The 72,089-nt window shown below is 36.6% G+C and overlaps 1 protein-coding gene, 1 long non-coding RNA gene and 1 other non-coding gene across 13 annotated transcripts in view; 1 reads left to right on the top strand and 2 right to left on the bottom strand.

Annotated features, from left to right (window-relative positions):
• Positions 1–36,536: 36,536 nt before the first annotated feature.
• Positions 36,537–64,321, bottom strand: LOC110941172. 11 transcript variants are annotated; one of them, XR_004892856.1, is made up of 7 exons: positions 64,023–64,317; positions 63,443–63,825; positions 62,349–62,368; positions 62,070–62,169; positions 61,617–61,945; positions 60,523–60,657; positions 59,942–60,251 (listed from the first exon to the last, which is right to left on the bottom strand). It is a non-coding gene; the product is annotated as an uncharacterized LOC110941172 (long non-coding RNA). The 11 variants fall into 11 exon arrangements; XR_002593894.2 differs by having other exon boundaries at positions 63,576–63,825; positions 64,023–64,316; XR_004892855.1 differs by having other exon boundaries at positions 61,617–61,717; positions 61,802–61,945; positions 62,070–63,825; positions 64,023–64,321.
• LOC118492894 lies at positions 59,512–59,590 on the bottom strand. Its single transcript, XR_004859552.1, has one exon. It is a non-coding gene; the product is annotated as a small nucleolar RNA SNORD34 (small nucleolar RNA).
• Positions 64,322–66,980: 2,659 nt separating the features above from the next.
• The window catches only part of LOC110941171 (squamosa promoter-binding-like protein 1), a 6,072-nt gene continuing 963 nt past the window's right edge, over positions 66,981–72,089 (top strand). Inside the window, exons 1-10 of the mRNA XM_022182790.2 lie at positions 66,981–68,273; positions 68,358–68,539; positions 68,650–68,807; positions 69,396–69,725; positions 70,015–70,089; positions 70,189–70,296; positions 70,901–71,018; positions 71,098–71,242; positions 71,496–71,646; positions 71,737–72,089. The exon at positions 71,737–72,089 is cut by the window's right edge and continues 235 nt beyond it. Coding sequence (XP_022038482.1) covers positions 67,705–68,273; positions 68,358–68,539; positions 68,650–68,807; positions 69,396–69,725; positions 70,015–70,089; positions 70,189–70,296; positions 70,901–71,018; positions 71,098–71,242; positions 71,496–71,646; positions 71,737–72,089 — 2,189 coding nt within the window. The 5' untranslated portion in view covers positions 66,981–67,704. The remainder of the gene's footprint in view (positions 68,274–68,357; positions 68,540–68,649; positions 68,808–69,395; positions 69,726–70,014; positions 70,090–70,188; positions 70,297–70,900; positions 71,019–71,097; positions 71,243–71,495; positions 71,647–71,736) is intronic.

The raw sequence follows: 72,089 nt of genomic DNA, 5'->3' as shown, positions 1-72,089 counted from the left end.
TATCCTTGACTTGAGTCCCGAAACGGAGAGAGTCTTGTAGGGTACTATCATAAATCATTAGAGGTCCGGACAAGGAGTCTAATTTACCGGTAATCATAACAGCCTTTAGGGTGCCAAAATGTATTCTTGAGAAGGGTTAATAAGCTTATTTGGTAACTCGAGAGGTTTAGCATCTTACGATCCCGGTCCATAATAATCAACTTTCAAATAAAATCTATAACAAAAGCAACCAGGATTCGAATCTAGGTAGTATTTCCACCGTCTGAGTAAAAACCCAAAGTAATTCGTTTTAGTTAACTTAGTTAATTAGTTTAATTTGATTGCTTTCTTAGGATTTTTAGAAACCCCCTCCCCCCCCCCACATCAAACAAACAAAATAGTTCAGTCCGTGTCAGTCTAGTCTAAATAGAGTCGTTAGCGTAATTCGATAGAGTCTCGTGGGTTCGATATCCGGACTTACATTAGCTATACTAGAGTCGATCGGTACACTTGCCGGTTAGTAGTTTAGTGTGTCTTAGTGAGTCTAGAGTGTTACGTAGAGTCTAGAATTAGGTTAATTTAGTTAATTTTATTAAACTACTTTTTAGCACATCAAGGGCCTTATCTTTAAGACAAGTTGGTCCATCAGAAATTCTGATAACCAGCTTACCAGAATTCTGTTGAGATTTATCATCAGAAATTTTGATGATCAGAGTTACTAGATTCTGATGATAAATACCAAATTTATCATCAGACTTATCGAAATGGTCCTTTCTGATCGCCTTCTCTTTGTTTTGATCATTTCCTGATATTTGTTGAAGACGTTTCTTTCTTTCTTCTTGTCCTGTTATCTTGTAGGCACCTTTTTATTAATCTTCTTTGACTGTATCTTCAGCATATGATCAAGTTGATCATCTTTTTCTTCAATACTTATCTAAAAGTTTCCTAACATCCAGCAAGGCTTCACACTCGAAAAGGTATAAACCACATTGAACCCCGTTAACGCTTAATCTGGCAAATTCGGACAATATTCTAAGTAACGGGTCAAGTCATAGAACTTACTAAATGACTCGTGAACATTCTAACGGATATATAATTTTTCTTTTTGTTTTGGACTATTGATGTGTGCAAAATGTAACATATAAATTACATCAAATGAGGCATAAAACTAACCCTTTTTTAGTACTAATGTTGGAAAAAGTGTGTTTTTGTCTTCCTTTTGAATTTACAGGACCAAATGAGCTTAAACGAGCAAAAGGAACAAATATGCAGCCAAAACCAACACAAATACAAAGAAAAGGAATAAACGTGACATGCCCGACCCCTCGACAGCATCCCCAAAGAAAAAATAAAGAAACAGAAGACTGACCACGGGGTCGTGCCCACTGGACACGGGGGCGTGGTCAGGTGCCTGCAGAAAAGACAAAGCTGTGGAAGCTTCTACGCCTACCACGGGGGCGTGCCCAGCTCAGCACGGGGCGTGGTCAATGCTAAGATATGCAGAATTTTGCAAAATCTTGATAGTATAGATACGCTTCTGCCCACTGGGCGGTGCCCGCTGAACACGGGTCGTGTGGAGCCCTCTGCTGACACATGCATTTAATGAAGGAAGAGAAAAGGTTGGCCATGGGGGTGTGCCCGCTGGACACGGGGCCGTGGCCAGGGTTCTGTGCAGGCTATAAATAGGGGTGCTTGGCTCACTTCAAAGGCATCCCTTGGCAGACCACTACTCTCCCACTTTGCCACCACTCCACCACCACTACACAACCAACACCCACCACCATCATCCATCATCCATCTTTAGAGTGTATAGTAGTCTCGGATCCAAGATTGATAGTAAGAGTTCTTGCCTATCAAAGGCCATGTTTGGCTAAGCCACTTACATCACTTGGTGAAGATAAGTATTTTATGTATTACTTTTGATTTTTAATCTTTCGGCACTTTTTATTTGGTTTTGTATTAATGACTTTAATAACTAGTTTCTTATGTTGAAGGTGAATTTTCTTTATCATTTTTCCATGGTGTCTTGACATTACTTTACTGTCTATATAAAGTAAAAGATTTACACCATTCATGTCTTTACGGTCTATATAGAGATATGTTGGCTACCTGGTCGGGGGTTAAGGGAATGGTTTAGTAAGGTTCTTGCCTTGTTTAGTGTATAGATCCTGCAAGGACCTGGGTCAAGCTTACTAGAACCTCCTTCAATACCCACTGGTACTGGATGGCGGGGGTGCGAATAGCTTGATCCCCTCATATGTAAACTACTATTAATACATTAAACCAGCTACTTGGGATTGTATACCTGCTGACTCAAACCAGTTAGCCGAGGGTAACGTCACCTTCAAAAGAGGGGCCTACCACTTTTCGCATTAATAACTTAATTAATTATCTTTCAATATTCCGACCCTTTGGGATTGTATCCTTGCTGACTCAAACCACTGGGTTGAGGGTAACGTCACCTTCAAAAGAGGGGCCTACTACTATAACTAAGATAATCTCTTAAAAAGTCCGAAAGTGCGAAAATCATCAAAGGGTACTTAAAAGGTGAGTCGGATCCAAGAGATTCATCTTGTCTATCTGTTTTTATTTTATTTTATTTCTGCATTTTTAATTTTTAATTTTCATGTTTAAAACCTTTTCTCAAAAATTTAGATTGATTAGACATTGAGGATAAACCGGTACTAAAAGCTCTTGTGTCCTTTGACGACCTCGGTATCTTACCAACGCTATACTACGCTCACGATGGGTGCACTTGCCCAAGTGTGTGTCTAGTGTTAGTAGAATATCGTGTTTTATAAATTTAAAACTTGTCTAATGTGTAAAATGGGCTTAAAATATCAATAAAAATATATTACACCTAACACACACCAACTATAGAACTCTCCAGATAATGGTGCCTAAGAATAACAACTTGAATTACGGCTTTGCTTTAAAGAACTTAAAAAATAGTTTATTTAAGCAAAAGTAAATACTCTTAGCCTATTTTATTTGAAAACTTGGGATATGGCTTAGCCACTTGGAGTGGGTATTATATAAATGGTAAAATGCTTTCATAAATATAAGAACCCGGCTAATCCGTTTTGCTTGAATAACATTAAACACTTGAGGGTTAATGGTACAATGTCCGGACGTCCTGACTCGTCAATTAGGAATGGTCATATAAAATATGCGTAGGGTAGTAGGCATACACCTGGAAGACGTTATATTAAAGATGGTGTGTACCATGATCACATAGCGGCATAGATTTATGGTACCCAGTTGTATTGACAAGTATGTAAAACCGGTGACAAGAAATCTATCCCAAGAAATACAAAATGATTTCTTGCGGGTTATCATAATATATATATATATATATATATATCAAATGATTTATGAAAATAATTTTTAAAACAAGTCGGTTAATTGTATTTACCAGTGAAAACTGACGTATTTTCAAAAGATTAAAACGCAGGTAACGAACCTTGATTATAGGCTGGAAATGGTTCGGTCAAAGAAAAGCTTTGGAATTTGCGACTCCACTGCTTAAAGGCCTATGATGTCCTAAGCTCGCTTTATTTCCGATCCTACTTTGTGGGACTTGTATCGAAGGCTTTGTTAGAAAACTTATTTAATAAATTTCAATCTTTTATGATTATTACTTCATCATTCTATCTTTAGCTGCATATTGTAAAATTGTTATCAATTGTCACATATAACCCATCGACCGGGCCCATCGGAAATCAGGGTGTGACAGTACACTAGTTTGCCATATCTAATGTACAAATTGCTTAAATTCTATAATATGTCATATGAATTGTATCACCATTTTTACCATTTCATATACTATTAACCTATGTTTCTCATCAATTTCTCGAAGTTGACACTTGATTTTACACATGTTTCATGTAATCATGTTTGAAGCTATTTTTTCAAGATTTTGCTACGCTTAGGATGCACTTGGACCTAGTTTTAATTTAATACGGATTATGCTTCGTTTGTTTTTGTGAACAAGTTGTTTCTTTTTGTTTGGTTGGATACTTGATTTGAGTTTTTTATATTTCAAATGTAACTAGTTATCATGTGCTATTGAACAATCTATATTCGTAACACCTCGATGTTTCCAATGTCGGTTGGGATGTTATTGTCACACCCCAACCGATGGCGGAAACATCAGGGTGCGAGCACTAAGCGTTCAGATTCCTCATGAGATTTCCATAACGCTATATATTTTGATAGACTTTAAATAGATTTCATAATAATTTTCTACAAACAACCATCAACCACCAATAACAAGTATCAAACATAACAAACATTGTCCAAATTGTTCAAAAGACTAAATTAACTAGGCGACGTTTCTAGGCATCTCCTAGCTTGTTTTCCATGTGTTCCGAAGCAACCTATCAGCCTGCAACATGTATTAAAATATCAATACAAAAGTATTGGCAAGTATACAAGTTTGATAATAGAATTATAGATTAAAACAACTCATATCCACAATGTAGGTAATAAAAATAGTTTCAGCCGTGCTAGTGTCGCAGTCCACGCAGTGATAGCCCAAGTATCCCGATGCTTTAGTGTTTACCCAAGACTCAAGATAAACTAGAATCCTCCTAACAATACCCCCTGAGAATAATGGGAGAGGTGCACCCCCTATAGCGCTACTATTGTTAAGGAGGAACTACACACCCTGGATTAAACGTCACATAGCACAAAATAGAATACTAGAATGCACAAGTTTTCACATACCCGTAGGATAGAGTTTAGCTTGCAAAATCACAAGTTCCGTAGTTTATATAGAATACATGTTACACCCCAAAGTTTGAAAGTAAAAGGGGATCGAGTATACTCACAGTGATTGCTTAACAGTATAGACTGTTATTGGATCAAATGGAGCTCTTTAAGGATTAGCCTGATTAGATTACAACAGATAAGAGTTGGGCAGAAAAACGAGGTTACATAAAGTGTCAGAGCAGTCACTGGATCGGATGGATGTCTGATCAGATGGCTATCCGATCGGATTGCCAGTCGATCGGGTGACTTGGTGCAAGAGAACGGGTGGCTGTCCGATCGGGCGGCAGTCCGATCGGGTGGCCACTCTATCCAAGTGTTCATGTTTCAAATTGATTAAGTGCTTAGGTTACCTTGATCGGATGGTTGTCCAATCGGATGGCTATCCGATCGGGTTGCCACTGGATCGAGATGCCCAAGTTCTAAGTTTGAAAAAGTTCTAAGTGTTGAAAGGTCATGAGGCTAGTGTCGCCCGATCAGGTGACTGTTCGATCGGATGGCTATCCGATCGGGTTGCCGCTCGATCGAGTGATCCTCGTCTCGTCCCTTACTTGTAAAATTTCTAAGTTTCAAGATTAACAATGACGGCGCGGTATGTATTGTGACAATGGTAAACTAATCGGCACACAGCCGTTCTGATCGGGCGGGAACCACCCCATTCCAATCAGTTAACTGTCCGCGATAGTGTTTATGTCAGAATCCATATTCCGACCGTCATTCGCCAATAGAAATCTACCTCTAAACCGACTCCAGACTAATAATCAAGTCTAGTCCATTCAGAACCGGATCTCACCTGTTTAAAGTAAGATATTGTAGAAAAGATGAAGATACTTAGGTTTTATATGAGAAAGGTCTAGATTTAACTCAGATTTAGTGTAAAAACGTATGAAATTCCTTAGATCCAAGCTAAACCTTGCCAGAAACGACGTCATATAGTAGTTTGGACAAACCATCATGATGACATCATCCTCAAGATCTCTGATCTGAGAGGTTTCACGGTGAAAAGTGTGATTTCAAAGGTGAATCACGTAGAGAATGAAGTGCAGATCAAGAAAGTACAAGGATCTAGTGTGGAACGTACCAAAATAGCCGAGAAATAGAAGGAATAAGGTGTTCGTGCGTCTGAGTCGAGCAGGGTTGTCACATCAGTGAAGGACTGATGTGACAGCTCCTATTTATAGTGTGAAGGAGGGTGAGAAGGGCTGTGCGCATGGATCGGATGGTAACTCGATCGAGTGGCCACTCGGTCAGGTGGTCATCCGATCGAGTGGTCATCCGATCGGATTGCCACTCGGCCAATTTATCCTTCCCGTGTTCTCGTTTTTTATTCGTTTTGCGAATTAGATTAAGCGTTGCGTATTATGTGGTAATAGCATAACTAGAATACATCATAGACACCAAAAGTTTTCCAAGATAAATAGATTCCGCCAGTGACAAGGCTCTAGTCTCTCGTTTCACCAAGAATCAAGTTTCACGAGTCTCAAGAGTCAAGCACCAAATAGAATTAGACATTCCAGACATAGGTTTAGACATTCCAAGTAGAGAAATTTAGGCATTTCACATCGTAGATTTAGACATTTCATTTACATAGTTTTTAGACATTCCAAGGTTTAGGCATTTCATCATAGATTTAGACATTCCAAATACATAGAATTAGGCATTCCAAATAGAATTAGGCATTCCAAATATATATCATAGTTTAGGGACCCAAAACGACAATAGTTAAACTTCGGGGACTATTCTTGACAAAAGTCTAAAGTTTAGGGATGTTGGGCGTTACAGTCTCCCCACCTTTAGGAGATTTCGTCCTCGAAATCTTGGAAGAAGACTGCTCGAAGAGCTGCGGATACTTGGCCTTCATATCACTTTTCAGTTCCCAAGTGAATTCGGCGCTACGCTTTTCTTCCCATTGGACCTTGACTATGGGAATTTTGCTGCGCCTCAGTCGCTTGACAGCTTGATCCATGATTTCGACTGGTTTCTCCATAAATTGAACAGCCTCGTTTATTTGCAAGTCTTCAAGGGGAACCTGCAGTCCCTCTCCGGCTAGGCACTTACGTAGATTAGATACGTGGAACACCGGGTGCACATTGTTTAGTTCTTGTGGCAAGTCGACTCTGCACGCTACCTTGCCAATCCTTTCAAGTATCACGAAAGGTCCTACATAGCGAGGAGTGAGCTTTCCCTTCTTACCAAAACGAACCACTCCTTTCCAGGGAGATACCTTGAGTAGAACTTGGTCACCAACAGCAAATTCCAGAGGCTTGCGCCTTTTATCAGCATAGTTCTTTTGTCTGCTCCTAGCCTTGATCAAGTTATCATGGATTTGCAGAATCTTATCCATTGTCTCTTGAATAATCTCAGGGCCAATGAACTGCTTTTCCCTAACCTCATGCTAGTTGAGAGGAGATCGGCATTTCCGTCCATACAAAGCTTCGAAAGGAGCCATCTGAATACTGGAATGATAGTTGTTGTTGTACGAGAATTCTATCAATGGTAAATGTACATCCTAGTTACCACCAAAGTCGATGACACAAGAACGGAGCATGTCCTCTAGGGTTTGAATAGTACGCTCGGTCTGTCCATCCGTCTGAGGATGAAAGGCCGTGCTAAGAATCAAGTGCGAACCCATTGCAGACTGAAATGTTTGCCAAAGATGTGAAGTAAAACGACCATCACGGTCAGAGATTATGTCAAGAGGGATGCCATGACGGCATATAATCTCATCGGTATAGATCCTAGCAAGTTTCTCCACTTTATAATCTTCACGAATAGGAAGAAAGTGGGCTGATTTAGTTAAACGGTCAATGATCACCCAAATACTGTCATGACCGGCATGTGTACGGGGTAACTTAGTAATAAAGTCCATAGTAAGACTATCCCACTTCCAAACGGGGATTTTAGGTTGTTCTAAAAGTCCAGAGGGACGCTGATGCTCAGCTTCACCTTTAAAAAGGTAAGGCATTTAGAGACATACACAGCAATGTCCCTCTTCATACCAGGCCACCAGTAAGTTGTACATATATCATGGTACATTTTATCAGCACCTGGATGAATAGAGTAACGAGATTTGTGAGCCTCATTCATAATGAGCTCACGAAGATTATCGCGATCTGGCACCCAGATGCGATTTAGATAGTATTGAAGACCATCAGATTTAGTTTCGAGTTGATTAACGTTAGCGCCAAGAACTTCAACAGATAGACTTCCTTCATTAGTTGACGAACACTGAGCTTCACGAATACAAGCATGAAGATCACTAAAGATACGAAAAGCCTTAAAATGAGTTTTACGACTAAGAGTGTCGACCACTACATTCGCCTTTCCAGGATGATAGCGAATTTCGCAGTCGTAGTCGTTAAGTAATTCCACCCAACGTCTCTGTCGCATGTTCAGCTCTTTCTGGTCAAAGATATGTTGAAGACTCTTGTGGTCAGTGAATACCACGCATTTCGTACCATACAGGTAGTGTCACCAAATCTTTAACGCAAAAATAACCGCACCAAGCTCCAGATCGTGAGTAGTATAGTTTTTCTCATGTACCTTGAGCTGACGAGAGTCATAGGCAATAACCTTGACCCACTGCATGAGCACACAGCCCAATCTACGGTTCAAGGCATCACAATATACCACAAAATCGTCATTGCCATCAGGCAGAGTCAAAACAGGAGCGTTACACAAAAGGTTTCTCCTTTTGGGTTAGAGTGGTAAGAGGAACAGCGATCTTTGAAAAGTCCGCGATGAATCGACGGTAGTAACCAGCCAATCCTAGAAAAGAACGAATTTCAGACACGGATTTAGGCGTACACCAATTCTTCACTGCCTCGATCTTAGAAGGGTCAACATGAATACCCTGACTACTAACAACATGACCAAGAAATTGGACCTCATCAATCCAAAACTCACACTTAGAAAATTTAGCATAAAGTTCACCACGTAGAAGTTCCAGCATAAGACGTAGATGACGGGCATGATCAGCTTTAGATTTAGAATAAATGAGAATATCATCAATAAAGACTATCACAAAACGATCCAAATAGGGTTTACACACACGGTTCATAAGGTCCATGAACACAGCGGGTGCGTTGGTCAGTCCAAAAGGCACGACCACGAACTCGTAGTGTCCATAACGGGTACGAAAAGTGGTTTTCGGAATATCATCTTCGAGGACACGTAGCTGATGATAACCAGAACGGAGATCGATCTTAGAAAAACAGGACGCGCCTTGTAGTTGGTCAAACAAATCATCTATGCGAGGTAGAGGGTAACGATTCTTCACGGTAAGCTTATTAAGTTCACGGTATTCGATACACATACGGAAGGAACCATCCTTCTTCTTGAAAAATAAAACAGGAGCACCCCACGGAGAGGTACTTGGACGAATAAAATCTTTATTGAGTAATTCCTGAAGCTGACTAGATAAATCTTGCATCTCGGAAGGTGCAAGACGGTAAGTAGCCTTAGTGACAGGAGTTGCGCCAGGTATGAGATCAATATGAAAGTCAACGGATCTAGGAGGAGGAAGACCAGGAAGATCTTCAGGAAAGACATCAGTGAAATCACACACCACTGGAATGTCGCTTATGCTCTTCCCCTTGGCCTTTTGTTCCACCACGTGGGCCAAGAAGGCAAAGTTCTGTTTACGTAAGCATCTGCTCGCCAGTGTGCATGACATCAGCCTTAGTCCTTTTGAAGGTCGGTCTCCATAGACGTTCAAAGTATCACCAGACGAACGAGCTTTTCATGACAAACAATCTCGGCATGGTTCTTACGCAACCAATCCATACCGATAATGACATCAAAGCTACCCAAACGCATGGGTATGAGAACAATAGAGAATACGTGATCGTTAAGAGTCAGGGAACAATCACGAATGATAGAATTAACAAGGATCGACTTAACATTGGCGACCTCAACAGATAACGACTCAGGTAACTTAGAGCTTGTACAGCTTATCAAAGACTCAAATTCCACGGACACAAAGCTTCTATCGGCACCAGTATCAAATAGAATCGAAGCATAAAGGTTATTAACAAGAAACATACCATTCACCACATCATTGTTGTTGCGAGCCTGATTAGTATTGAGATTGAATGCTTGTCCACGAGCGGCTGCTTGTTGATCTTGGTTCAGCTGGGGCAACGATTACGAAGATGAGTAGTATCTCTACACTGGAAGCATGCACGAACCGCGTTGACCGGCTTAGGATCCTGTATAGGAGCTGGAAAAGCTGCTTGAACTACCTGAGCTGGGGCTTGCTGAGCTGGCTATGCAGGGTTAGCTTGACGACAGTAGGGAGTCGTGTGACCATAGCGGTTACAGTTGGTGCACAGGCGACATGCAGAAGTAGTAGGGTGATGAAAGTTGCAAGTTGCAGACTTGGGGTAAGACCCAGTGTATTGCTTCTTAGCTTCTGGAGCAGCAGGGTTAGCAGCAGCAGTAGTAAGAGCAGGTTTAACTACAGGGTTCGCAGCAGGAGTAACAGCATTACATCCCGAACCCTGAGATTTCCTTTTCTTATTCTTGCTGCCGCTTGGCTGCTGGGTGACTTGATTTGCAGACTTTGAAGTAGCAGGAGTAGCAAACTGCTTATCACGCACACGGTTGTTGTTGAGACTAGCTGCAAGACGGTAGACTTCCTCAATAGTGTCGAGCTGGGCTGCTTCAATAGAATCGCGCATAGCAGGAGGTAGCCCATTGATGTACTTGGTTATCATCCGCTTGGGAGTAGAAACCAAGTGAGGAACGATCAGACTAAGCTGCTTAAAGCGAGTAGTGTAAGCCAAATTATCATCACCAATCTGCTTCAAGTGCCAAAACTCTTCTTCAAGCTTTAACTGCTCATGGGGAGGGCAGAACTCGAGCATCATTAGCTCTCGCACCTCAGCCCATGGAAGAGCATAGGCTTCTTCATTAGAACGGATGTTTCTCTCATTCGACCACCACCCCAACGCTTTGTCTTGAAACATTCCAGTCGCACTCCTAGTCTTTAGATGATCTGGGCACTCGCTGTCAATGAAGGTAACTTCGATGCTGTCAAACCACTTGAGCATAGCAGTCACCCCATCATTGCCCGTGAAAGGCTTATGGTTGCAAGAGATGAAATGTTTGTAGCTGAACTTTGTAGGCTTCTGCTTCTCAGCCTTGGAGTCCACAGAGGATGGAGGAGTGTTCGATCCTTGGAGCTCAGAGATGATCTTTGGCACGACTCGAGCGATCTGGTCGGCCATGAAAGACATCATCTTCTTCTGAGACTTCTCTCTGGATTTTCTGAGAGTGTCAGATAGCTTTCGAGAAGACATCCTAAAGATCCAACAAGAGGATCGTATATGTCTAAATTCACGGGATCTCACAATATAGATTTACACATGCTAGACTAAAGGCTCAACAAGATTCGCAAGATTCACATAGACACCGTAAACCCATGACTTCCGCATGGCGCGTTGTACGGAGCATGGCAACAAGTCAGAAATGCTTATTTATAGGAAGTACCAGCGGCGTATCCACCACGTTTCGGGCATATCACTTCTACCCCGTACTCGGCGTCATGTTACGTGTCGCAGTTACCAAACAACACGCTCAACATTATCACAATACACATGTAGACTAATCCGATAGATTTCAATAGATTGCCATAGACCTCAATAGACTTTCCATAGACTTTAATAGATTTCACATAGATTAGTGTTAACGGTCCACAAACCATAAAATCCCGCATGGCACGTGCTACGAAAGTTCGGCGACATGACAGAAGCACTTATATATAGGAAGTACCAGCGGCGTATCCACCATGCTTCGATCACGCCACGTCCCCCTCGTCATTGGTGTCATACTTTGCCAACCACAACATTAGACTAGTCAGTTAAATAGCATAGATTGACCCAAATAGAGTTATAACATAGATTTTACCCAAATAGACTTCACAACTACAACCCGAGCCTACAAAACTACGAACTTCACTTAGCGCGTGGTACGAAGGTTCTGCAACATGCCAGAAACACTTATATATAGGAAGTACCAGCGGCGTATCCACCATGTTTCGAACATGCTACTTTCCTCCTCGTCTTCGGCGCTAGGCTACATTTCGTATTTTGTTTCTCAATTCACACATACGTAGCTTACACGTAGATTTCACATAGAACACACAAATAGACCTTTCATAGCTTTAGAAATTATCAACATCATTACCGATCCGCAGACACTAAGTTTCGCATGGCATTTAGTACGAAAGTTGGTAACATGCAAGAAACACTTATATATAGGAAGTACCAGCGGTGTAACCACCATGCTTCGGACACATCACTTTTCCCTCGTATTCCATGCCATGTTACATCTAGTGCCTTACAATCACAACACCACATAGATTGATCAGATAGATAAATTCCTTAAATTTAGTTTGATCCTGATTAGAATTAACATTTTTAGATTGCGGGCAATTCGTGTGATTTCGTGTAATAGTATATCAAAATGACCGAAGAATCAAGTTTAAAACCACATACATAAAATCGAGATAACATAAAAGATAGGCTTATAAAACATAGGATTGTTCCGGGTAGAGGAACGGTGACTAACCAAAGTGATTCGAATTCCCCCTTCGAATTGAGGTAGCGTATCATGTCTTACTTAGACAAATACGTCATCGATGTTAGGCCTACGATATTCGTCCTTTTAGCTATCCCACGTTCCTAATTGATTGGAAGCTCGAGACTTTGGCGAGACATAAAAATCAAAGAGTGCGACTAGTTATCAAGGTCTGAGTTTCACCTCTAACTTGACAACATCATACCCTAATAGCGTTGGTACTTATCCGCAGAAAAGACCTACTTAGAATAATTTGGAGATTTTCCATCAAGGTGTGGATGTCACTCCTGACTTGAGGGCAAATCTCGTGCAAAAATACTAACATTGGTGAACAGTGTTTTCAAGGGATCAAGTGTATATTATGCTAGCCTTAGGAAAGGCATGTAAGTTTAACAGGAACATGTGCTGCTAGGAAGCAGATACGGTAGAATGCATAAGTCTTAAACAACAAATAAGAGTCAAGATTCCTAGAACTATAGACTAGGGCAAGTATTCCTACTTATCCTAATTCCCTATAGTTATGGCTCTGATACCAATCTGTCACACCCCAACCGATGGCGGAAACATCGGGGTGCGAGCACTAAGCGTTCAGATTGCTCATGAGATTTCCATAATGCTAGATATTTCGATAGACATTAAATAGATTTCAGAATAATTGTCTACAAACAACCATCAACCACCAATAACAAGTATCAAACATAACAAACATTGTTCAAATTGTTCAAAAGACTAAATTAACTAGGCGACGTTTCTAGGCATCTCCTAGCTTGTTTTCCATGTGTTCCGAAGCAACCTATCAGCCTGCAACATGTATTAAAATATCAATACAAAAGTATTGGCGAGTATACAAGTTTGATAATAGAATTATAGATTAAAACAACTCATATCCACAATGTAGGTAACAAAAATAGTTTCAGTCTTGCTAGTGTCGCAGTCCACGCAGTGATAGCCCAAGTATCCCGATGGTTTAGTGTTTACCCAAGACTCAAGATAAACTAGAATCCTCCTAACAATACTCCCTGAGAATAATGGGAGAGGTGCACCCCCTATAGCGCTACTATTGTTAAGGAGGAACTACACACCCTGGATTAAACGTCACATAGCACAAAATAGAATACTAGAATGCACAAGTTTTCACATACCCGTAGGATAGAGTTTAGCTTGCAAAATCACAAGTTCCGTAGTTTATATAGAATACATGTTACACCCTAAAGTTTGAAAGTAAAAGGGGATCGAGTATACTCACAGGGATTGCTTAACAGTATAGACTGTTATTGGATCAAATGGAGCTCTTTAAGGATTAGCCTGATTAGATTACAACAGATAAGAGTTGGGCAGAAAAACGAGGTTACACAAAGTGTCAGAGCAGTCACTGGATCGGATGGATGTCCGATCGGATTGCCAGTCGATTGGGTGACTTGGTACAAGAGAACGGGTGGCTGTCCGATCGGGCGGCTATCCGATCGGGTGGCCACTCTATCCAAGTGTTCATGTTTCAAATTGATTAAGTGCTTAGGTTACGTTGATCGGATGGCTGTCCGATCGGATGGCTGTCCGATCGGGTTGCCACTTAATCGAGATGCCCAAGTTCTAAGTTTGAAAAAGTTCTAAGTGTTGAAAGGTTATGAGGCTAGTGTCGCCCGATCGGATGACTGTTCGATCGGATGGCTATCCGATCGGGTTGCCGCTCGATCGAGTGATCCTCGTCTCGTCCCTTACTTGTAAAATTTCTAAGTTTCAAGATTAACGATGACGGCGCGGTACGTATTGTGACAATGGTAAACTTATCGGCACACAACCGTTCTGATCGAGCGGGAACCACCCCATTCCGATCAGTTAACTGTCCGCGATAGTGTTTATGTCAGAATCCATATTCCGACCGTCATTCTCCGATAGAAATCTACCTCTAAACCGACTCCAGACTAATGAAGTGTAGATCAAAAAAGTACAAGGATCTAGTGTAGAACGTACCAAAAAAGCCTAGAAATTGAAGGAATAAGGTGTTCGTGCGTCTGAGTCGAGCAGGACTGTCACATCAGTGAAGGACTGATGTGACAGCTCCTATTTATAGTGTGAAGGAGGGTGAGAAGGGCTGTGCGCATGGATCGGTGGGAACTCGATCGAGTGGCCACTCGGTCGGGTGGTCATCCGATCGGGTGGTCATCCTATCGGATTGCCACTCGGCCAATCCATCCTTCCCGTGTTCTCGTTTCGATTCGTTTTGCGAATTAGATTAAGCGTTGCGTATTATGTGGTAATTGCATAACTAGAATACATCATAGACACCAAAAGTTTTCCAAGATAAATAGATTCCGCCAGTGACAAGGCTCTAGTCTCTCGTTTCACCAAGAATCAAGTTTCACGAGTCTCAAGAGTCAAGCACCAAATAGAATTAGACATTCCAGACATAGATTTAGACATTCCAAGTAGATAAATTTAGGCATTTCACATCGTAGATTTAGACATTTCATTTACATAGTTTTTAGACATTCCAACATAGTTTTAGGCATTTCATCATAGATTTAGACATTCCAAATGCACAGAATTAGGCATTCCAAATAGAATTAGGCATTCCAAATATATATCATAGTTTAGGGACCCAAAACGACAATAGTTAAACTTCGGGGACTATTCTTGACAAAAGTCTAAAGTTTAGGGACGCTTGGTGTTACAGTTATAGATTAAAAAAAAGGTGAATTGGAGTATCCATGATCGATGCAATGTTCAACCGTGTCATCCACCATCAGTATCCTGGTTGATTTTTCATTCTCTATCCTCTTAGATGTCTATATAATCTTCACCCAAACACTTTGCATCACATCTTTTAAAAAAAATTATATATATAAGCAAAATACTTTTGTGCTCTTAGAATAATTACTAGCGGTAGGACCCGTGTTAACACACGGGTAAGTTTAATAACCATCGAAATCAAATATTAAAAAATAGATTATAATACATCATTTAAATTGTTTGTGTTTAGTTACATATCTTTATAAAAGTTTTGTCTACATCTATATGTAAAATATGATGTTACATTATATTATCACAGCCTCCTACTTTCAAACAATTAAAAGCAGGAAAAAAAGTAAAGCAAACAGAACCTCGTTCACTTGATCAAAACACAATATAAGAAGATCATCAACTCATAAATGATCAGAAGATCAAAGGGTAAAAGGGAGGTTATTATAAGAAACCCTCACACTCTCAACGGAGTCTCATTCACTTGATCAAAACACAACATACCAAACGCCTCAGATTTGTTATCGCAAGTTGTTGTGGAAAACCGCAATGCCTGCAATCAACGTTTCATGTGTCAAATACATACATACTGAATTGCCTTACATAATGAAAGGGTGTAAACTCCCTCAAAGACCTAAGAAAAGAGCCAAAATGATTCAAAGAACCTTACTTGCAATGGAGGTAGAAGACAGGTGTGTTATTACTCATGTTCAAGATAACCTCTTTCGTGTTCATGTGAGCAAGAAGAGAGGAAGACACAAAGGATGTGTCAAACACAGTTCAGATGATACAGGTTCAGGTAATAAGAAGAAACCCTCTGTTGAAGAAGCAACCAGTGATAGTGTTTTGGTGGAAAACATGGAGGGGTCGGTGACATTGTCGAGGGTTGTCAGGAAATGCTACGTGGCATAGCGAACAGCTGAACACAACTAATAATCGTTATGAGTACCTTCTTTGAATAGCATGCCATCTGAACCTGTTCTTTTAGCCCGTTCTGATCCAGCAAGATCCATTAAATGTAACTTAGCACAAAGATACTCATCACTTGTAGCATACTTTTACGTGTTCAAATTTCGTCAACGTTTATATCAGCCGGACTAACGCAAGCTGGGAACAAATAATTATTAAATTAACAATTTTATGCAAAATCTAATACCTTTGTAACAAAATAGTAAAATAAGGATCTAAAAAACTTACCAATCAAAACAACTTTTATATGAGCCGGACTAATGCAAGCTGGCAAGTTGAATATGTATTATCTACAATACAATTCTTGTTCTAAGAAAAGTTTATCATGTCGAACCTGTAAGATGCGCGTAAGTTTGCTATCTCAATATGGAACATGAGCACCTTCTTTCCATTTCTTTTTATCGCCAAGGGCACTAATGACATTTCCGAGAGCAAGAAGGCAACTTGTTAATATGAACCCCTGTTTCCAAAACACACAAAAAAGAAGAAAAAAATCATGTTTGTATTTTTAGTATCAAGAATAGCGAACAGCCAAACACAACTAATAATCGTTATGAGAAAAGATAAAAGGGACCGCAACATACCAAACTTGCAAATCAGTTTACCCGCCTGAGAATCCTTTTGCAATTTAGCCTATGAGAAACATTTTTGACAATATGTGGTCATCTTGTACTCATCATAAAGCCCTTCTGGATGATAGTGTGGCCTCATCTAACTTACAAAAAAAAAATCACACTTCAGCAACTTAAAATCAATAACTTGTGAAAGAAAATCTTAAAGGTATTAAATAAGAAACCTGAATTTTATGGTCTTTAATTAAACCCTAAGAGGAGACCGTAGGCATCAATTCCAGCAGCGTTCACGAAATGAAACGTCAGCGGCTGCAATAAATCCAACTCCATAAATGATCACCTTTAACTTCTAGGATAACAACATATAATTAAATAAATTGTTGAGAATTACTCAAACTAATGCAACTGTTTATATAACCAATGGGATCTTTTTTGTTTTCATATCAGTAGTTTGTTTGTTTGTTAAGTTTCTATAGCTCTATTTAATCAAATCGGTTTAAGTATCAGTCATCAGAAGTTAAAACTGGTTTCTTTAAAACCAGATCGGGATTGGAAACTTAATTGAGTGTTGATTTGAGGCATACTATTCCCACCCCACCCCAGCCCCAACTTTCAAACAGTTGATCGATGAAAACTCAACGCGCCCTAACCTTCAAACAAACTTTCAACATTAAATCCTCAAACAACCGTTTAAAAGTAGGGGGCTATGGTGCAAGCCCAAACTTATGAAACAACCGTTTAAAAGTAGGGGGCTATGGTGCAAGCCCAAACTTATGAAACAACCGTTTAGTGCAACCTCAAACAGTTATTTAAAAACAGTGTGAGATAAGAAAGCAAAACGGATATAGCATTCCCTTAGTAATTACCATTCTAGGTATGTAGCATTTTCTGACAACCCTCGACAATGTGACCGACCCCTCCACGTTTTCCACCAAAACACTATCACTGGTTGCTTCCTCAAGAGAGAGTTTCTTCTTATTACGTGAACCTGTATCATCTGAACCATGTTTGACCCATCCTTTGTGTCTTCCTCTCTTCTTGCTCACATGAACATGAAAGAGGTTATCTTGAACATGAGTAATAACACACCTATAAAACAATGTTAAAAACAGTATGTGTTAGTATTATAAGCTTATTAACAAATGAGACCATATTAATTTAAAATTTAACCTTATGATAACCAAGAGGCAATCTTCGTATAGTCTGAAACATAAAGCATCCTTGAACATGGGTCATCGGCCAAATCAAATACTAAAAAGCAGATTATATCCCTGCATGAAAAACAAAATCGATAAATTTAGGGAAAATGATTTTGAAAGATGATAACCCAACAGTAGAGGATCTAATTCTACAGCTCCGATAAATGCAAGGGTGTTCTCAAATAATGGTTCATAGATGTTTGAAAACCAACAAAGAACGACAAATGTCCACACTGCTGCTTCGTTGGACATTTGTCGGTCTTCAAACATCTAGGAAGCATTATTTGAAAACACACCTGAATTTATCAAAGCTGTAGAATTAGATCCTCCACTATTGCATTATCATCTTTCAATCACATTTTCCCTAAATTTATCAATTCTGTTTTTCATACCTCCCAAAGCCACCTATCCGCCTGCAAAGAGATCGAAAAAGCTTGAAGTATAACCTGTACTTAATTATATGGCACCGGATTTTCACTAATTCAAGAATCTCAACATCAGCTAACAACAAAGAATCAATTTACAAACATCTTAATAGCAATCCATAATTCACATTATTAACTTCTGAATGCACTAACCGGTTTTTCCTAAAGAATTGTTGTCCAGCCTGTGTGATATGGTGTCAATTGTACTGTTATTCCGCTCCTTCGCTGTATTAACACATTAAAATCTTAAAACATAAAAGCAAACAAAATGTTCCACAAAAAATAAACAAAACACAAGTAGTTGGTTATATGCTACCAACCTTGAAGTGTTGCACCGCAGCTTCCACATGTGTACACCGGTTTGCTGCTTATCAAAGTAACCAGCATCGTAATCAGCAAATTTCTATTATCATCAAAACACGTTTAAGAGAAAAGTAAACTGAATGAAAAACAAACAAACAACATTGAATCTATAAACATTATCCAGATATACACGTATCATTGAATCTATAAACATCATCTACAACAAAACAAAAATCATCACCACAACCAAAACCAACCAAAAAAAATGAAACCTTTATCAAGGTACAAATTCTTGAAATTACCAATCACGACTAAGAAGAAACAGACCAAGAACATCTTCAGGGATGGTAAACGTATCTTATCTTTCTGAGTGAAGAACAATCGAGGATTGAGAGTAACCGCCCTGATCTGTAGGAGAAAGTTGCTTCAACCTTAACATCTTCTCAGTCACTCCGTATCAATGGAAATGATGATTCAACCAAATTCAGAGACTAAATTGGCCACACAACCACCTGTAAAACAAAACACAGGAATCGGGTCCAAACATCAATTTATATGACCGATCTACAAACGAAAAAATGGAAAACTTACCGACGTCCTCAGATACAGCTAAATAGGCATCTCAGACCAACCAAACTCCATTTTCTTTTATAGATGTGACAACGGTTATACACGATCCCTTTTAAAAACTTTAATCACGAACACAGTTTCGGCGAAGGTCATTCATGGTGAACTTCCAAAACATTTGTATTGGCAAAATGCGAGGCTCAGATTGTGCATAAAGATGACAACACCATGGCTGCAAGAGAGGTTGCATGAACAACTGCCATCCTACAACCTTGCCATACCATAATGCTATCTTCATTCAATTTTTTCACAGATCTACAAAATCATCATAGCCTCATCTTGAAAGGACAAGAGAAACACCATAGTTTTAGTCTCAGGTGAGAAGCATCTTATCAACATCATTGACTGAATATGCCTTAGGTGACATCGATCTCATCATCATCAACCGAACATCTATAATCTATATAATCTATCTAGAAGAAGAGATGAGAAGCTGATGTTGTTTTGCTGAATATCCCTTAGGTGACATCGATTCCATCATCATCAACTGAACATCGATTACACCCAACGCTACCTAGAACAGCCGCGAACGGCAGCCAGCAACGATTAGGGCATGTTGCAACAACACGCCAGGTCTCGCCATCGTAGCTTCAAATGACAAAATCATCTTCATCGATCTAAGCGACAAAAGATGGTGATTCACCGACGGATTTATTTATGGATAACATGGTTCGTGTGGAAGATGAGGAAAATAAACCCTAAAATCGACTGTGAGTTTGAAATGAGAAGAAAGAGATAATAAAAAATGCACTTTGCATTCATTTTTATTCACCATCACAGTCAACACTAAATGATTTACTAAACTAATACAAATGATTGCAAAATGTCAAACCTCGCATATATGTAATCCACGTTTACTTCATCAGAAACGAATCTAAGTTACCGGAAAGTGCCCGAAACCCTAGCTTACTACCAAAACACTCTGGGAGCACCATCAACCCTAGAATTGTCGGAAAACACCATAGTTTTAGTCTCAGGTGAGAAGCATCTCATCAACATCATTGACTGAATATCACTTACAATCTAAAAAACGTGGTCTTAGGTGACCTCGATCTCATAATCATCGACCGAACATGGATTACAGCCAACGCTACCTAGGACAGCCGCGAAGGGCAGCTGGCAACGGTGGTTTATATATGTTGCAACAACAGGCCAGCATGGACATCGTAGCCTCAGATGACAAAATCATCTTCATCGGTCCGAGTAGAGACGTTCAAGTTGTTTTGTGCAATAAATGCACCTGTGAGAAGTAATCAAATCTCCATCTCTCTCTTTCTTCTTCACACATTAATCTACAAAATCAAGAGAGCCGCATCTTGAAAGGACAAGAAAAATGCACTTTCGGCGAAGGTCATTCATGGTGAACTTGCAAAACATTTGTATTGTCAGAATGCCAGGCTCAGATTGTGCATAAAGATGACAACAACATGGCTGCAAGAGAGGTTGCATGAACAACTGCCATCCTACAACCTTGCCATTCCATAATGCTATCTTCATTCAGTTTTTACAAAGATCTACGAAATCATTATAGCCTCATCTTGAAAGGACAAGAAAAACACCATAGTCTTAGTCTCAGGTGAGAAGGATCTCATCAACATCATTGACTGAATATGCCTTAGGTGACATCGATCTCATCATCATCTACCGATTTTAGAATTAAATCAGATTTATATTGACATATATATATTTTGGGATTTGCGATCCCAGGTAAGATCGGTCCAGGATCATGGGATCCTTTTCTATCAGATAGGAAGGGCTGTAGCACAAAATGTACTTTTAAGTAATTACCCCATATATATATATATATATATATATATATATATATATATATATATATATATATATATATATAGATATAGATATTTTTAAGAGGGAATTTTGAAATGCATGGGGAGATGAAATGGGCATTTAATGCACCTGAGAGAAGTAATCATATCTCAACTCTCTCTTTCTTCTTCACACTTGTTAATGTAAGATCTCATATGTACAAATTAAAAATAATAATTTAAGATCTCATATGTACAAATAAACATGTTAATGTAATACCAAACATATCACTGGTTGTGTGACTTGACATTGCAATTATATTATTGTAGTCTTATTGAAGTAGACAGGAACTCATCTAATTATTGTTAATCATGAACGCACAATCAAAACGAAACATATATATGTCAAAATGTCGACAACGGTACAGAGCGTATGGTGCATCTTCAATTTTTAAAACGATTGAGAATCCATTTAGGTTAATGATCATAAACATAAAACCTAATTAAACAACCCTTTGCATCCATTACAAAATCTGGTAGTAAACATACCTGAACTTCACCAGCTTGACGGTTAAAATCTGCACCTGATACATAAACAAATCAATCAGATTTAAAAATCAACAATTTTCATCAGCAATTTTAAAAGAAAGATCTTGTACCTGATAGAGGCCAGTTAACATCTGCACCTGATACATAAACAAATCCACAAATTAGAACCCCAATTTTTAAAATTAAGCAAATTATCACAAAAAGGTAATTAATTTATACAAAAGTGGACAGTTCTAATTAGGTAAAACATTAAATTCAACCTCAAAATAAAGCTTTTAAATAAAGCAAATTCAAAGTAAGTTAAAACACCACATGCAATAAATAAATTTCAACCAAAATCAACCAAATCACAACAAAATTACAGAATCCCGAGTTCAAACTGTTACATAATTAACTTAATCAGTTCTAATCATGTCAAAAACTGAACAAAATTGAACAAAATCGCGCCTGATTCCTTACAAACTTCAACAGCTTCTTCTTTCACCAACACCACCGATCTCAAAATCATCAACAGAACATCTATAATCTATATAATAATCTATAATAAGAGATGAGAAGCTGATGTCGTTTTGATGAATATCCCTTAGGTGACATCGATCTCATCATCATCAACCGAACATCGATTAATTCAGATTTATGACATGACCATGAACAATGTGAGGTCATCTTCTAAACTTTTATTATAAATTATATAGATATAGATATAAATAACAATATTAAATAACCTGAGATCCAGTAAGAAGAGTTCAACTTGCAGAAATCAACATTTCTTCCCATAATTGGAAACCCTTCTTCACATGAGCATTGGGCTGTCATGAACAAAATTAAAAATTATAATTTAAGATCTCATATGTAAAAATAAACGTGTTAATGAAATACCAAACATATAACTATTTTTGTGATTTGACATTGCAATGCAACTGTTGTAGTCTTATTGAAGTAGACAGGAAGTCGTCTAATTATTCTTAATTGTGAATGCACAATCAAAACAAAACATATATCTGTCGAGATGTCGACAATGGTACAGAGCGTATGGTGCATCTTAAATTTTTAGAACGATTGAGAATCCATTTAGGTTAATGATCATAAACACAAAACCTAATTAAACAACCTTGTTGCATCCATTACAAAATCTGTTAATAAACATACCACCGAAATTTTCGAATTCAAACCCATGAAATATCGTTCCATAGTTCCACTACAAGATTCCAATCCCAATTTCATCAAACTTTCACTCGATCAAAAATGCCCAAAATCTAAAAAAAACTAAAAACACTCAAAATTAAGAACAATGAACCATCATACTGAAACTCAAAAGGGGATATTGTAAATCAATCACCTGGATGGACATATTATGACGTTCATGAGATGTTCAATCACCTGGATGGACGAATCTATGAAGTTCATAGATTTGAGGTCTGTGCTTTCTATGGTTCAGAACTTTCACAAACCATGGCTGCAAGAAGGGTTGCAGGTTTAAACTTGCCTTTCACTATTCTTGCCAAGCCATGGTCATGAATTGTGTGTAAAAATTTTTAAGTCATCATAACCAAGCCACAGACCACTACCAATTGAAACCAAAGCCACCATCATCAACCACCGTCGAGAAACCCTAAAGGGTTCCAAGACGAACACGGAACAACACAAAGGCGGGCGGCGGCGAGTCTGCGCTCCCCATCATCACCAGAGATACTAAAACAAAATTCCACCATGGCCACATCAAAATCAAAAAAGAAAAATTTAAAATATAAATCTACAAAAAACAAATTCGATTTACCTTATCAGAAGTTTTAGATCGAGATATCACTATGATAATCTAAAGTATAAACCAAGTCACCGTCATGATCCCAATCGAAACTGCCAGATCTCGCCATCGTAGCCTCGGATGACAAAATCATCTTCATCGATCTGAGTGACAAAGATGGTGATTCACCGACGGAATTCTTTGCGGACAACATGGTTCGTATATAGAAGATGAAGCTGATAAACCCTAGAATCGGCTGAGATATATTGAAATGAGAAGAAAGAGTGAAGAAAAAAGAGAGAGTTGAGATATGATTACTTCTCAGATATGAATTAAATGCCCATTTCATCTTCCAATGCATTTTTAAAATTCCCTCCTAAAAAAGCCAAAATATTGTATTAATAATTAATAATAATAATAATAATAATAATTAAACATAAGTAATAAATAAATAAATAAAACGTATTTATGACATCAGCTTGTACAAGTGGCATACCTCAATGGAGGACACGTATGCAGTTTTACATCATCCTCTCATTTCTTCTTATAGATTATATAGATATCAGTACGTTCATAACTAAAGATTCTAAAGAAATAAAAGATCATAGCTTTCAAGATACTATAACATTCCACAACATGTAATTCAATTGTATTGATGAACCTTCCAAGTATTAACTAGGGAAAAGTATAAGGTATATCTACATTTATAGGGAGAAGTTTGTGGTGATCACTGTCATCTTAGGAAGATATGAAAACATTGTAACATTCGATTTATCGTATCACCAATATTGTGCTTTTTACCCATATGAAGCTCCACGAATTTGTTTTTGGTTTCCAGGGTGTAGACTTCCTAGAAGGTCACCCTACCTCGTACTACTCTCACCTGAGCACGTTTTACTTGGGAGTTTTCATCTTCCCACAACGATTGTGCCCAAATGTATAGTGATATTTAAGGCAGCTAATGTCTTATGAACCCAACATCTCCCATGTGCACGACCGATATAGGAGTTGCCTAGTGTGTTACAAGCACTCCTCTTATAGATTCATCATAGTCATCGATGAGATTTGCCCCCACATCCCAATTAGGGACGTGGAATTTACCTAAGGTGTCCATCTAACACCCACGTGGACTCATCATCCTTGATGAGGCTTGCCCCACCATCCCGAATGGCATAGAAGTGGCTCTAATATTATTTGTAACACCCAGGGCTGTCTCCGAAAATCAAAAAAAAAAAAAAAATTGGCCCTGTTTGAGATAAAAAAAATTCGGACCCTATTCGAAAATCCTAATATAATATAAACTCATGAATCATTCAATCAAATATCTAAATACTAAAAACCTATAATACTATGATAATTGTTATGAAATAGATAAAACAAATTATCGAACCTACTTGCTAAGCGAACAGTATGGTTCTTCATTTACGTTCACATCTTCTTCACCCACATTATCGTCACTCAAGTTAGAACTAGAATTTTGAGTTTCTTTTGAAAAAAAAAAACTTGTGTATTCGGTTTTGTTTTACTTCGTCCGCCTTTCTTTTCTCTTCCTCTAGTTTCCTCTTCTTACGTTTTTTTTGGTCGGATAGGTGTTTGTATTTAGGAACGGGAGGCATAATTTCTAAATAGTAACCAAAAACATCCATTCAATCACATGAAGTTTTATAGTATATGAAATCAGAATCACACATATTAATATATTATGAAATCAAAAACGTATAACATCAAAAACATAAGAAATTAAAACGACAAAAACATATGATCGACGTTTTGTTTCCAGTTTCCCTCGTCCCAATTCCCTGTGCGATATACTATACTGTCTGTGACAGTGCGACGTTTTATTTCCTTTCCCTGATCTAACAGGCCCTTATTTTTGTTTAGACTAGTCACTTGAGCTTGTTAATTGGGCCTTTTTTTTAACTTTTAAACAGGCCCTTAGTTAAAAAAAACTTTGGGTATTTTAGCAGGCCCTTATTGATACAAACATCCAGGAATTTTTTTTAAATATATATATATATAAATTTAAAAATTTTTCGGGCCTTATATTGATTTGGGCCCTGATCGCAGGCACCTCCTGCACCCCCTGATAGACGGCACCCAACCTCTTGTACCACATATACTATCAGCTTTGCCCACATGAAGCTCATGAATATATTTTTGGTTGCCCGAGTAGAGACTTCCTAGAAAGGTCACTCGTTTGGTACTACTACTAACTAAGGATGCTTAACTGTGAAGTTTTCATCTTCCCGCATACATTTCGCACAAAATGCTTCAGTAATATTTGAGGTGGATTATTTTTTATGAACCCAATTCTTATCGACGATCAAAGGTGGATTTACTTAAGGTGTTAATATAGACAGACACTTTTTAAAAATTCTCAAAACTTAATAATAACAGTTATAGAAACTAACAAAATTCCATGGCCCCGTTCGCACGTCACATCCTTAAAATGGATCATGCAAAACTTTATACAGCTTAACGTTATCTTTGGGTACGTCTTATGTGTTAAGGTCTAGGAATTTAAAATCTTCTTTTCCCCATGCTCTTTTTAGTTAAACTTCCCCCTCCTTTGTTTTTCTTGATATCTCTTGTTTCTCCTTAAGTTCGGTGTTTTATTTCAAATTTTCACTCCTCCATGTCATAGATCGGTGGTCAACGTGTAAAATCAACCCAGCCATTCATGAACCATTCTAGATCGCCTTCTCATAAACTTGAATTAGTCCAAGTTTTAAAAAGTCGAAGCCTAAATTGGAGGTTATTTAATAAAGAAGCTCGAGTCAGAGCTTTACATACGAGCTTGACTATGCTCTAGTAGGCCCAGGAGCCTAAACGAACTTACTATTTATACAGTTATAATAGTTAATATTTTATATCATAAATATATAATTGCATAATAAATACTATTATATTCAGTGGCGGACCCAGAATTTTTTTCATGGAGGGAGGAAATTTGTGGTTGTCGATTGTCTTCCACTAAGTATTAAAAAAAGTTCGGTTCTATTCGGGTTCGGATAGTTCACAAAGAACACACAAATTAGGAAATTTGTATATGTTAGTTGTCTATCACTAGATGGTAATGTTCTCCGTTAACTTAGAAAGAGGTGGGTCAATAATGAGAAGTGGGTCACTATAGTTATTACGAAAATTGCTTCAAGCTTCTCCTTCTTCTCTTTGTTACTATTATCAGTTTACATCAATACTTGTAAAAAAGTTATATACGATATATTTAATACAAATATTTTTTATAAGAGCAATAAAAGAATTCTAAAATAAATTAAATTATGATTGACTAAATTAGTAGAGATAATATTTGTTATTGTATGATAACCTTTTACTAGAACTAAAAATACTTAAATGAAAAAATAAAATAAAAAAAGTAAACCAAACAAGATAAATTAAATTAAATAAATCAACATTTGTAAAACATAATAAGTAAGAATTCAGTTGACTGATTTAAAGACTCCTTTTTTATTATTTTAGTTTTGTTTACGTTTCTAACTTCTTTTTTTAACGGCAACACAACTTTATAAATCTATCCATTTAGCCAAACCGAAGCTTGTATCTTTGCGCGTTGCGTCACCCAAATGGACACATCCTCCTTTATAAGCTGCACCGGATACAAAATAGAGATCCCCTTGTTCTCAAAAATCTTGTTGTTTCTTGCCAGCCACAATCTCCATAAAGTCACCAAAAAGATCGTGTGAGTTAGTCTTTTCCATCTTTTAAAACCCGGGCAGGAGTTAATCACTTTTAAAACTTCCTCAACATTGTTGCAGACGGCCGACATCGAAACCCTTATCCACACAAAAATATTCCACCAAACGGACCTAGTGAAAAGACACGTACCGAGGATGTGGTTTACCGTTTCATCATGAATACCGCAAGACGTACTTAGCGTATCCATGATGTTGATGCCTCTGGCTACCACACCTGTCTTTGATGGAATCCTCCCAAACAAAGCTCGCCAAACCATTAAATTAACTTTTGGGGGAGCCCAAGAATTCCATAAAAAAAACCGGGTCCGTACCGTTCCCTTGTTTAGCCACTGCAAGCTCAAGTCTGATGGTTTTAGCCGAGAACTATTCCCCAATGTTATTTTCCCAAAACCACTTATCCTTAGCCATAGTTAAAGATATGGGGTGTAGAATATTTATTAAGTCATTTAATTATGCCCATTCATTCGCAGTTGTAGGACTTTTGGTCCATCCCCAACCCAAACAAGTTCTGCCCCCTGCCATTACAGCATGAGACACCACCGAACCCAGCTTGTCCTTTGCCATCCTATACAAGGCTGGAAACATACTAGAAAACGGGTTCGTAGATGCCTACCGATCATTCCAAAACCGAATAGTGTGCCCGTTTTTTGATGAAAAAAGGTTAAGTGAGATGATATAAAAGAAAACTTTGCAGTACTTTTTAGTGGATAGACTTAATAGACTCTAGAGCCTACATCTAGCTATCATCTTCCTCATATTATCTTCTACCTACATATCAAACGGCTCTGCAACTATATAATGACCGGAAAAAAAAATTCGATGAAACCTTTCTCACTTTCTCTCTTCCACTCTACATCAGACAATTCAAGGGGGGCGACTGAAAAATTTTAAGGGGTGCAATCGGGTTTTTGCTTAAAAATACACTAATTTTTTTTCAAGGGGTGCGCCCGCCCACCCACCCACCCATCAACATAGGTCCGCCCCTGATTATATTTAAATTGTTATAAAAGATAGTTAAGCAATATACAACTTGTTATACATAAGATTATAGGGTGGGGTTCAAGAGTGAACACTAGTGTATTTGCGAACTGAGTGAACAAATCCTAACTATTGATCTACACACGTGTATGGCCAGGATCTCATCATTAAATCGTAAAATACACTAGTGTATTTCAACATCAAATCCTGACCTTTGATCTACACACGTGTATGCTCAGAATTAGTTCACTCAGTTCACAAGCTACACTAGTGTTCACACTAGTGTTCACTCTTGAACCTAATCCTAAGATTATAACTACAAATATACTTCTAAGTTATTTTATCTTATACATAAATATATAGTTGAATATTTATATAAATAGCAATCAATGCGAGCTCGAATAGAATTCAAAAGTTAAACGTAAAGTTTGAAATGAAGCAGACTTAAGCCCGCCACTATATGATAAACGAGTAATGAACCGAGTAGAAGCGTAGGCAAACTCGAAAGTGAGCTCGACTAATACGAGTAACGAAGTAAGTCATATAAACATGTATGATACGTATTGTTATTTATCTGATATGTTATTTCATTTGTCAAAAAGTATTTTTTTCTACTTTTGTCGGTCAAATCAAATACAACTAATATCATATCAAGAAGATATGACTAAAATATAATATGATATTTTCTAAAATATATGTTTAAATCATTAATTAATTATTAGTAGGGTAAGTTAATTATATGGTACTAAGAATAGGAGACAAATTGACTACATTAAATCCAACGCACATGCAGTCCTGGTCCCTTAAATTTGGTACGCATTTTACATTTTTCTCTGGTACAGTACAAATGTACAATTACACATTTCTCCTTGGTTGAAGTTCTCGTTACGTGTTTTACTCCACTAAAAATTATATAAGTGGCAAACGGGAAAGCGTTTATTAATACCACACAAACTAGTTTGTGCTTCGTCTATATTGCGGGACGGTAAGTAAGATATTTTTTAGTTTAATAATATGCACGTTTGTATTTTGGTCTTTTGTATATCTACTCAAAATACGATTTCAATAAAAATTATATCGTGACTTAAATAAAAATACATGTGTTAAATAATTTTTGTTTTAATAAAGTTTAGGAATTATAAATAACTTTAATAAAGTCAAAGAGTAGTAACGGTTGTCTATAGATGATAGCTAATTGTCACTATTCCCTCGGGTTGATTCGTTACAATAGAAAAGGGAAAAACTAAAAGATGAAATACTAAAAGAAATAAAAATAGAGGACTAAACATGTACACTAACAAAGTTAAAGCAGAGGGACTATACCTGCATATAAACAAAGTTAACCAATAAAAACAAAGTTTTTTTTTTTTCTAAAACAGATGGACTAACACGTATATTTGCGAAATTCAAGGTTTAAAAGTAAAATACAAAAAACGACAATCAATTACTTAAAAGAATAAAAGTAAAGAGACTAAACATGTACACAACGAAAGTTAAAGCAGGGAGACTAAACACACATATAAACAAGGTTAACAAGTAAAAAGATTTTTTTTAAACAAATGGGTTAAACACGTACATTAGCAAAGTCGAAAGTTTAAAAATTAAACAAAAAAAGAAACAGCCAATGAGGGGGTGTCAGGTAGGCATGGCACTATTCCCCCTAATGATTTTTGTAGTTACAGATAATATGAATGAATGGTCGTAATCAAACGACTTACCAATAATAAGGTATAAGTTATTAAAACACAAACGTAATGTTATCAAAGATGTCTCGTCATTTAGTTTTTAATGATATCGTTTACCGTTTTTGTTATGTCTTGCTATTTAGTTTTTAGTGATATCATTTACCCTTTTCGTTATTCTAATAATGAAGTATTTCATAGAACTCCGAATATAACATTTTGGCACACTTAGTTTTATTAACAAATATGTCAATCGCTTTTTCTTTATAACTTTTTTATATAATGTTTTATTATAAATATGCTTATTTATCAAAGCACAAACATACATGTCATTAAAGTTGTTTTACGTTTCTAGCAATACTTGGTGTTCCCAAGATAACTCATATATATATATATATATATATATATATAGGGAGGGGCTCATGCGAGAACCACCCTTATTGTGAGAACCTTGAGAACCAATGTGAACACAATCTAAAATAGCTAAAAAAACCTAACCCCCACCCCCCCCCTCCCCAAAAAACCTAAACCCCCCCCCCACCCCATCCCCCCAAAAAAAACCTAACCCCCCCCCCCCCCAAAAAAAAAAGCTAAATGCTAAAAACTAAAACCCCCCAAAAAAACCTAAAAAAAAACCTAAACCCCCTCCCCCAACCCCCAAAAACCTAAACCCCCTCCCCCAACCCCCAAAAACCTAAACCCCCTCCCCCAACCCCCAAAAACCTAAACCCCCCCACCCCCCACCCCCAAGCTAAAATGCTAAAAACTAAAGCTCCAAAAAACCTAAAAAAATCAAAATAAAATCTAAAAAAAAAATTAGTATTTTTTATGCTCAAATCGCTACTTTTAGTGGCCAAAAAAAAATTTTTTTTTTAAAGTTTTTTTTTTTTTTGCTTCGAAAAGTAGCGATTTTTATATAAAAAAATATTAAAAAAAAATTGTGTGATTTTTAGCTATTTTTAGGTATTTTTGGTGTGTTCACATTGGTTCTCGCGGTTCTCACAATAAGAGGTGGTTCTCGCATGATCTTCTCCCTATATATATATATATATATATATATATATATATATATATATATATATATATATATATATATATATATATATAGGGTAAGGTTCCAGCGTGAACAACCTCCCAAGAGTGAACTGCGTGAACAAATCTTGACCGCTGATTAATATGATCTTGATTATTTAATGGGGTGGCATGATTGTAATTAATAGGTTAGATTTTATTGTTTTATTAAAATTAAAAGGGTAGAAGTGTAATTATATTATTTTGCTTATTTAAAACTAGGAAAGAAAATTATTTCCAATAATAAGAGAGTAAATCCCGTAAATATACCATGTATTATACACATGTGTACTATCGTGTTGGAATGTATAGAACAGTAGAACACAGCAATACACATGTGTACTACGGAGCTAAGACAACAATGTTGCGGGTCACATGTGTGCTATACCATGTATTATACACATGTGTACTATCGTGTTGGAATGTGTAGAACACAGCAGTACACATGTGTACTACGGAGCTAAGAGTTATACACAATAAAAAAGATGACTGAAAACTCTAGTTCAACCAAAAAAAGACTAAAACTATAATTCGAATCTTGCTACTATGACCAAAAACAATGACAATATTAAAATAAGTTAAGATTATCCTAACATATTTAAAATAAGTAATTGTTTTGTAGATCTCGAAAATTTTGGTAACTAATGATGATTTAAATATAGAAGGATTTTGAAATTAATAAGACAATAATTTAAATTCAATATTTATATAAAGTTACAATCTTACCCTTATTAAATGTATATGGAATCAATGGTTCAGATCAGTTCACGCGGTTCACTCTTGGAAATTTGTTCACGTTTGAACCTAATCCTATATATATATATATATATATATATATATATATATATATATATATATATATATATAACGGAGGGTTTAAATGAGAACGCTAAATATTGTGAAAACCGTGAGAACAAATGAAAAAACCGCAAGAACTTGGTCAAAAACAATTCAAATTCAAATTTTTTTCTACACTTATCATTATTACTCGAATACAATGTTAGCAATTTAATTTACACGTTAAAATTTACGTGAATTCTTAAATAAAAAAATTTACACGTGTGTAGAAAATCTAAAAAGAGTGATTTTGAAAGAAGAAATGAATTATTTAATGTTGTAAATTCTTTTTTTAATGTTGTATCTTAATTACAAAGAGGTTTGTATTAAAAAATTTTGGTTTTGATTGGTTTTTTCATTCGTTCTCACGGTTCTCACAATATTTAGCATTCTCAAGATAACCCTCACATATATATATATAGGGGAGGGTTTAAATGAGAACGCTAAATATCGCGAGAACCGTGAGAACGAAAAAAAACCACGAGAACTTGGTCAAAAACAATTCAAATTCAAAATTTCTTTTTACACTTATCATTATTATTCGAATACAATGTTAGAAATTAAATTTACACATTTAAATTTACGTGAATTCGTAAATAACAAAAATTTACACATGTGTAAGTTTGTCATTTACACATGTGTAAGTTTGTTATATTTACACATTTGTAAAAAATCTAGTAAGAGTGATTTTGAGAGGAGAAATGAATTATTTGATGTTGTGAATTCTTTTTTGATGTTGTATTTTAATTAAAATGAGGTTTGTATTAAAAAATCGGTTTTGATTGGTTTTTTCATTCGTTCTCACGGTTCTCGCAATATTTAGCGTTCTCAAGATAACCCTTCCCTATATACATATATATATATATATATATATATATATATATAGAGAGAGAGAGAGAGGGGGGGTGGAAGGTTAACATACAATAGTCCTTAGTGTATAGTGTATGATGCGTACAATATTAAATTTTAACGCATGTTATAAAATTCAAACCCTAATCACGCATGGACAAAACACATAATCACGCATGAACAAATCATATAATATCGCATGAAAAAATCAAAAAAAATCACTCATGGGGTAAACCGTAATCAAGAGAAAACTCGAAAACTCAAAAAAAAAAAAAAACACACGAATTTTTTGAAACATTTTTTACATGTAAATCTAGTATTTTTAAGATACAAAAAAAAACTCATTGTTTGAAAAAAAAATAGTATTACAAATGTACAACACTACGAAAAACCTAAACCCGGCAACCTCCCACCCCCAAGAACCTAAAAACTAAATCTGAAACCTAACCCACCCCCAACCTAAAAAGTAAACAAGGAACCTAGACCCCCAAAAACCTAACCCTAAAAGCTAAACTAAACCCAAAACTTAAACCCTAAGGCTAAGTAATATTGCACATGTGCAATAAAATATTAGTAGTGTTGAAAAAGTACGCCACGTTAAATCTTTTTTCATGTCAAAAAATATGCCCGAATGAAAGATAAAAGAAGATTGTGCTTTTATGGCGCATTTTTTTAAATAATAACATATGAAAAAATAGAAAATGTTTGAAAATTATATATTTTTTCCGATTTTGTCCATCCTTCATTAAAAGTCCCCTTTCTCTCATAAATGAGTAGTTTTCGAGTTTTCTTGCTAACTATGAGTTTTTAATTGAACCTTCCCCTCTATATAAAGGATGGATCATGAGAAAACTACATTTTGTAAGAAAACTCGAGAAAACTATATCTAACCATTAATAAATCTAAACTCTAAATCCTAATCCCTAAACCCTATAAGAAATAAACCTTAAACACCAAATACTATACCCTAAAAACTAAACACTAATGGCTAATGCATAAAAGCTAAATAATAAATGTTAAAGATAAACCTTAAAAGTTAAACTCTTGTAGGATCGTTTTCAGACCCAAACGAGTCGACCAGAAGAGAACTCGACCAATACAAAAGGGGGAAACAGATGTATCGGTGTTATTTCAGCTGGATTGCATGAGAAATCACTTTAAACTGTCTCTGTATTGATATCAGATCGTATTACAAAGCTAGAGACACTTTGGCAGAGCTTCGCTACCGGAATTAGAACCCTTACAAATGAAATGGCACGACAGGTATTTATAGGCATAGCTATTTCGTACGAAATAGTTCACACGAAATAGTGATTTCGCACGAAACAACACAAACGAAATGATCAGTTCATTTCGTACGAAATGACCAAGTCATTTCGTGCGAAATGACCTCCTATTCATTTCGTGCGAAATGCTATAAACACACTTTTCTCGATTTTCGTGCCCTGGTCTATCTAATCTAATACAAGACTCGATACAAGACGAAGTCGACAGACATATGCACCAACAGACCCCCCTTGGATGTTGACGAAGTCTTCAGTGTCGAGTCTTCGGTTGTCAATCTTTCAGTCTTAACAGTCTTTTCGTACTCTCCAAAGATTCTCCATTGTAAGCATCCTTAATCAATCTCTTTCTCTTCTTCTTTCCACAGGATCAGAATCGCAACCTGGCACTCGAGTTTTCTAATTCTCTTGATCAGGTCTCTTGATTCCTTAAGTTCATCAGTATCAGCATCTTGTGTGGACATAATTCCAGAATCAGACACTGGCTCTAATCATTCCTTCTTGACTGTCTTCATACTCCCCCTTTTGATACGCTGGGATTGCAGTCTGGAATTCTCAATCTTCAGGCTCTGGATCGAACACCTGGCTCTAATCACTTTCACAGGATCCTCAGGTATCGGAACCTGGCTATTTTCAACTTTCATTCCTGCACATTCTCTACCTCACAATAAATTTTTCAAATTTAAATGTTTATAAATTTAGAAATCACATTGCATGTATCATTAAAAAATGATTTAATCTCTGATGATCACTTGTTTGTAGGAATAACTTCGTTAAACACACTCTCCCAAACCTGTTCATCATGTTTAGCACTTAGAATTTTGAAAATCAGCTTTCCAACATATGTTGTCGAGAATCTTTTTGTATTTTTCAAAATTTTATGCTAAAACACACTGAACATCTTTTTGGGTTTTTTGTTTTGTTTTTCTTAAATGAAAGCAGTAACAAAATATTTACATACAATATTTTTTGTGAGTTTGTGTAAGAGGATCATATCAGCTTATGAAACAAATCACTAACACCGTTAAGCTTTAAACATTTTAAGTTATAAACGATTCATTTAGATTGTCAGTATACTGATCCACTTAAATTTTCACACAAAGTTCAACTGTTCCGAGATACGAGATTAATGTTTTAAGCACTTAAACTTATTCGCGTGTACCACCTCAGAATATACTCCCGTATCCAGACTTCTATATTCAGTCTTACAGGTGAATGTACACTAATGATATCTGTAAACGGGTATTGCGAGACCATGAGAGCTCAGGTTAGAACTTCCGTTCGTACAGAGAGATGATGGCTCGACTTTAGGTGTGTCCCATTTTGGGGATCTTTTCTTCAACAGCACATGATTAGCATTTTTCAATTTTTCATTATTTTTTGTACTGAGGGTGGGCTTTAATATTAAAGCTATGCAAAGTATTATACGAGGACTAGGCTATTGCTCCCGCAAAATCAGAAGTCCTGGTATAATACCCCAGATATCACCACGCACAAAGACCTAGTATGTCAGAAATAGAAAATCTTTCAAGCAAGATTTCAGGGGTTACCCATATATCCGAGAGATGTTCCCCACGAGATAAGTAAGTATTTCTATTTAGGTTTATATCTCGAAAACACTCTACTGATTGTGTAAAAACCTACTGACACATCCACGGTGAGATCATTTATCACATTTTTGACTTTTCAATTCTTTAGCGTGTTGTGATAGTCCACTGATGTACTATCATATCCTCTTTTTCACACTAAAACTCTTTTACATTTTTCGATGTTTTTGACTTTTTGGATTTTTATCATTTTTTTTTTTGGATTTTCAATTTTTTTTTATTTTCAAATTTTCAAAATTTTCTAAATTTTTACTTCGCCTAAAATCAAAATATGTTTCAGTTTTGATTTTCTGAGAAAATTTGAAAACAAACTGTACAAATAAAATGACAACATGATGTGAATTACTCCAATTCGCCATTCTCTTGGCATAAACAATCAGAACACCCCCTTACAACAAACTATTTTCCCATTATGATTTCAAAATGCTTAAGTTTGTTTTAATAAATAATGGTTTTACCGGAAAATTAGTTTTGTTGATTTTCTCAACCCATTTGTAGGTTAGGGGATAAACTCATCACTTTGTTTTTCAAACACATTATACGAAAGTTAAATCAAGTACAACTTAATGTCCTTGATAAAACATTTCTCAAGAAAGATGCCGATTCCTACTCCACACTTACCAACCTGGGAGTTCCGGCAAGTCAGGATTTTAAGCAAAGAATACAGACACCCAAGCCTGACCAGCTTTGGGTGTGACCTTCTCAACTTCTCCTGGGGTTTGAACATTTCTTTTTGTTTCATAAAATTCTTTTACCCCTTTGGCCTTCCCATCGACCATTTTACCAAAAATATTTTTAACTTTTTTATTGAAAACCTTTTCGACATCAAATTCTTTCTTTTCAGAATAGAATTGATTCGAAATTTCAACTTTGCCAATTTTAGATTTCAAATCCTCAGCCCGCAATGGTGGAAAATTTGCATCATCCAAAGGCGGAACTGGTTTTTCTTCTTTCATAACAACTTGTGGCTCTTCTGACTTTGTGGAATCAGATTCATTGCCAGACTTTTCATTTGAATTTTTAACAACCCACTTTTGGTTATTAAGTTTCTCTTTCTTTTGCAAATACTTTTTGAACATTCACCAACCTCAAAAGTTGAATTTTCAAAAACTTTAAATCTTTTGGTTGGTAGTTCGTTTTTCTCAACAGCTTTTTGTTTAAGTTTTTCAGAGACTCCCTGTTTTGATTGAATTGTCATTGGACAATTCCTGGCAATGTGACCAACTATTTTGCATTGAAAACAGATTCTTGTCTCTTTCTTCTTCTGAGCAACATTTTTCTTTATTTCCTCTTGCTTCTTTGTAAGGAATTCTTTATTTGTCTGCTTTCTGAACACTTGCTCTTTTTCTTCTTCAGATGATTTTCCTGAAACAAAAACAGTTTTTGGTTTATAAGTTTTCTCATTTTTATAATTTTTCGGTGGAATAAAACCAAGACCTTTCTTTTTAAAATTACCATTATGGTTTGGTTTCTTTTGAAAACCATAACCAGAACCGTAACCCATTTTCTTGTTTATCCTTTGTTGAAACCTTGAGGTGTAAGGATTAGGTTTTCCAGAAAGATTCATATCTTTTATTTCAGAAATATTAATTTCTGTTACCTTGAAGACCTTTTTGATTATTTCTGTTTTAACACCTCTTATTGGAAATTCTTCATCAGAATATAATTTGTCAGAATCATTCAAAGTATAAGCTACTTTAAATGTTTCGTCATTCAAATTAGATTTTGATAACAGAAATTCTTTATTGTAAACTCTTTTGCCCCCTGTTTGACTTTTTGACTTGATGTGTCGGACTCAGACTTTGACTCCTCTGTTTCATCTTTAACTCGGACTCATGATCAGTGTCGGATGATGTGAAAGTGACATCAATGTTTTCTGGCAAGTTATCAGATGACGCAGATTCCCATTGTAAGTTGGTTGCCTTTTTTACTCTTTCTGAATTTGGATTTCGTGGAGAATATCCATTTTCAAGCGGGGGTGGACACTTGTTATAACCAACACAGGGTTTCTTACCAGAATTCTTCACTTCAGTTTCTTCTTTTGTTTCAGACTTCTTCTCGTCAGATGTCTTCTCTTCAAACTCCTTCATGCCTTCAACTGTGGGGTAAATCCTGTCAATAACATAAGAAGCACATGAGTAACTTTTCAATAATCTTTCAAACCTTTCAGTTTCTATTCTCAGGGTTTCCAACTTTTGTTCAAGTTCTGCACATTTATCAATGTAATAATTGATGCCTGACTGCTTTGTCATGAACGCTCATTGAAGTGTCTTCAAAGCAGTTGCTTGTTCACTACTTGACTCGTTATATTGATTCATAGCTTTGTTCAAAACATCATATGATTCTTTCAGCCTGTTCATGTTGTGAATCAGTTCACTGTTTTGCTTCTTCATAGTCTCACAGTTTTCACAATTTTCAGACACTCTTTCTGCAACACCTTCCTTTTTAACCTCAAACACTGGAATTTCTTTGTCCTGCTTTTTTATCACACGAACTTCTTCTTCAACATTCTCATCTTTCTTGGCTTTGTTTAAACGCTTTCTTATTTTTTCTGCCCAATAATCATCAGTAGTATAATTTTCACCATTATCTTTAACAATTTGAGCAACAAACGCTTTAGCTTTTAAGATCTCTTTGTCTGGACAATAATTGTCCCAGCTAAAATTTTCCCAGCTAAAGACTTTTGGTAATCTTTCATCATCTTGATCTGACATTTTGTTCATCAAACATGCTTTACTTTCTTCTGAAATATATTTATCCCGACTGAATCCTTTTGATGAACTTCCATCATCTTGATTAACAAGACACGCTTTCTTTGAATCTTCGATTACCTTCCTAGCATGTGCAGTTTGTTGTTGTTCTTGTTGATACGGTTGTTGAGCAACTTGATGATAAATTGCTTTTCGATAGTAGTCATTGTTTCCAAAGGGATTTTGAGCTCCACTTGTTTCACGATTTGTGCATTCTCTCTTAAAATGCCCTTTTTCCCTGCAACGAAAACAAGTAACTTTAGATTTATCAAATCCTAAAGTAGAAACATTTGCATCACGGAAATCATCTCTTCCCATAATTTGTTTAAACTTTTCAGATCTTCTCAACACGCTCGCTAAACACCATTTTATATCCATCAATTCCATCTCCTCAGCATCAACTTGATCGTAATCCTCTTTTGTCAACATCGGATTTCCGATCCTTCCCGCAACTAAACTTCCATACGATTCTAGCACAATCACCAACAGAGACATATGACTTTTTGCAACTTCTTCCGATTAGTTTTGATCATTTTCAATATTTAAATCAATGTTACATTGAAGAACTTTCCCACTCTTTGTTGTTGAGAAATTTGGTTCAAATGATGGATATGACGAAAATCCCATTTTGCTACTTGATCCTTGAGATGAACTTTCAGAAGAACTTTTCGCATTGAAAGCAGTTTCAACTTTTGGTGAAATGTTGGTCTTCTCACTAACACCACTTTTGTAATACAAACTAATGTCTTGTTCTCCATCATAGTTCTTCATCCTCGCTATCTTTCGTTACTCCATCTCTTGAGCTTCAAGCTGTTTAATAAAATCACTCAAAGTTAGATCGTTAAAATCCAGTTTATTTTTCAACATCATAAGATACGTACCCCAAACATCATGTGGCAACGCATCAGCCAATTTTTCAATCAATTCATCTTTATCTTTTTGGATGTTTAATATTTTCATATTCTTCAATAAATTGCAATATCTTTCAATATCTGCTTGGTGTTTTCAGTTCTCAATCCTCGGAATAAATCAAATTCTTTCTTCATAAGAGACTTTTTGTTCTTGATCATCTCATCACTTCCAAGAAACTTCGATTCTAATTCTTCCCATATTGAATGTGCACATCCGTTGTGTTGAAGTAAAATCAAGATGTCTTCTTTAATAGCTTGCTGCAAAAGACTAACCATCATTTTTTCGTCTTTGTATTTCATTTTCTCTTCAGCATCCAGATTTCTAATTTCAATTTTCACTCCATTGTCCCCAACCGGTCTACTATATTGAAATTCAGTATGTTCCCATGCATCTAAGTGATATGCCTGAACCCAGTTTTCAAAACGTTTGGCCCATCCACTATATTCCTCAATACTCATCAGCTTAGGCAGTTTTTGCGTTGTCCCTGTTTCATTTTCTAGCATCATACTCTGAGTAATAGTCATCGGACTAGCAAAGGCATTACAGAACTCGTTATCCATGATTCGGTTTTTTTTTTTAATTTCACAAAATCAGATTTCCAAACAAAATGAAATTTTCAAACGAAATGGTCTTTGGTGCGGAATGACACTTTCAAGCGAAATGAACTCTTTCATACGGAATGAACTTTCACGCGGAATGACCCTCTTCAAACGAAAACAGCCTTCGTGTGAAATGAACTGTTGATTTCGTACGAAACAATAAGTGATTTCATACGAAATGAAATCTGATCTCGTGCGAAATGAACACTAATTTTGTACGAAATAAAGCTCTGTTTCGTGCGAAATGAAGCAATGCTCAAACGAAATGATATCTTGTTTCGTGCGAAATGAAACTATCAGACAGTTTTTGAACAATCTGATCAAGTTTTACTTCGAATTAGAGTCTGAAACTTTCTAGGGTTTGTTAAAACAGTGTTTCGCACATCATATTTGAAAATCAAGTCATTTTAACCGTGAAATTTTGTTTAATTTTGAAAAGAAGGCATAGAAATCAGAAATTGCAGCTGAAATGGTAAGAACTCTTCCTCCTGAGCTCTGATACCACTTGTAGGATCGTTTTCAGACCCAAACGAGTCGATCAGAAGAGAACTCGACCAATACAAAAGGCGGAAACATATGTATTGGTGTTATTTCAGCTGGATTGCACGAGAAATCACTTTAAACTGTCTCTGTATTGATATCAGATCGTATTACAAAGCTAGAGACACTTCGGCAGAGCTTCGCTACCGGAATCAGAACCCTTACAAATGAAATGGCACGACAGGTATTTATAGGCATAGCTATTTCGTACGAAATAGTTCACACGAAATAGTGATTTCGCACGAAACAACACAAACGAAATGATCAGTTCATTTCGTACGAAATGACCAAGTCATTTCGTGCGAAATGACCTCCTATTCATTTCTTGCAAAATGCTATAAACACACTTTTCTCAATTTTCGTGCCCTGGTCTATCTAATCTAATACAAGACTCGATACAAGACGAAGTCGACAGACATATGCACCAACCACTCTAAAATTTAAAAACTAAAAACTAAACCGCAAAAAAATCAACACAAATATCAATCGCTTGATATAGTTTTCTCGAGTTTCCTCACAAAGATAGAGTGTGTGTGCATATATATATATATATATATATATATATATATATATAGCATTCGGTTCAAATGAAAGCCACCACGAGTTGTGTGGACCGTAAGAACTTTTTGATCCCGTGCGAGTTGGGCTAATTTTTTTTCACAAACGTAGATGAAAACATTATAAACACATATGTAAAATGTCGAGGCGTTAGTTTTGACAGATGCAAGTTGTTTTTTACGCGCTGGTGTAAAATTTTACAGCTAATAACTATTTTTTTATCAGGGCGTAAAAAAACTTGCATCAGTAAAAACTAACGACTCGATAATTTTTTTTACTTTTTTTTACAGATGTGTTTTTAATATTTCTATCTACGTTTGTGCAAAAACATTTTGGCCCAACTCGCGTGGGATCAAAAAGTTCTCACGGTTCTCACAACTGGTAGTGGTTCTCATTTTAACCCATCCCTATATATATATATATAGGGTAGAGTTCATGCGAGAACCGCGATAACCAATGTGAACACAACAAAAAAAAACTAACCCCCCAACCCCCCCCCCCCCAAAAAAAAAAACCTAAACCCCCCAATCCAAAAAAACCTAACCCCCCCCCCCCCAAGCTAAATGCTAGAAACTAAACCCCCCTAAAAACCTAAAAAAACTAACCCCCCACCCAAGCTAAATGCTACAAACTAAACCCCCAAAAAACCTAAAAAAAATCTAAAAAACACACCATTTTTTTTATTTTTTACTTAAAAATCACTACTTTTAGTAGCCAAATTTTTTTTAATAACGAAATACAATGATTTTTAAATAAAAAGTATTAAAAAAATTTATGTGTTTTTAGTTATTTTTAGGTATTTTTGGTTCTCGCAATAAAGGGTGGTTCCTAACGGATCATTGTCCTATATATATATATATATATATATATATATATATATATGTGTGTGTGTGTGTGTGTGTGTGTGTGTGTGTGTGGGAGGACCGTTTGAGGAAAAAATGATTTAGAAGAAAAAAAGTGTACAATTCTAAAACACTAGATAGTTTTTTCTTCTAATTTCATTTATTTTTATCTTTGACAAATTAATTAGTCACAATGCCTATCATCCCCCACATTAAATATTTTTGGCTACACATATCAAAATTTATCCGACATATTTTGAAATCTATTTTACACATATCAGAATTTATCCTACAAATCTCGTAATTTATCCTACACTCTAAATTATTATTTTTTTAAATAATATATTTTGAAATAAGTTACAAATTTAATTTAGTTAGCAATTAAAGAGGAAGACTGCAAATTAATGATCTATGTAAGCTTACCAATATATCCTTACCAATTCTGACCCGGCATCTCACCCGACCTGTTGGGATTGAACCCTGCCAAAGGAACAGATAATAAAAGCCAAAACTGGATCGGAGCAGTGGATCCAGAATAAGCAGATGTTATGTATGCAAGTCTCTCCCCTTGAAAGTGGTTTCAACATCTGCTGACCTCCTATCTATTGATCATACAAACTGTTGACCTACAACCGCTGAGCAAAGTCAAAGACTGATGAAGAACTGAAGCTCTGCTGCTCAATCTACTGCCTTGTTTCAAGCACTGCTGATCATAACAAGTACTGCTGGGTTCACAGCAGTGGAAGGATGCAGCAGCTGTTTATGTCTACTTTATGTAATGTATTGTAACATCAGTAGTTAGCATAGCAGTGTTTGAATAGGTCAGTTGTTAAGAGTTTGTTAGGAGGTTAGATGTCACTTTCATGGTGACGTCAGCTAAGATGCTCAGTGGTTTGTTGCGTGCCTATAAATAGAACAGTGCTCTGCTCTGTTCTGTTCAGCTCTTCACCATCTTCTTCCTGCACGAACAAATTTCTGAGCTCAGGCTGAGGGGGAGTTTGCGAATCATACATGCAATTGTAATCAAAGTTTGAAATAAATTTAAGCATTTGGTTCTTTGTTGAAAATGTATGATTGAAAGCATTTCTTCTGTTTGATTGTGAAAAGTTTGCTTCCATTTAATTTCCGCTGCACTACTCTTTCATTGTTCATCTTAATTCAAACACAAATCACAATCAATCCAAACTCAGATCCTAACAATTCGTATCAGAGCATGGACAGTCAAATTTGATTTAACAATCATTTTGACATAAATAGTTCAGCTCACAATCGTTGATACTGATAGTTTGTTCGTTTCGTTGAAAAACAGAGCAAGGTTTAATCACCATTAAAGTTGATTAATCAGTGCTTGTAAAACAACCAGGATGACGTCACAATCACAAGATGATAAGAATAACATCGGTTCTCTTTTCAAACCACCCATGCTTAAAGGTAATGAGTACAACATCTGGGAGAGAAGGATGGGTCACATCCTTGCTCAACAGAACACTGGATGTTGGAGGTCTGTTGTTTTTGGTCCTCATGTTCCTATGGTGCCAAGTGCTGAGGATGCAAAGAAGTTCGTTCCAAAACCAACTGAAAACTATACTGAAACTGATTTTCAAAAGTTCGAACTCGATGCCAAAGCATTTAGCATCATAGCTTCTGCATTACCCAACGAAATCTATGTTGGGTTGTTACACTGTAACAGTGCCAAAGAGTTGTTGGATGCATTGAAGGAACAATTTGGGGGACGGAAGAGGTTATTGAAAACAACAGGGAAATTCTGAATCAGTAGTATGAAACATTTTGTCACATCAAAGGGGAATCACTAACCCAACAATTTGAGCGTTTCAGCTGTCTCATCAGTGAACTAAGGCTTGTTAACGTTACATTTCCAAATTCAACTCAAAATAGCAGGTTCCTTAGATCATTGGCTGAAAAATGGGACACAATTGCTTTTGTCACCAGGAATTCAGCTGAGTTCAAAGATCTGACCCTGACCCAACTCCATGGTAGACTCCTGACCTATGAAAGGGAGTTAAACCAGAAAAGGAAGTTGCAAGAGTTTGGTAAAGTTGCTGATGACTATTCATTTGGCAGCACAGCTCTGTTTGGTCAGAAAGAATCTGGTAGCAGCAGTAAGGATAAGAGTTATGATCATTTTATTGACATAACTACTGGTGCTAATTTTAACAACTCTGATTCTCACTCTGTAAATTATGCTTTTACTGCAAATAATGAAAACCAGATGTCAGATAACTTGTTCTTTGAACTCAATGATTTGCAACACTTTGATCCCACTGACTTAGAAGAGATGGACATATTGCATCAATTGGCTTTGCTTAGTGTTAGAACAAGCAAATTCTACAAAAGAACAGGGAGAAAATTCCCAAGGCTTCATGGGAATTTAAGGGTGGGGTTGGATAAGTCGAAAATCAAGTGTTACAAGTGTAATAGGCTAGGTCATTTTGCTAGGGAATGTAGGAGTCAAACCACTGGTCCAATAATTACTCATCCTAGTTCAAACCCTAGACCACAACAACAAAACACTGTGCACTATACCCAATATGCCCCTGCAGCACATGTTAACACTGCTCATTATGCCGCAACCCCTGTGCCTGTGCATTATGTTCAAACCACTGTTCCACAAATTCAGTATGTTCAAGCCCCTGTTCCTCAGGCACAAGTGCAACCTGTTGCACCTCAACAAGCTGCTCCAACAGTGACACAACCAGATCAGCAAATCTTTTTCACACAAGGCTTTGTTGATTGGAGCAACATGCCTGATGAACTTGGTGATGAAATTTTGCTCTCTATGCTTCTAATGATGCTTTTGATGATGAATTTTGTTTGATGGCATTAGAGTCAATACCAGAAGGGGTTGAAACTGAAGGTGAACAGCTAAGTGCTGAAACAGTGGATGAAGTTGCTGAAGCAGTGGTTACTGCAGTTGCTAGTGAACTACTGCTTGGAGAAAATTCAGAAACCCTGATTGAACCACTGTCCGACCCTTGGTCCAAAGATGACAAAGAGAAAGAAGAGTTGAAGAAAGCTGGTGAGGGAGAAGGGAGAGCTGATGAAGAAGATGATCATCAATGTAATTGTGCCATGATGGCTGTTGCCAAGGTAACTCCTCAAGTTCTTGAAAAACTGTGTTCAGACAAATGTATCATTGCATTTGCTAACATCAAAGAGGTAAATGAAAACCTTAGGGATAAAGTCTTGTCTGATGAAGTCAAATTTGAAAAGTCATTAAAAGAACTTAGAAACAAATTGGCTGAAAAAGATAAAGAGATCAGCAGTTTAAAAGAAGAGCAGAGCATAACCAAAACTCAACTCCAAACTATGGTAGAAAAATACCAAGTTTGCAAAAAGGAGTTGGAGTCTACCCATATCACCTGTGAAAGATGGGTGGAGTCTTGTAAAGGGTACGAGGTTATGCTTGCAAAACAGCTTGAAAGCAATGTCAAGTTTGGAATAGGACATAGAAAATGAACTTGTAAACACTGCTGAAAAACAAGCTGGTTCAACTGAGATAATACCAACCAAAAAAAATGGCCAAGAGATTAAAATAACCGACAAACTTGGTAACAAAATTACTCTGGAAAGATCTGTGGAATCCTCAACTTTTGAGGAGATTGAGAAATATCAATTTAAACCCACATGGTCTGATGAGTGTGATATCCTGGAGAACTTCAAACCAATGGATTTCACAACCACTCATGGTGTAAAAGCTCCAAAAGCAAAGATCATTCCAATCAAAGATATCCCAATAGTGGTTCAAAACTCTGTTGCAAAGGAATCTGAGAAAAGGAAGAAAAGAGAAAAGATTAAAAACTTGTTTTGTGATTTTTGTGAAAAAAGGAATCATCTAACAAAAGACTGTTTTCATCTAAAAGCACATGATCTAAACAAAACAAGTATCATTGTACCTGCTGAGAGCTGCACCATCTGTGGTAAAGATAACCATAAAACTAAGGAATGTGTGTATCTCAAAAACTTTGATGAGAAAAAGAAGGAGTACACAGCAAAAACATTCTTAAGTTCATCAGCATCATCTGTCAAATTCACCAAGAAACAACCACTGTTTATCCCAGTCCAAACAGCTGTCACAAAACAGCTGAACCAAACATCTGTTCAAAGGGATGTTGAAGTGACTGATGCACCCCTTGCCAATCAATTCAGGAGAGGCAAAGGACAACCATCATACCAAAGGATTCCACATGTTTATGAGGCTTACAAAAAGCCCTCTAAACCAAGAGTGAACAGACATCCTTTTGGTTATCAACAGGTGATTGGCCAAGACCCCCAACAGTGGTTAGAGAAAAACATTCCCAAAAATGTTCAAACCCCTAAGCTAACCACTGTCCATGCATCTGTCATCATCCCAGACACTGTTGAGACCCCATCCAAAGCCTTATTGGCTTTGGAGACCTTAATGAACTAATCCTTTTACTTCATGTGCAGGGAGCTTCTGCATGCTTAGATAGTCTTTGGTATGTAGATAGTGGAGGCTCCAGGCACATGACAGGATGTAAAGCCCTACTCAAAGATTTCAAAATCCATGGAGGGGGTGATATATCCTTTGGGAATAATAGTAAAGGGAAAGTTCTGGGGTCTGGTACAGTTCAGTATGGAAATATAAAATTTGAAAATGTCAAACGGATAGACAATCTGAAATTCAGTCTCCTAAGTGTCTCACAAATGAGTGACAAGGGGTATGGGACATTCTTCACAAAGGAGTGTTGTAGGATTGTTGGACCAGAAATGATTGAAAAGATTGAAGCAATAATAAAATCAGGAAAAACAAAACTTGTTGCTCAAAGAAGTGGCAATGTTTATGTTGTTGATATGTCAAAAGAGTGTCCCAGAACTGATGCTTGTATGTTCTCAGCTGCCTCTAACAAAGAGACAGAGCTTTGGCACAAAAGACTGGGGCACACAAATCTCAAGACAATCAATGAAATTTCAAAAAATGGCTTAGTGAGAGGTTTACCACAAAAAATGTTTTCAGGTCCTGAGCATTGTGTTTCCTGTTTAAAAAGGAAAACAGCATAAAAGCTCTTTTAAGCCCATTGAAGAGTCCAAAACAACCCAGTGTTTGCAAATGTTGCACATGGATTTGTTTGGCCCAGTGCAAGTCATGAGTCTCAAAAAGAAGAGATATTGTTTGGTTATTGTTGATGACTTCTCTAGGTTTACATGGACCTTCTTTTTACACTCAAAAGATGAGACTGCAGGCATTTTGAAAGACTTTGTGACACAGGTTGAAAAGCAATTTGACCTTCAAGTGAAAGTCTTCAGGAGTGACAATAGCATAGAATTCAAAAATAAGGAGTTGGATGCCTTCTGTGTGAAGAAAGGGATTGTAAGGCAATACAGCATCCCTAGAACACCAGAGCAAAATGGGGTTGTTGAAAGGAAGAACAGAACATTGATTGAGGCTGCCAGAACCATGCTTGCAGATTCAGGTTTGCCATTAACTTTTTGGGCAGAGGCAGTAACACTGCTTGCTATGTCCAAAACAGAGTTTTAATCAACCCCAGGCACAAAAAGACTGCTTATGAAAGTCTGTATAAAATAAAGCCATTAATCTCATATTTCAAAGTTTTTGGTTGCCCATGTTTCATTCTAAACTTAAAAGATTCTATCTCAAAGTTTGCAGCCAAAATTGATATGGGATACCACCTTGGATACTCAACCACTGCTAAGGCCTACAAAGTGTTCAACACAAGGACCAAAGCAGTGGAAGAGACTTTGAATGTAAAGTTCAATGAACTTTCATCAATGAAAATCCCTGCAAATCCTGCAGAATTGTTTGATCTTGAAAAATTCACTTTTGAAAATACTGTTGTCAAGACTAACAGTGCAGGTCCATTAGAAAATTCATCACCAAACTATGGGTATGAGATCATCATTCCTCAACAAAAGTCTGCCACAATGGGAAGAGCAGCAGATGTCCAAAACAGTTGTCAAAGCTCAACGACTGCTACCTCAACAGTTATTGACCAAAGTAGCCCATTAACCACTGCTTCCACATCTTCAAGCACTGTTGATAAAAGTCCTCAAACAGTGGATCAAAGTCAGCATGTGTCCAATCCTTTACCCCCTATGCCACCACCTTTTGAAGCCACTGCTGGGTCATCAAAGTCACCAGCAGTGGTTAGCTTAGATGATACACATCTGCAGCCCTCACCACTCAATGCCATTGTTCCATACCAAGGAGAGCTCATCTTCTTGAAATCTCATCCACCAGATCAAATTATTGGTAACATCAATGAAGGGGTGCTCACAAGAAGTCAATCCCAAAACATTTGTCTTTTTGCTGGTTTTCTATCACTCCATCAGCGAGTCAAGTACCAAGAGGCACTAAAAGACAACAGCTGGGTAGAAGCCATGCAAGAGGAGCTCCAACAGTTTAGAAGACAACAAGTATGGGAGCTTGTTCCATTGCCAGAGGGTGTGAGTCCTATTGGCACAAAATGGGTCTTCAAAAATAAAACTGATGAAAGGGGTATTGTTGTCAAGAATAAACCCAGGCTTGTGGTTCAAGGGTTCAGACAAGAAGAGGGCATTGATTATGATGAAACATCTGCCCCTGAAGCAAGACTTGAAGCTATCAGACTCTTTCTGGCCTTTGCTGTCAACCACAACATCAAGGTGTATCAAATGGATATCAAATGTGCATTCCTCTATGGTAAGATTCAAGAGGAGGTTTATGTTTGTCAACCTCCAGGTTTTGAGGATCCATTTAATCCAAATCATGTCTACAAGCTGAATAAAGCTTTGTATGGCCTGAAACAAGCACCAAGGGCCTGGTATGAAACTCTTTCCACCTTTCTAATTTCCATTGGTTTCACCAGAGGCAGAATTGACAAAACACTGTTTTTAAAATGGAGAGGGAAGGATTTGATGATTGTCCAAATTTATGTGGATGACATCATATTTGGAAGCACATGTAATAAAATGTGTGAAGAGTTCAGGCAACTCATGATAGCTGAGTTTGAAATGAGTGCAATGGGTGAACTCCAGTGTTTTCTTAGTCTCCAAGTAAGGCAACTGCAAAATGGCACTTTCATCCATCAAGGCAAATATGCCAAAGAACTTTTAAAGAAATTTGATATGGATGATTGCAAGCCATGCAGTACACCCATTGCAACCAACAAATTGGTCATGTCTGATGAAAAGGATGATTTGGTTGATCAGACCTTATATAGAAGCATGATTGGGTCTTTATTGTACCTAACTGCATCTAGACCACATATCATGTTTGCAACATGTGTCTGTGTGAGATCCCACTCAGCCCCTAGAAAGTCAAACCTTATTGCTATAAAAAGGATATTCAGATACCTAAAAGGTGCTCCCACACTTGGTATCTGGTATCCAGCTGATGGTAAAATTGAGCTTTCAGGTTTCTAAGATAGTGACTTTGCTGGATGTGACAAGACAAGGAAGTCCACTTCAGGAGGGTGCCAATTCCTAGGCAATTGCTTAGTGTCCTGGCAAAGCAAAAAGCAAGCAGCTATTTCCACATCCACTGCTGAGGCAAAATATATAGCTGCTGCAAGCTGTACAGCCCAACTGCTCTGGCTTCAAAATCAGTTGCTGGATTTTGGTATCACTGCCTTGAAGACTCCACTCATGTTGGATAGCCAGGCAGCAGAAAATATCATCAAAAATCCAGTTTCTCATTCAACCAACAAACACATCGACATCAGACATCACTTTGTGAGGGATTGCTATGAAAAAGGTTTGATTTCTCTATATCATGTTCCAACTAAGGATCAGCTGGCAGATGTGCTAACCAAAGCATTAGACACATCCACCTTTGATAGCTTGATCTCTAGGATTGGCATGCTAAACATGGAATAACAGGCAAAATCCTGTTTTTCTATGAATAAAAGAATTAAAATGTTTTCAGAAAATCAAAAATCCACCCTTAAAAATAGCTAAAAATGAATTTTTCATTAAAATCCTAAAAGTCTGCCATAACCACTGCTGGGTTCAAAAGTCTGCTCTACTTCAAAATTCTGTCCACTACTGAAAATCATCCCCTGCTCTCATTTTCCTCTGATAAGCACTGATGTTCAAAATCAGTGTTGTATCCACTGATATGCTATCCACTGATAGTAAAAATCATCCACTGCCTCCATTACCGTTGCAACCACTGCCTTCACCAGTAGCTTTCACAAAAGTACTGTCCTTCGCTTCATCAGGGATGGTACGTGGACAGTACATAGTGGTCAGACCTTTTGTAACCGCTGCCACGTCAGCATTCACTTTTTCCTCTATAAAACCCCCTTCAAAACCCCAAACAGGGTCTTACTGTCGAATTGAATTCACAAAAATTCTCTTCTCAAAGCAGTTTTCTTCACATTTCATCAAATTTCTCCACAAATTTCTTCAATCGTCGTCTTCAAAACGATGACCAAATCAAAGGCTTCCGCAAAATCATCATCGAAAGCTGCCTCTCAAAAGGCTACACCCACCGAAATTCCACACAAACTCTCTCATAATCTTATGGGTCTTCTCACAAAGCCCGGCACCACCGATACCTTTGATTCCATCCTTGATATGCTCAATGCATCAAAGTATAAAACTTTGTCAACCGCCGATGCACCAATTTACTTGACAACCCAGAGAGAGTTGTGGAAAAATGCAACCCTTGAAAAACAAGGAGAAACTGCCACTAGCATTACCTCTTCTCTAAAGGGCAAAGTTGTCAACATCACACTGCAATCCATATCAGAGGTCTTTCAGCTCGATGATCAGGAAGGTAAAGATTCTTTCCCTAAAAACGAGTTAAAAATTGACTTCATTGAGAGAGGGTATGCAGACACAATGATGAAGAGGGATACCTTACAAAAAGGTTTCTTCCCTCCTGCAACAAGATTTTTATTCCATACCCTCCTCATGTGTGTTTCAAATAAAACCACCTCTTTTAATGAAAACTTTAATTATTCCCAGGTAATCTTTAATGATTTGGTTAAAAATGTTGAAACAAAATCATTCTTACTGTTTCCAAGATTTCTAAGTTATTATTTTGAGAAAAAAATTCAGTAAGGATGATATTGCTGTAATAAACCAAGGTGAATCTCTACAAATGCACAGCTTAACTGCTGAAACTTTTACAAGAATGTCAACACCTTGCAAAACACAAGCAGAGGTGCCTGAGCAGAATTTAGCAACATACACTGCTCCTCAGGTATCTGCTGCTGAGCCCACTGCTCAAGGTGATCAAGGTAGCAAAACAACTGCATTGAAACCCACACCTAAAATCACCAAAAAGCCACAGAAAAAGAAAACTCAAAAACCCCCCAAACCTACCAGAAAGGCAACTTTGGGGGATGAGATACCAGAGCAACTGCCAGTGACAACACAAAAGTCACAAGAAACCACTGCTGCTACTTCCTCACAGCAGATGGTAAAAATATCTCACACCATATCTGAAACTCCTCCTGCTTCTTCACAAAAAGAACAGGTTGTACAAACAGGGTTACCACATCATGATGCTCTGGAAGCACTTGTTTCCATCATCCACAGCCCAATGCCCGGGGCAAATCCTCTTTCTACACCCAAACTCACATCCCCAATTCCCCCAAGTACCAAAATTTTGTTGGATGCAATTGATTTGAACCTGGCACAAACCAGTCCTTCTCAATCACCTATTCATGAGAATATACTTCAACAAGAGACTGGGCCTGATGTATCAATCTTTGCTAGCCCACCAACACAACCTGAGGAGGTTACACCCCTTGAGTTACAAGTAACTCTTGGTGGTAATCCAAGTGAAGCAGCCACTACAAGTGCTGAACCTACAGGTTTACACTTGGACAGTTGTTACATCAATAAGACTTCCTTAGAGGCAATTCCTTCTATAACACCTCTGTTATCTACTAGTGAGTTTGTTTTAACCACTGGTTCCATCAAAAGATTATCAAGTGTTGAAGGAAGAAGACCCCAGTACCAAGAAAAAGGGGCATCAGTTGTTGATGTTTGGAGTACACTCCCTACCTCAACCTCTGATAAAACCACTGCTAGTGGGAAATCAGATGATCCCATTCAGTTGGGTGATGGTTTAAAGTACCAGGAATTGACGGACAGAGTTGAAAAACTGGATACCTCTGTTGCAGAAATCAAAGAAATGTTGCATCAGTTGTTGACAGTTCAAATGGTACAATCCACTGCTGTTCCACCTCAAGCACCTGCTCCACTGCCAGCAGATGTTACAAATGAGCTCTGGAACCTTTTTCAACCTTTTCTCCAACAACAATAACAAGTGGCTGATCAGCAACATGAAAAACATGTCCAAGAGCTGAGAAACACAATGGAGTCTAGGTTCAAGAACACACAAGATGACATCAAGGCTATCAAGGCCCATCTGTTGACAACCACTGGCACTGCTCCTCCAACAGTTCTTTTTATTGATGAACTCCCCCCAGATAATGCCACAAAGGGGGAGAAAATTCAGGAGTGGAAGAAGAAAGGGATTGAAAATGGTCTGTATCTTGAGCCTGAAAAGGATGCTATGCTCAGAAACATTCCCTTGCCAGATGGTAGCAAAAAGGTTGATGTTACCCAGAATGCACTTGATGAAGGTGTAATTAGGGTAAAAAGGGACAGAGCGGCAAAGGATTTGTCAAGGTGGAATGAGGAGAAAAGAGCTTCCATGGAACTGAATGCGTATGGTTGTTCTGGTGTAAAGGATGTTCAAAATCCTGTACCAAAAAGAAATCTTACTAGAAAAGTAAGGAAGCCCAAGTCCACACCATCCAGTCTTCCTAAGCATACTTCAAAACCACCATCCAAAAGCCACCAACATCAAACCTCCACCCAAACAGTTGCTGAAACTTCTGTTGTATCAACATCTGTTGGTACTTCAGTTGTTACAATAACTGCTCTCACTTCAACACACACCACTTCAACACACACCACTACCACTGCCTTATCACCACCAAAAACAAAATCTCCACCATCACTTCCTACCATAAAGCAGAAGACAGCAGATGTTACAACATCTGTGGTAATGACAACAGTGGTTGAAACACCAGTTGTTTCAACAACTGTTAGTCAGTCACAATCCACTGCCACTCAAACTACCACCCCTGTTCCACCCAAAACATCATCTGCCTCTCCTAAAATAAAAAGGAGAAGGATTATCATATCAGATGATGATTCTCCATCACCACCACCAACAGCTTCAAAATCTCAAGCACTTGTCACAATTCCAAAGCCCATTCCTCTCTCTTCAACCCAAATTGACAAACCCTTACCTCCTGCAGGTGTCTTATTTCCTCTGGAACTCATAGCAGTTAGAGAAGAAATCAAATCTTTTTATTATGAGGATGACCCTGCCAAAAGGAGTTTGCCATCGGTTGAAGGATATCCCAGGCCAAATAATATTGAAGAATATTTGAAAATCAAGGCCAAGCAAGCAGAGGATATCTCAATCAAAAATAAACAAGGAAAATCTGATAGAGAATTTCAGCAAAACTATCAGCTTCTACTCACACAGGTCAGATCTATGGAGCAATTTGCCAAAAATGTATGTCAGCAAATCTCTGAAAGGGCAGATGAGTCCTTGAGAAAAGACTACATTGAAAACATCATGACCTACAAGAAATACAAGGAGGAGAAACACATGTACAAAAACTGGACCATTCCTGAGCTTGAAAAAGAAGTAGCCAGGATTCATGAAATGATAAAAAATAAGGTCAAGCAGACTCCTTCTGAAAAATTCAAACAATTTGAAGCTGACAAGGCCTTAGAGTTGAAGAGAATGAAAGAGGAGCTGGTATCAGCTGATTATGGGTCAAAGAATTCTGTGTCAAAGTGGGAGAAGCTAGGGTCAGGGCCACCTATAAAAGGTTGGAGGAACTTAGGAAGAAAGATCCAACAGCTCCACAAAAGCCTGACTACTCCAAAGCAGAGGTTTCAAAAAGACCACCAAAGCTGCAAGTCAAAAGAACTACTGCTCCTGCTGGTGCTGCCATCTACAAAAGGAGACAAAACCAGATGGGTGCTGAAACAGTTCAAGATCTAATTGCTGGTAATGACCTTGTAAACGAGGGCATTAGGTTAATTATGAAAGAAGATCCTGAATTGGAACAATCTGCAAGTACTGCTCAGCCAGTCATGAATAGGCCAGCATCACCAAATACCTCATCCAATAAAAATCTCCCAAGAAACCCACCAGGCTCAAAAGTACTAAAGTGGAAATCTGATAAACAGACCCACGTACTGACAGTGTTCAAGTCTAGTGGAGAAGTGAAGAAATTAACAAGGGAACAAGCTCTTGGCCAGAATCTTGAAGATTTGCAGGATCTCCTTAATCTTCCACTTAGCAGGGATGATGATGATACAGATGCCTTGACTTTTGAATTACAACTCAAAGGGCAAATAAAGGAACTGTTGTCGAGGCAATGAAGATCTACAATAATGGAGAGTTTTGGCATTATCTGTTCCAGGGGGAGATTGTTGGGATTGAACCCTGCCAAAGGAACAGATAATAAAAGCCAAAACTGGATCAGAGCAGTGGATCCAGAATAAGCAGATGTTATGTATGCAAGTCTCTCCCCTTGAAAGTGGTTTCAACATCTGCTGACCTCCTATCTACTGATCATACAAACTGCTGACCTACAACCGCTGAGCAAAGTCAAAGACTGATGAAGAACTGAAGCTCTGTTGCTCAATCTACTGCCTTGTTTCAAGCACTGCTGATCATGACAAGTACTGCTGGGTTCACAGCAGTGGAAGGATGCAACAGCTGTTTATGTCTACTTTATGTAATGTATTGTAACATCAGTAGTTAGCATAGCAGTGTTTGTATAGGTTAGTTGTTAAGAGTTTGTTAGGAGGTTAGATGTCACTTTCATGGCGACGTCAGCTAAGATGCTCAGTGGTTTGTTGCGTGCCTATAAATAGAACAGTGCTCTGCTCTGTTCTGTTCAGCTCTTCACCATCTTCTTCCTGCACGAACAAATTTCTGAGCTCAGGCTGAGGGGGAGTTTGCGAATCATACATGCAATTGTAGTCAAAGTTTGAAATAAATTTAAGCATTTGGTTCTTTGTTGAAAGTGTATGATTGAAAGCATTTCTTCTGTTTGATTGTGAAAAGTTTGCTTCCATTTAATTTCCGCTGCACTACTCTTTCATTGTTCATCTTAATTCAAACACAAATCACAATCAATCCAAACTCAGATCCTAACACGACCCAATCCACACGCTTCGCCATGTATAGTTCAAATCAACCCATTTAGCAATCGCATTCCAACTTGTTGCTGCCATTTCCCCAAATAAATGACTCCACTGAACATGTCGAATTCCCTAATACCGGTTAGTGTCAAGGAGACTCGTCAACGGTCCGATGGGCCTTCCTTTTGACCTACAAAACAAAACACGGTTAGCCTCGCCCCGGAGGGGGGATCCGTGACCAAGCTCCAGCGTGAGAATAGAAAACTTGTCGGAAGTACGGAGTTATACCGATGAGTGGGAATCGCCAGAATATCCTGGTGTGAACCCTAGATTTTGTGTCTTTAATGCGATTCGGAAAATGTCCAAAATTATGGAGCTTATGTGAGTAAATGCTAAGGATATTGAATGCATACCTCGTTGAGGAAATGAAGAGATCTTATACAGAGAAGATCACTTATCACCCGGATGGCTTCTCCGAGGTGATCTAACGCCCCCTGCCGGGCAAGGAGCATCTTAGCTGTGTTTAGACACGTGTTGTGTCCCTTTCGGAGAGATGACTCTCGTCATTAATGGTGCGGGTACCAACCTCGTACTTTTTCCGGCGTCCCAATCTCTCTCATGCTTCAGACATTAATGGTTTGCAGGGAAGATGATATGAAAGGCATCATCTTTCTTTCCGCCCTCTTTGGTATATTGAGATTTGTAGTTGGGCCTGTTGGTCAAGCCCAATATGGGCAGTCCAGACAGGGAGCCCAGCCAGAGGCCCCTGTCGACAGAACAAAACAAACAGAGGACGGAGATGGTTTTATAATGTTAATGTAAGGGTTTTTAACCTATCCTTTTTAGTTCATGAGCTAGAAATGGGTTTTTCATTTTTTTTAAATGGAATGACATTATAACATGGAAATCTTTGCTGAAAATGTAGTAACAAAATGGTAATCTTAAGGTTTAGCACAATTGTGCTAAGAACACACAAATCTCCATCATAGAAGATAAACTAAGAGTATACACGTTGGGGGTTAGGGTTCTTTCACTTACAATGGTTATAATTTGAATTCTTTGACATAACGCTGATATATATATATATATATAGAGGATCCTGTACATTAATCCAGAAGTGTGAGAAGTGTATTATAACACTATATGTAACACTATATAACACCATATAAACACCGTATAACACTATGTAACACCATATAACACTATATAAAAAATATAACACTATATTTTGTCTGATAGCATGTCTATGATAGATGTATAGTGTTATATTTGTTATATAGTGTTATATGGTGTTATATAGTGTTTATATGGTGTTATATAGTGTTATAAATTTATAATACACTTCTCACACTTCTGAATTAACGTACAGGTTCCCTACCCTATATATATAATCTTAATTATATATAATATTTATATAAGTAATAGGCTTGCTTAAATTCACGAGTATAATTTTACTTAGTATGTGAAGCCCATGAGCGACTATGCTAATCAATACTCCTAGTACCAAGTATTGTAATATCTTATGAGAGTTGTTGAAACTTGAATATTTATATTGTAATATATTATGAGAGTTGTTGAAACTTGAACATTTATTATTACAACTAAACTACACTAGAAGATTCATCCGCGCGCGTTGCGCCGCGGCCAACGAAATTGACATGTTGATGACCAGATTCACATTTACAATGTGTTAAAGATGTTTTTGTCGGTTAAATCTGTATTACTATCTTATACAAATAAGTAACTCACCAAATAATCTCAATACAATTAATGATATCATAATTACCACGTTACATGACTTGTATCCATATAAATAACCTATCGTATTAAGCTCCCCGCGTTGCGACGGGGATGTAAAACCGTGACAAATAGCACCAATGTCACACTATAGCCAACGACCACCAACATTGAAGTTGCGGCGTCTTAACGTGGAAAAATTAGACCGACATATAAAAATAAAAAATAATAACTAACTCGATTTAGGACTCGCACGTTGTGACGAACTTATTAAACGGGGAAACATAGACGACGTAAACACACTGAACCACACATGTACGTTGCCCATGTTAACTCGCAAAATTTATAACGAAGCGTATAACAAAAAGTAAACTCGTTGAACCACACACACACATTGTGCTGTGTTAAGTCGCAAAATTTATATCTAAACGTAAAACGAAAAATTTTGCAAAATATGAAAAACATAGGGGATCAAAGTTGAAAGTAAAAAGGTTGTGAGGTTAAATTGGAAAAACTAAAAACTTTTGGGTTAAAACTACAAAATCAAGTAGTTTTGGGTTTAAAGTGAAACATCAATTTTTTTTTTTTTTTTTGAAAAACCCCAAAACATAGGGTACAACACCCCTAAGCATCATGTACAACACAACTATGCACAAAACACTCATTAAGCATTATGTACAAACCACTATGCACAAACTTCTTTTAAATTAATAGTATACAATTTTGTTTAGAAAAAGTCTTAGTGTTTCAAAATGCAAGCAATAGTAGTAATAATTATAGTATTGTTGTTATTATTACCAACTAATGTTGTTTCTCCGCGCTACGCGATGAGAATTTGGTCTGTATTAGTTGAGCTCATTACAGTATCAACACTTTCTATAGCAACCGGAAGAGAAAAATATCTGTGATATTTCTAGAAAGGCATCGACGTGTGTTTTACATTGATAAAAAAACAATAAAAACAAATTCCAGTGTCGTTGTTCAGTCGAATCTGTTTGGTTCTTTAGGGTACTGACACGGTATTGCACTCGCATAGCCTACGATACCAAAGAAACACTGTATTTTGAATGCAACCCCATTGTCAACAAAATTTCTATCCAAACATCATAAAATTAAATTAAAGTACTAATCGAATGTTAACGGATTTTTTAAATAAGAAGTTGAAATAATATTATTTTATATGTTTAGTAATAGTATTAACTAGCTTAAGATCCCGCGAGTTTCGCGGGTGGCTTAACACAAACATATAATATATACTGGCAATGAGATGAACTTTGTAACGAAAGAACTTTTCAATATAAACGTATAAAAATATGATTTTTCTCACTTAGGTAAATATGTTTTGATTCATTTTTTATAGGTATTGAGATGTTATTGTACAAATGATTTTATAGCAATTTTTAGAACCCGGATAGATTTCATTTTTTTAATGATTTTTTTTATAACTTTGGTTATTTGATATATATTTTCTTAAATAAAGCATTTTTAACCAGTTTTGACCTTAACATATATTGAGCAGAACACATGTTGACATGAACCTATTTTGAGCAAAACCCGTTTTGACTCACCCGAACCTATTTTGACCTTAACATATATTGAGCAGAACACATATAATCAATAATTAATGAAAAAATCATAGTAAAGCTATTTATGTTAACACATAACTAAATCATACAAAAAGTAATTTATTCGGTACACATGCTAATTGACAAATACTCTTTGCTACAAAGTAATCACCGGTAGGATGGAGTGGTGGAGTTCTTTGCCCGATATGAAAAAAACTACATATTAAAGCACGCACAATCGTATATTTGTATTCTTTTTCAGATGTGGCAAGATTGTCGTGCCAACAGGTTGGGTAATGAAAACACTTTTTACTTATAAAAACATTAAAATAACTTATGTGCTAATTATGATTGAAGAAAACAGTAGTACTATAATCATAATGTAAATCTAAATATATAACTAATAAAAACAAGTGGAGGTTTTATGCGTTAAAAACAAACTTTAGGCGTCCCCATTGGTTAGTATTTGTAATTCGTATGTAGAGGTCGTCTTCCGATGTGTGCTTCTGTAATGGAGCGTCTTCAACAAAATTCTGAGTTACTTCACGCCGCGTATGATCACAAGCCAACAACAGTAATGGTAAAAATATATATATATATATATAACTAATTTGGTTGTAGAAGACGGCAACTAATGATATTGATCAAGAATTTTGTATTAAGTACCGTGCCGCTTCAATACTTTAATGACTTGTAACAGACGACTCAGAATAGGTATTCAGGTTGTCATGGCTGCATAACAGGTTGCTAGTAGCAAACAGCACACTCGCCATCCTTGCTATGCAACGTCGAACCTAATTTTTTTACCAAAGTCATCACAGCCACAAAACGAACTCAGGACACAACAACCGAATATAACTTTCAGTTCCATACCCTCAATTCCAATAGGTAGGGTGTCGTTGCCATCAATAAGCCATTTAGTTTATTTTGCCGGTTCCAAGCCCGGGTGAAGGAGGGTTTTTCTCAAATAGTGTTTTTTTAGAAAAAGGCCTCGAGTTTTATGTATATTAACAAACTGTACCTTGTATAAAAAAATATAAAGCCTTTTAACATGCCAAATAAGTTGAATGGGTCAAAAGTCACCCAAAGTGTTTATATGCATAAAATCTATTAATCTTTTAATTCAAGGTTAAAGTTATTATTGAAATAATATAATTCCTGAAACCATGTTTACACCCAATAAAGCCTTTTAACATGCCAAATAAGTTGAATGGGTCAAAAGTCACCCAAAGTGTTTATTAGATGCATAAAATCTATTAATCTTTTAATTCAAGGTTAAAGTTATTATTGAAATAATATAATTTCTGAAACCATGTTTATAGCCAACATATTTTGCCATTTTATCCCAAACATATTTTGACCCATCAATAAACCTCCAACCCACCCATTTTTCAACCTCTACTAAGATCAGGTGGAAAGCGACTATATAATGAATCGTCTAGATTTAGCTGCATACACTAAAGATACATCGCCTTTCATGATTTCTCTTTGATCCTTCAATAAGAAGGATCAAACAATGTGGGTACACTTCTGATTAATCAAACGCGTTTAGTGATAAAGTACATCTAGTGTACGCATATGTTGAATAAGGCCTCAGAAATATACTTTTTCTTCATTGAAAACAATTAGACAATGTTCGCAAAACTTTTATTCATCATAGGCCTATACTATAGATCACTTAATAAGCAGAACTTTCATAAACTACGAAAACCTCACTAAACTGTAATATATCTACAAAACAAAAGGGCTATTGGATCTTCTTAGACACGAACTACTGTGTGACAATCAAATTAAAATGTATACCAATAAGCTTAGAGCACTATCTATGTTATGGTATAAAACCAGATGCTAAAAACATCAATAGTGTAAAACTCAACATTTTACTTGCTGGTAGCATACTAATAGCCCAATTAATATTACTTAATTGATTTAAAATTTACTGAACATATACCTTTGTTGGTAGTCACTGCTTTTTACATAATTAGGCAATCCAGCAGATGAAATAATATTAGCCGATTTAATAAATGATTCTCTTATTCAAAATAAAAATAAAAATTCGAAGCAGTAAAAAGGAAGCATGCCATATAGGCCAAACAACACAGAAAGTTGTGTAGAATTGTTCAGCTAACTTTAAATCTATAACCATATATGGTCTACAAACTATTTATAAGAAAAAGGTAGATATGTGACAACAGTGTTTTGGGTTAAACCGACCCGGTCAAAACAAAAGGCAAAACAATTTGACCCAATACCCAACTCACCTAATTGTCCATGTTGCCACATTTTAAGAAAAGTGATATACCTTTCTTAACAACCTTGGATCCACCTGAAAAATAGGGCTTGATGTTTGAAAAAGGAAAAGTAAATAAACGGGTAAAGAAAAGGTTTGTGACTCGTTTTTATGACCCATGTTTAACTAAGAGTGGTTTTCCACCAAAACCCAATATAGGCTAAACAACACTGAAAGTTTTGTAAAATTGTTGAACTAAGATAAAAATCTATAACCATCTTTGGTACACTAACTATTTATAAGAAAAGAAGTAAATACGTGGCAATAGTGTTTTAGGTCAAACCAACCCACTCTAAAAAAAGCATACCTGAAAAAAGTTGTCCATGTTGTCGCCTTTAAAGAAAAGTGATCTGCCTTTCCTTAACAGCTTTGTTTCCACCATCTTGAATGCGCTTTATTAAGTATTCAATTTCTTCTTTAGTGAAGGAGTGTGGAGTTTGACCTGCAAAATGATGGAAGTTAGATGACCCTTGTGACCGATACAAAAAACAACCCATTTTGTTACAACTTTGTTTTGACCCGTTTCCTAACCCAGACCATCTTGCTCTCCTTTACCAGTGAAATAAAACCCAACCAAGCAAGCCAATCCCTAAACGAAAAGTGGGTCATGGTAAAATGGTGTCTTCCCTTTAATGGATTCACATAATAGGATTGCCTACGCGAACCGCTATTTTGACCTTTTTATAGTATGAAAAAGACATACCAGACATAAAACAAAGAACCGAAGTTGGACCATTTGGTTATTATTGATACATAATATTTTCAAGAAATTATATTTTCAAGAAATCAATTCTTAGTCTGGTACAACGGTAATCTGAATAAGTTTTTTTTTTCTATGACCTAAAATTTAAACAGGAAATGAAAATTTTACATGAGACTGCAAAAATTAGTCCAAATTAAGACAACGAAATAACTATCCTGGGACCAACAGTCCGCGCCTTAGTTCTATTGTTTAAGAAAACATTTCCGGGTGTGGCTTCTTGTTTCAAGATATTTCAAAACACCAGTTATCTGTTTCAGTGTTCCATCAGGTTTGGTACCAGAAACAAAGTACCAAACTGACACATGTTTTATGAATTATAATAACTCTTTGTATTTCAAACTTGAAACATGACCTTTTATATTTACGATTTTCAAAATATAAAACACTTTAAACCAATTTGTATTCAAGTTATTATCCGGTTTGGGACCAAACCAGTTTTAAACCGGAACGGTGGAACCAAAATACCAAACAACTTTAGATGGCTCTGGTTCTCGGTTCCATCATTCCTAAATTTCTGGTTGCGGTTCAGTACAGGTCTGGTGGCACTTAAGGAACGCCCTTTACCCATTTCTAGGAGAATGGGTCAAAAGTGTCGCCTCTAGTTTTTAATCTCATTGAGTGGGTAAGGAAAAAGAAACCTGAACAGGTGACGCAACAGTTAGGAGGCCAGCCGCCATCTGGACCAGACAGTGCCACACCTATCCCACTTGTTCTAAATGAACCAATTAGGTGCTTTACCCTGCACAATAACTCAGTTTCATCAATTAATCTGAAAGAAAGATCTACATATTACAACAAGTATAAAGAACTTATAGCTATCAACACTGTTGCATATTTGAATACAGTTGAGAACTTGAGATTAGTCACTCTTCCATTTGCAAGTGCAATTGCCATAATTGCAGCAACTTCCATGACCCATGCTAGCGGGTTTAATATAAAACCCTAAGAACTTCAAAATTTTGCTCTCCTGAAATTATAACATTCAGTGAATCTCAAACCACTTCAACAAAAATTTACAAATTAATATGGATCAAGTACAGTTATTCTAATAACGATGAAATATGCAAGAGAATTAAGATTAGAGAATAGACCTTCAATATAAGATAGGAGTCCCATGTAAAAAACTTGCCATAAGAAGCCTGTGTAATGGGCACTGGCTTAAAATACTCAATACGCCACACTTCAATTTCTCTGTAAATAGTTTAAGGGAAAAATAGGCGAATGTCCAGCGAGCGAATATCCATGATAATTAAAAAAAATTAATAGAAAATTAGACATGTTATCTACTCATTAGTTAAATAATAAATAACAGTATAAAATATGCTATTGAATTAAATCAACTTCATGATATATGAAAGAACAAAGCATACCATTCATCTCCAGTCAAAACCTAGAAAAAAGAAAAAAAACGACGCTTTCAGTAAAGAAAATACAATTATGGTAATTTAACGATTAATTTTAAGTAATATCTACTGGCATCACACCCCTATTGAAACCTATTATTTACATAATTCAACAGTATTGGTTGGGTTGACTTGTTTGTATTAAGAAATGATTAACCGACAGAAAAATCATAAAACCCGTAAATCTTTATAAACCAAGACTAACATCAAATAAATTTGTTGAGGTGTTTTGAATATGATTCTATACATAGCTACATACTACGAAATTGAAAAAAAAAATAAATAAAAATGGTTAAGCGATTGGTTCGATATAAACAGGTGGGTTCCAATTTCCAAATCGTATCCTGAACCAATAAACCGTCAAACTGCCAAAACCAAGTCGTACATATTTCAAACTGGTCGAACCAGCAAGATTGGTTCGATGTAATCAGGTGGGTTCCAATTTCCAAATCGTATCCCGAACCAATAAACCCTCAAACTGCCAAAACCAAGTAGTACATATTTTAAACTGGTCGAACCAGCAAAATTGCTTCAGTTAGGCAGTTTGATGAGTTTTAACGGTTTAGTAAGACATTTACATGCTACTGACTTGAAAATTAAACTATATAAAACTGAATTTGGTAAGACATAATATCTTTAGCAACGACAGTCTCTCCATCTTCAGCCCCAAGATGACACATTATCGAACCGAAGAAATAGGAAGATCTATTACAAATCAAATTACAAAAGCTTTGGATTTCAAAAAATCATATATGAGAAAAAATCAGACACTTCTGACGAAGATTATTTTTCCCAAAAACAAAACTAATTTTTCACTTAATGACAAAATTTCAGCAGCAGAGCCAGTCAAAAGAAAACCATATCTAACTTTAGGGTTTAAGAGCGAATTAAAATGTAAAAAAAATACTTAACGATTTAAAGAATATACGCAGTTAATGTGTGTTTATACCTACAAAAAACACAATCAGATTGGAGATTTCAACCTATTAATTATACATAAAAAAGAGCCATAGCATTTTACAAACTAAATAAAAGATCAATTCCGAGATATATGTTGTTACCGCTGGTTTTCGAACCTGATTTCCGCCTCAAAACATATTAATAATCAGCAACCAAAACACCAAGGCAAAACAAAGAAATAAACGCAAAATTAACACAGTGACTAAGAATAAAAGGAGAGAGATTGATTCTTACAGATGTTGAAGACAACATTAAAGAGTCTGGGAATGCGTTAATGAAGTAGATTTAGGGTAAAATTGATTTTGTTGCAATGAAGCAAGAAGCATGTCTCGATCCTTCAATTTCTAATCAGACCTGCTTCACCACCAACGACTTATATTCAGGGTTTTTGATTTACAGAGTAAGATACAAAGGAAAGGTTATCTTTATCATGGAAGCTCCAATCTCATAGAAAGTTGAGAGAGGAATGAGAAGCGTTTCAAGCCTGTAATAATCAAAATAAGATCATAATATTTGGGTTAATAAAAAAACCCTAATCGATGAACTAAGATATGTTAAATCAACATTAGGGTTTCAAGGATAATCGATTAGGATTCCTTAATATAAAGTAATCTTCATGAAAGAAAGCATCTACAGATTATAGATAGAAAAAAAAACAAATAAAAGAAGGGAGAATCTAACCTTCTTGCGATGGAACATGAAGAGTTTTAGGGTTTGTGTATAAGGGGAGGATGAAATCAAAGTAAGACATCTACAGATACCAGATTAATATGATGGATTCAGTAAAAAAATACCTGCTTCAAGAACAAATCGATGTAGTTGAAAGTAAGAGATGAATGCGGCACAGTTGAAATCACCAAAATGTAAATCGGCTTAGATTTAGGGCTTTGAAACGGTTGGATATTAATTAGGTGATTAGAGAATAGGGGAAAAGAAGAGAAGGATATGAGGAGAATGGTTTTGGCGGAAAATTGAAAAAAAAGGAGTGTCAATATATGCCACATGGTAAAAGTTATTTTGCTTTATTAGAAGTAGTGGACTTGTGTTGTCAAGTTGGAAAAAGAAAAAAAATGGTGCCCAAAATATAAAGGAAACATATCTAATTATAAGATGTGGCTAAATGAGATTTTAAAACTCTACTATTGCTCGATGCGTGCTCAATTAATACTATTGCTCGGCTAAATCTTGAGGCCCTATAGATTTGATGGTTCGAGGCCTAAGCCTCAAAATACTTGGGCTTGGGCTGGCCCTGATAATAATAAGGAGAACGATGCATCAATTTTTTAGGATATTATGGATATTTCAACTAAATCACTAATTCATAACAGATGTTAAGAGTACAAAAATTTAATTAAAATATAAAAAAAGTCTACAAGTTTTGTAGTTTTCAAGTGATCTATTTTGACGGATGGTTAGTTTGGGGTCAAGTAGGGCATCAAACATGTGTGTTTGATCCAAAATCCTTTGTGATATGATAACGCACCCTCCTAGAACAGGGACATGATGAATATAGATCCTATCACTAAGATCCGAAACCAATAATGGACACTAATCCAATCCAAACAAAGAATTGAAGGTGTAAATAGGATCACAACCATATCTTAAGCAAGGCAACGTAATATCTCGAAAGAAGCGCAATCACTGTTTAAAAAATAAAAAAGAAAATATCAACACTACATAGTGAAAAGAAGTGTCATCGTACTACTAGTCTAGGCTTTAGTATTAATTGTTTTCCCTGGACTATTTCACTACTAACTATAATATACAACATATAATTTATATTTTGCATAGTATACGGGTTTACGACATAACTAAGAGTAAAGTAAATGGGTTCAACAGGTTTGTGGGCTAAGTTTAGCTGCAACACGTAGTACAACCCGTTACGTCATCCACATACATGTGCACTTTTTTGCTCACATCTACGGATGAAATTTTACAGTTTATCTATACGTGTAATAGATATCTATTTTTATAAGTGATATTCTAATCCGCATAATTAACTTAACTAGTATTTGTTTTTTGTTTTTTTTTTTTTTCATATCATATGAGTGGACATATCCCTTGAATTAATAATTTATCCTTTTCAAGTTACCAACCACACTACACTCCGTTGTGCAATCAAAAAAGATATATTTTCACCAAAAAGATAATGGCACCAATTTTGTGATAATATTAGGGTTGGAGAAATAAAAGGCGATATTATAACAAAGAATCGTTTAAGTATTCATGTAACATTTTTCTTGAGACTATCATATTCCGTAATTCTGTTTTTAGTATTCTTTTTCTCATTTATTAACAAAACTAAAAATGTCCAAATCAGAAAAACTAGGTTGAAAAAAAGGTCACCAATAATGATAAATATTAAGGTTTGATTCATGTTGCTTTTGTTTTACTTTTTTGAGATTCTATTTTGTTTTCACATTACTGAAATTATGCTTTATTATAAATAAAAAAGTATATTAATTAAATATAGAGAGTTTATCCAAATAAACAAATTATTAAATGTTTAAGAACTAAATTAATCTTCTGATTTAACAAACAAAAGGAGGAAGAAACTATCCATCACTCCATTGAATAAGATGCAACAGATATCTTATTTATGTTTTTTTTTGTGCCAAAGCCATTTCATTTGATTTTTAATTATTTAATTGTTTAACTTAATCCTTTCCTTCTAAATAGATAACTTTTAGATGATTATGTAATTATTCTTTTAAGTTTAATTCATTTGATTTTTAATTATTTAATTGTTTAACTTAATACTTTCCTTCTAAATAGATAATTTTTAGATGATTATGTAATTATTCTTTTAACTTAAACATACGTCTTTAACCTGTTAACTGATTATTTAATTATTCTTTTAACTTTAACATTCGTCTTTAACCTATTTAAGCACTTCACAAAAGCTAATAGGAATAGACGCATATAGCACTAGAAACTTAATATAATATATTACCTTATTTATAAAATCATAAAAATACGTCGTTTTGATAAATGAGTATTAACATGCCATGTCAACATATTAAACATTTAGCATAATTTTTTTAAACGGGTTGAACCTTTTAGACACATTATTAGCCATGCCATTAGCATGTAGACTATTTATAACTCGAGCTCATTAACTTCGTATCAAGTCATGTCAAATTAATTAGTCATATAAATTGACAGCTCAACAAAACAGCCGTAATTCATGAGAAGAAAGAATCAAGAAATACAAGGGAGATGTAAAATATAATAAAACCTCTTTTTAAACATATTATACATGTAGAAATAAAAAAAAAAAAAAGCTGAGTGTCATTTTCGTCCCTGTGGTTTGGTGGAAACATGCCACTTCAGTCAAACGTTGAGGATGGAACTGACGCAAAGCGTTATCTTTTTGGACTGAAAAGACACGTTTCAAAAATATTGAAGACGGAACTAACGTAATTTTTTTTTGGACCGAAGTGATATTTTTTATCAAACCACAAAGACGAAAATGTCAATTAACTCTAAAAAAAGGAAAAAGAATAGCTAAAAGATTCTTGAACATTGTTTACACATGTTGCAACCATCACATTGTCCCAATTAATTAATTAATATTAATATTAATATTAATATTAATAACAAAGTAAATACCATTTAGCCATATGCACTGTTCATTTCACAAGGACATTGCACTATGTGATATGCCTTGAAGCCATATTGGAATGGTCTCCATCTACATTGTCCTACAACCAGTTTTCTTTGGACACATATGTCCTCCAACTTGATCCTCTTCCCCACCTTTTTTTTTCATTTTCACCCTCCTAATTTCCACCTTTTCTCCACCGTTTCCCATAATTCTCGCCGGCGATCTCTCTCCGATCTTCAATCTTAGCCCCCATATCACTAAACCCTTCAATATCTTCTCCTATTTTTCTGTACAAATCGCATAAAAAGATGCACACCAAGTGTTCGATGAAATGAAAGCTCTTATCTTTTTGTCGATTTCTGGTAAGTTGGATGTTTTCAAGGGTTTTCCTATGTGGGTTTTGTTGTAGACTTCTTGGATTTGATGTCGTACTGGTTTTTGATCTCTAGGGATGTAGGAAAGTGTTTTAGGTAACTGAATTTTCAGTTTCTAATAGTAGAAGGTGTGAGGCTTGAATTAAGTGAATCTTGATTGCAAGTTTGTAACTTTAGTTCAAGATTTGATGATTTAGGGGTTGTTTTAGGGAAATTGAGAATCTTTTTTAAGTGGGGTTGAAAATTTCTCAAGAAAGATTCCTTTTTAGGTTATGGTTTAACCGATCAGATCGTATATATGCTTCTATGGAGTTGATGTTAAGGTAGTGAAATCTGGAGAATTGAGTGCTTTTAGAGGTCTTGATTGTGTGGACTTTGATAAATGGAGGCTAGATTTGGGGGGAATCCTCATCATTACTATGGTCCGGTGGTGCCGGAATTGAAGGCGGGTGGGAAGAGAAATCTGGAATGGGATTTGAATGATTGGAAGTGGGACGGTGATCTGTTCACCGCCAGCCAGATAAGTGCGATTCCGGCGGATTGCCGGAGTAGACAACTGTTTCCGGTGACGTCTGGTGTTGAGGCGGTTACTGTCGTGTCGAATAGTTCTTCGTCTTGCTCTGATGAAGGGAAAAAAGAATTGGAAAAAAGAAGACGCGTTGTGGTTCTTGATGAAGAAGATGAAGTTGGGGGTCTTAACTTGAATCTTGGAGGGCAAGTGTACCCGATACCCGAAGATGAGTTAGAAAGATGGGAGGGTAAAAACGGGAAGAAATCTAAAGTGGGTGGGGGTACGTCTAGCCGGGCCGTTTGCCAGGTGGACGATTGTCAAGCGGATCTCACGGGTGCAAAAGATTATCATAGAAGACACAAGGTTTGTAGTTTGCATTCAAAGGCCGCCAAAGCATTGGTAGGGAATGTGATGCAAAGGTTTTGTCAACAGTGCAGCAGGTAAGTTGTGAAAAGACTGTTAAATAATTGTGTGGTAAAATAAATGATTTAAATTTATGGTTGTATTGTATTATACGTGGGCAGGTTTCATAGTCTCGAAGAGTTTGATGAAGGAAAAAGAAGCTGTCGAAGGCGTTTAGCCGGACATAATCGAAGGAGAAGAAAGACACATCCAGAAACCCCGACAAATGGGGTATCACTAAACGATGAACGCAGCTGCAGTTATTTGCTTGTTAGTCTTTTGAGGATACTCTCCAATGTACAATGTAAGCGTTTATTTTATTGAATGTAACAAAATGAACCAATCAGGAGTGAGTTATCGACATTAAAGATGAGTTCTTTTTGTATAATTGAATGTCCTTTCTGTGAATTGCAGCTAATAATACCTCAGGTTCAGAGCAGAGCAAAGATCAAGATCTGCTTGCTCATCTTTTGAGAAACCTTGCAAGTTTTGCTGGTACGGTTAACGATAAAAACACGTCCGGATCCCAATGTTTGCAGGATGCCGGAACATCCTTTGCAACTCCCGAGAAGGTATATCTTTATTATGGTGGTATCTGGATTCGCAAATTGGAATCGATTGTGTCAGTCAGAATAATCAGTTTCAAATAATTAGATAAACAGATCCTGTTTAGTCATATGGTCGGTTTTGGATAATCAGTTACATATCAACTGCAATAAAAAAAGCTGAATTTCTAAGGGTAAAATACAATTAATTATTTACCTCTTCTTTTAACCGAAGTTGAGTCGTATTTCCACTTAACAAACCGTCTCTACTTTTTCGGTCATTTTACTATTATTAATTTCTCTAATAATCAGAACTTTTCCAGACACCATTTGGTTGTCTGATTCTTGTTATTCAATATCACATGATGATTTTCAAAAAGCGCACCGAACATCCATTAACAAGTTTCATTTTGTAGGTCCCATTTATATGGTGACACAATATGTTTTTTTATTCTTGTTATTCAATATCACATGATGATTTCCGAAAAGCACATCGAACACCCATTAACAATTTTTGTGTGGTTGGTCCCATTTGTACGGTGACAAAATGTTTTAAACAAATAGAATTATTATTTCTCACTATCTAACGTGTGAAAAACAACCCGTCACTTATAGGAGCATCCGCAGCCTGTGAGTCAAACCGTGAATCTTTCGGGATCTGAAATGTTGCATAGAGGAAGTGTACAAACTCCAGCTCCTAGCGAAATCACTTTTCCGTCAAATAACAAAACTCCCAATGAAGGCGGAAAGACGAAATTAAACAATATTGACTTGAACATGGTTTATGATGGTTCTCAAGATTGTAGCTTTGAGAACCCTGAAAATACCGACAATTTGCCTTTATGGTTACGCCACCAGCCTAACAAGTCAAGTCCTCCTCATACAAGTGGGAACTCGGCTTCAACAGCAACACAGTCGCCATCTAGTTCTAGTGGGGAAGCACAGGTATAACTTTATCTTCTTTTTGTGAAAACCAGAGGTGGCAAGATGGGAGTGTTGGGTGACAGGTCAAAGTGGGCTTGGTTTGAAACGGACCATCTTTTTAATATGGGTCAAAACGGGTCGGGTTGGGGCTGGGTTGACCCACAAACACTTTATTTTGTTCATCTTAAAGTTATATTATAAATTATAAATAATTGTAATATACTAGTAAAGGGTAGCTAGAATTGTAATATAGAATATTGAAACTGCTTTCATATTTTATCTAAAAATGGATATTTTCTCTCTTTTTCAGAGTCGTACAGACCGAATCGTATTCAAGCTATTTGGAAAAGATCCTAGTGAGTTGCCTCTTGCCCTTCGAAACCAGGTACCCCCCCCCCCCCCTCTTTCCCCTTTTTTCTTTCCCTTGTAGCTTACGGGTTTCACTTATCGTTGGATCAAGTTCACTGAATTGCTTAAATTTCAGATCCTTGACTGGTTAGTACACAGTCCTACCGATATTGAAGGTTACATTCGTCCCGGATGCATCATATTAGCCGTATATCTTCGAATGGAGAATTCCTCCTGGGATGAGGTAAACCTTCTATCATTTCATCCATCAAGAATTCAAGATTTTAATCAAATCAACCAAAAATGCCCTGACTTTTTACTAGGGGCGTCCGTTCTTGACCCGAACCCGACACGAAAAAAACAGGTTTGGGTCGACTAACCCGACCCGTTTTTTTAACTGGTCGGGTTCGGGTTGACCCATTATCCCGTTTAACTATTTGGAAAATAAATATTTATATTTTTGTTTTGGTCTTTTCCATTTTACATGGGCAGTCAAAATAATGTTAGTTTTGACTTTTGACACACTATATTATTTACTTGTCACACTCATACTCGCCATTAACTATGTTATTAATAACCCACTTAAAACCCAACAACTCACTTATCAATCATGAACATGTATGACTTAATTAAAAATACGGGTTAAACGGGCCGTGTTTGGGTTGACCCGAATTTATGTGTGCCGGTTAGGGTTGAAATCTTTGACACGAATAATAATATGGGTCGGGTTCGAGTTGCACATTTCAACCCATCAACCCTACACGATTGACACCCCTACTGTATACCCTGCAGTGTATTTTGGGACAAAATGAGGTGTAATCGTGAACTTACGTTTGAATTTCGTGCAGCTTTGCTATGATTTGAGCAGCCATATGAGGAAGCTTTTGGATGCATCAAGTAATTCTTTTTGGAGAACAGGATGGATTTATACTAGGGTTCTTGATCATGTGGCATTTTCTTGCGATGGTCAGTTCTTGTTTCGTGTACATGTTTTCTTTTTTTAACGTACTTATCATCTAAACTTGTCTAATTTGTTGTGTTACAGGCCAGGTTATTTTGAACACATCTTTGCCTCATTATAAAGGCCACAGAAACTCGAGCATCTTGAACATCTCGCCTATAGCGGTTTCTGTGTCGGAGACAGCTCGATTTTCTATCAAGGGAATTAACATTCCATGGTCAACCTCAAGGTATATTTCGTATTTATTTATTTTGTCTGTATGGTTTTCACAATCTAGGCGATGACGATAGCAGCAGTTGGCTAGACAAGTAAGTTTGAGAAATGTAATGTTAACGATATATATACGTGTGTATGTATGTATATTTTGTAACGAACGATCGATGAACACCCTTTAAGTTTTATGATATAAGGATTCGGTATTCATGGGAAGGAGTGAGCATTTTCTAATATTATTTTATATTTTCTGAAAATTTCTATTTTAGGATGATGTGTGTACTGGAAGGAAGTTATCTTGTTCAGACAAATTGTTCCGAGTTAATGGAGGCAACCGATTCGTATATCAAGCATGAAGACATCCGGTCCTTTAACTTCTCTTGCTCTATTCCTAATATTTCTGGCAGAGGATTCATTGAGGTCGCCACGTGTTAAATATTTTGTGATTATTATTTTTTAATATTTTTTTCTAATTAACATGTGAATCCTAAATCTTGTTTATTTGATCAGATTGAGGATGATAGCCTCAGCAGCAACTTCTTTCCGTTTATAGTTGCAGAACAAGATGTTTGTTCGGAAATCTGTATGCTCGAGAACGATTTAGCCATAACATCCGATCACACAGAAAAAGAGAAAAAGGAAGTAGAAGCAAGAACACGTGCATTGGAGTTCGTAAACGAAATGGGCTGGCTTCTTCACAGAAGTCAACTGAAAGTCAGATTGACTTGTATGGATCCCAATTCGGATCTTTTTTCGTTTAAACGGTTCAAGTGGCTCATAGAGTTCTCCGTTGACCATGATTGGCGCGCTGTGGTCAAGAAACTTTTGGCCATTATCTTTAGTGGGACCGTAGACTCGGCAGA

Source organism: Helianthus annuus, chromosome 5, assembly GCF_002127325.2.
Source record: "Helianthus annuus cultivar XRQ/B chromosome 5, HanXRQr2.0-SUNRISE, whole genome shotgun sequence".
Classification (NCBI taxonomy): Eukaryota; Viridiplantae; Streptophyta; class Magnoliopsida; order Asterales; family Asteraceae; genus Helianthus; species Helianthus annuus.
The sequence above is the reverse complement of the archived record's forward strand: the minus strand, read 5'-3'. Positions and strand labels throughout refer to the sequence as shown.